The 72,089-nt window shown below is 40.1% G+C and overlaps 2 protein-coding genes and 2 long non-coding RNA genes across 4 annotated transcripts; 1 reads left to right on the forward strand and 3 right to left on the reverse strand.

The window, feature by feature from the left end:
* The first annotated feature begins 6,406 nt into the window (after positions 1-6,406).
* On the forward strand, positions 6,407-7,190 carry LOC309496881. Its single transcript, XR_014205269.1, has 3 exons — positions 6,407-6,447; positions 6,648-6,758; positions 6,940-7,190. It is a non-coding gene; the product is annotated as an uncharacterized lncRNA (long non-coding RNA).
* Positions 7,191-10,366: 3,176 nt separating this feature from the next.
* LOC309496371 (uncharacterized protein) lies at positions 10,367-12,204 on the reverse strand (the record flags this gene model as incomplete). Its single annotated transcript, XM_082166365.1, has 4 exons — positions 11,939-12,204; positions 11,737-11,805; positions 11,352-11,448; positions 10,367-11,136 (listed from the first exon to the last, which is right to left on the reverse strand). Exons 1-4 carry the CDS (start codon positions 11,945-11,947, stop codon positions 10,367-10,369), a joined length of 945 nt encoding a protein of 314 aa, XP_082022491.1. The 5' UTR covers positions 11,948-12,204.
* A 3,649-nt stretch (positions 12,205-15,853) lies between these two features.
* LOC309497646 (uncharacterized protein) lies at positions 15,854-31,807 on the reverse strand. The gene is made up of 13 exons (XM_082167941.1): positions 31,286-31,807; positions 31,106-31,181; positions 30,712-30,983; positions 30,438-30,479; positions 30,277-30,356; positions 29,803-29,853; positions 29,305-29,510; positions 28,852-28,948; positions 28,156-28,318; positions 27,906-28,009; positions 27,651-27,795; positions 16,953-17,076; positions 15,854-16,747 (listed from the first exon to the last, which is right to left on the reverse strand). Exons 3-13 carry the CDS (start codon positions 30,955-30,957, stop codon positions 16,440-16,442), a joined length of 1,566 nt encoding a protein of 521 aa, XP_082024067.1. The 5' UTR covers positions 30,958-30,983; positions 31,106-31,181; positions 31,286-31,807; the 3' UTR covers positions 15,854-16,439.
* Positions 31,808-42,231: 10,424 nt separating this feature from the next.
* On the reverse strand, positions 42,232-57,485 carry LOC309497703. The gene is made up of 3 exons (XR_014205662.1): positions 57,408-57,485; positions 56,589-56,747; positions 42,232-43,105 (listed from the first exon to the last, which is right to left on the reverse strand). It is a non-coding gene; the product is annotated as an uncharacterized lncRNA (long non-coding RNA).
* Positions 57,486-72,089: the final 14,604 nt, after the last annotated feature.

Here is a 72,089-nt window from a genome sequence, read left to right on the forward strand (position 1 = left end):
AGAATATGAATTCAAACTCTCTGCTTCTCGATGAACAAAGAGGAAGATTTGGTCAGGACTTCGTATCCTCATCCATCTTGTCACGGGATCCAGGCGCCGACCGGTCTGGCTATTTAAAAGAGCCCCCAGCACTAACACATAACTGGTCAACGCTAGCTTTGTTGCCAAATTACTGATTGGTTAAGAGAAAGACAGAGACCAAGGTATCACACAAGAGTCCTCACATTCCAGATTCAAATTACCCAACCCAGAGCCATGAATCATTCACAGTCTCCAGGAAGTCTGCGGACCAACGACTTTTATTGGTCAACTGTGATAGTTTGCAAGACGGATCGATACCAGCAGATGTTACTGAACCCCCACAACATTCCTGAACCCCTCCTCCTTAAGACCTCTGAACGAACAAACAGAATTCTTTTCTCTTCAAACCAGAGAACTGATTCTTACCAATAACTATACATAAAATCATTCAAGAACAATTTTCAATGGACTTATGATCAGACATCACGCAATTACAGAATTCTATGTTGTTTTACGTGTGTTGTGTGTGTTTTAATATGCTTTGATCCCATATAATTCATGTAATTGTTATAACTATTAGAGGTGTGAATGAAAGTGTGTACTGTTTCATATCAATGCTATCTTACGAACACAACTAGCAAGATGGCTGGAATTAAATCTGTGTAAAATGTTTCATATTCTGATAATTAGAAATCATGTCTAAACTGTGGCCTCTGTTCTCTCTGCTTAAGAGCGAGAGAACAGATAACCCCCCCCAGATAAGATAATTTACGATCAGAACTGAAAAGAATGCCACCTCCTAAATTTAGCCAGTGTCTAATTGGCCAGAACTCATCCTGGAGGTTGGACAAACTTTAAGTTAAAATCTTAGACCCGAAACAAAGCTCTCTAACTCTGCTCTCTAGCTCTGCTCTTGGTTCGTTCAAAATGTTCTGATAGAGAAGAGCTCTCTCTGTGCTCTCGCTCTCTGGGTTCACCCCCAAGAAATGCTCTGCTATCACTCTCAAGAGCGATGGGCAGAAAAAGATGAAGATCTCAATCAGACCAGTAACCATGTAAACGCAGAGACAAAGAACCCAAATTAAGATCAGAAGAACGGGTTCAACAGCTTTATTCAAGCCATCTTACTACTCTCGTCTAAGTTGTCTTTTCTTTTCTAAGTTTTCCTTTATTTTCCGTTGTGAGTCTCGGTTCTAAGTTAAGTTTTGCGACAAGATTTCGAGCCACGTTTCTTCTGCAAAGCCAGCTTCAAACAAAGACTTTCATTCCGCCAGCACACCACGTGACTGGCCGCCCCAGACATCAGGCACGAGGACACCAGCCAACGAATGAACTCGGGAAACCCCCTTTTTACAGACAAAGGGAATCCCCAAAGCAAAGACAAGCAAGTACTGCCTCCAGACTTTTAAGCTGAACTGGTGTATTGATATCAATGTAATAACCTATCTAAGAAACGATAGAAGGGTTAAATTAATGATTGATGGTTCGTTCCAGGTCATGTCTTATAGGTGCATATAGAAACTTGGGATTTCATCATCTCACTCTTAAACTCACTCTTAAAACTTAATCTTTCCTTACTCTTTTTCCTTCTGCAACTCGTATGAATGTGTGTGTGTGTGTATTTGTGTTAGATATTAGTTTTATGTGTTAGTATATAATCAATAAAGTATTGTTTGTATTTGAACAAAGAGATTACTGGTGTTATCTTCATACAAATTGTATTGTCTTGAACTTCGATCTAAGTACCTATGCTTACCCTGGATTTAGTTCTTAATTTACTGTTGGGGGGGGGGGGGGGGGGGGGGGGGGATTCTTCTTTCTTGGCCAGGAAGATATTATATTTCCTAGAGTTAATAACTGTTTATGCTTTCTGTTCATTGGATGAACTGATAGACTAATCATACTATTGATTCTGCTACAGTAAATTCTGAAAATAATTAAATTATTAATTATTGATCATAATTCGTTATGAATAATAATTAATTAGATTTATACGTGGGCGTATAAACGCTACACGGATTTGCAGTTGACCACTTGCCTTGTTTATTTAGATGATATTATTGTTTTTGGGAGAACATTTGGGGAACATCTACAGCGGCTGGATGAGGTCCTCTGTAAATTACGCCACGCTAATCTGAAGGTTAAACCGTCCAAATGTGCATTGTTTGCCACTCAGGTTCATTATTTGGGGCACATTATATCGGCGGATGGCGTGCGAGCGGATCAAGCTAAAATAGATGCAGTAAGGCAATGGCCCGTACCAAGAATCAGTCTGAGGTGCGAAATTTTGTGGGTTTAGCATCTAATTACCGTCGATTTATTAAGGGGTTCCTGAAATTGCACAACCATTACACCGTCTCACGGAGAAAGGTCGGAAGTTTAAGTGGGATGATGAGTGTCAGCAGGCATTTGTATAGCTCAAAACAGTTCTTGTGACAACTCCAGTCCTTGCATATCCTGACCTGCACAAGCCGTTCATTCTAGACACTGATGCGAGTGGTGCAGTTTTGTCACAGGAGGAGGATGGCTTGGAGCGGGTTGTGGCGTGTGCAAATCAAACTTTAACAAAACAGGAGCGCAAGTATGCCACCACGAAAAAAGGAACTGCTTGGTTTGGTTGTATTTACTAAATACTTTAAACATTATTTGCTCAGGAAAGGATTTATGTTGTGTACAGACCATAGCTCTTTAAGGTGCCTTCATATCTTTCAGAGGCTGGAGGGACAGCTGGCTAGATGGGTTGAACAGTTGGCAAGTTTTCAATACAAAATTGTGCACCGCCCCAGGAAAAAGCATGTTAATGCGGATGCACTTTCACGATTGCCATCATTTGGTGCCGTGGATTCGTTAGATCTGTAGCTGGATGTCAGTGCTTCTGTTTGCGCTGTGCGTGCAGCGGCTCCTTCTGAGGGGATGAGATGATTTGGTGGGGGCACAGAAGAGGGATGCTGTCTTACAGATTGTAGCGCAGCTGTGGTTTAAGGGGGGAGGGGTGTGTGGAGGCACAAACAAGGGTGGAAGTGATGGGATGTTTGCCCGTGTCGGCCCAACTGGAGTTTGAGCGAGGTTGGTTAGTGTGTAAGCCGCCCCTTAATACTTTTGGCTAAAGATTCAGGTGGTACTTCTGAAGGTGATGGTCCCAGATGTGTTGAAAATGTTGCATAACTCTGCAGCAGGTGGCCACCTAGGTGTACAAAAATTGCAGGCGAAAGTAAAAGACAGGTTTTTTTGGCCCGGGTGGTTTGAGGATGTAAAGAAGTGGTGTAGGTAATGTACGGAATGTGCCTCTCGTAAATCTGAGCTAAATGTTTGTACCCCTTTACAGCCTTCTGTTGTATCTTGGCCTTTTGAACGTGTAGCAGTAGATATCTTGGGCCCTCTGCCCTTAACTGGGGAGAAAAATAAGTATATTCTGGTGATCGGGATTATTTCTCGAAGTGGACCGAAGCGTTCGCACTTCCAAACCAGGAGACAGCGTCTATAGCCAAGGTTCTTGTGCAGGAGTGGGTGTGCAGATTTGGGGTCCCATGCAGTATTCACTCTGATCAAGGTTGCAACTTTGAAATGTACGCTATTTAGAGAGTTGTGTAATAATAATAATAATAATAATAATAAGTTTAATTTATATAGCGCCTTTCCCAAGCTCAAGGACGTTCACAATGACAGTAAGTAACAAGCAGTTTACACATAAACGGACAATGGAAATTTGCCCAGTCCAAGTAATGAGCGATTGCAGTTGCAAATCACATTACATATGCAATACAAACATAAAAACAGAGGCAACAAACATTAATTACAGACAGCATGGTGGGCTATGGGCTGAAATATGTGCCACCAGAAACTGAATTAAAAATATATATATTTGAATTTGAATTGCTAAACTTGAATAATTGCATTGGAAAACTGAATTTGAATCACATAATTTGAAATTGTATTGTTTAATTTGAATAATTGCATTGAAAAACCGAATCTGAATTGTATAATTTGAAATTGAATTTATTCGTTTGGAACTGAAGTCCAATAAAATTTGATCCTCACTGAAAATTAAACTCTCTATATCCTCACATTCAGTTCTTACAATTCAGATTCAGTTCTCAAATTCAATTTCAAGTTACTGTGACACAGACATCCGGGTAGTTGGAGGATGAAGGAAGAGCAATCGAGCGCAGATCGATAGTTAGCGTTCATTGGCGCACAGGACTCCTCTTGGGCCAATCAGCACCTACGTTTTGGAGCATAGAACGTACCCGCCAAGATACAAGGAAGAAGTGCTTGCCTTGCCGAGACTGGCGTGACAACCATGGATTCGGCTGGGACAAATACGGTAATGACAATTTATTTGTTTACGATCTAACGATCTTTTGTTTAACTGTTGTTAATGTTATAGCTATTTTGCGTTTCGTTTAGTCCGCGAGCATACACAAATCATTTTTACAATTACATTAGACGACTAGCTAGCACCATTGTTCTATCTATGACTAGCACATTAACATTGTTTCAGCTAACGTTATTAATTTAGCAACGCAGCAAGGAGCGCTGGAGCTAGTCTACAAATAGCAGTGTGTACAATAACGACCCCCTTTTTTTACTGCCAGTGAATAGCACCGAGTGAAAGTCACTGATTTCTTTATATCTAGTGACAGTGATCATGTCGTTAGCACAGATAAGTACCAGATCTAGAAATAGAAGGCATCGATCGTGCTAGCTAACTTGCCAGTCCCACCTGTGACTTAAAACAACCCAGCTGTTCTTTTGGAGATTCATTTTTGACCAACTTATGCTGTGATCTGCACAAAGTTTAGCAAGGTGAAACTTAACGTTATAGTGATTATGGGCACAATCCAACCAGTTACAAATTAGTTTTTACTGTTACCATGGTATAGGAAACATATCTGGCAATATTGTAACATAACTAGTTGGCTTGTAGTCACATAACAAATGCAACTGGTTTGCTACTAATCCTTAATTTTGGTGGTTCCTCATCCATTGCCTCCATCACATTTGATATCAACTTGACATGAAATCCATAGCAATCAGTGATCAATTAATCTGTTTATGATAAAGTAATTACATTTATTTGCAATGAAAAGTTCCTACTACTTTCAACCTTTACTACTTCTAGATTATTATGTTACCAGCTACCTCTCTGTAGCTCACATCTCCTATTTGGAATATTATTAGTACCACAATAAATTATATTAATAGTAACCCTATTATTAATGTATGACATCATGTCATCTAATACATAGTTTGACAGTGTTTCTCAGTGATATCAGAAAAGAATAGCTCCAGCTGATGAAATGGGTTGCATTACTACAGTAGATGGTGTATGTTAACAATTCATTACATTGCTTTTGCAGAACATTGTCATTCAGGAGTGCTTAGCCAGACTGAGGGAAAGACTACAGTGTGCACTCAACAACAACCCTCCTGATCTTGATTATTTGGAATACATAGTGACCCCAAGAGAGGGCCTTCATAAATGCAATGGAGAATGTAGCTCTGCCTAATGATATCTGTGAAGCCCTCCATCAACTGAGCAGTTTGTTAGACCTGCGGAATAAACCTCCCCCCTCAATATCTGTGGTGAGGAGTATAGGTCCCCATGGACGTTTTAGACTACAGGTCACAGAGGACCACCTCCAAAGTCTTCTTCATCTAGGTCTACCTGCCACATGTGTAGCAGACATTCTTGGAGTCTCAAGAAGAACCATATACAGGAGGATGCAGGAGAACAATATGTCAGTTAGGAGCCTGTATTCCACCATGACTGATGATGCTCTGGATAATGAAGTGAGAGCCATCAAATCTAGACTACTTCATGCTGGATACCAGATTGTCAAGGGGTGTCTTGAAGCAGAGGGCCACCATGTACAATGGACCAGACTCAAGGCCTCTATGCATAGAGTTGATACAGAGGGCATCTTGTCAAGAATGACAAGTATGGGCTGTGTTGTTCGGCGAAAATACTGTGTTCAAGGCCCACATTTTCTGCAGCGCATAGACACCAATCATAAACTCATTAGGTGTGTTTATTACATTTGAATATAGCAGGACTTAAAATAGTTATCATTGGCATTATTTTTTGTGGGCAATTATCCTCTGCTTCTTTCTTTATAATTAAACCATGTCCTTTTTTTCGCCAGATATAACATGGTGATATTCGGTGGCATCGATGGTTACTCAAGGAAGGTAAGTTTCCTACTGTAACAAAGTACATACTCATGAAAATATTGCTGGTATAATCCATCATTTTTTTCGTAGGGTGTCCATGTTATGACAACCATCCCATAACTATTATTAGTATTACTCATGTCCGTTTTCCACCCTTTAGATCATGTACCTCAATGCTGCGTCCAACAACACAGCGAGTACTGCGCTTCAGTTTTTTCTGGATGGAGTGAGGAGATTTGGATGGCCTTACAAGTGAGTAATGCTGTTCTCATAGTATCGTTTAAGCAATATGAATAATTTGTCAGCTGTTTATGAAACATGAAATTATCAGGATTTATTCAATGCTGCATTTAGTTTTCATGAGCCTGTGTGAGGAAATGATCCAGTATTTTTAGTTAAGTTTTGTTGATTCAGTTGGATGGATACTAATTTCAAAAGCTGATGTGTTACAGGGTAAGAGGTGACCAGGGTGTTGAAAATGTCAGCATTGCCCAGATGATGTTCACTATGAGAGGCACAGGACATGGAAGCTTTATAAGTGGAAAAAGCGTGCACAACCAGAGGTGAATTATTCCTTTTGCAATGATTATCAAATTACCTCAAGATCCAACTAGGTACATGACATGTCTTGTTATTGTTGGTGTGCCCTTCAGTGTGATATTTACTCCAGTTGAATTGCTGTTTGGCTATTCTTTTACATAGTTTGATTGACCCATGGGGAACTTTTCTATGTACGAATTGTAGAATCGAACGTCTGTGGAGGGACGTTTGGACAGGAGTTACTCACGTTAACTATGCGTATTACACAGCCTGGAGGAAGATGGATCCCTCGACATCTCGGATAATCTCCATCTCTTCTGTGCTCAGTACACCTTCCTCCCAAGACTCAAGGCTGATTTGGCCAAGTTTTCTGCTGGATGGAACGATCATCCTATCAGGACAGAGGGCTTCCTTACCCCAAACCAGCTGTGGGAGCTTGGGATGCTACAGCACCCCATCCGCGAGCCAGAGATGTTTGAGGAAGATGTGGCAGTTGAGTAATAATGCCAATAGGGGATTATCACGCTTCCGGGTTTCATGGGCGGGATTTGTCAACTCTGTGCATATCCACTTCCGGCGCAGTTCAACAATGGCTGAAACGAAGGCTAGATGTCACTGCTCTGTTCCACTTTGTAAATCAAACAAACAACGGCAACCCTACTTAAGTTTTCATGGATTCCCGACTGAATTGAGTCTAAGGAAGAAGTGGATTAAAGTGGTTCGTCGGGATGAAGGGCCAAACTTTAAAATAAAACAAGGTAGCACGTTTGTTTGTAGCCGGCACTTTAGTGAATCAGACTACTACACTAACGATAGCAGGCTAGCGTTAGCTGACATGGCTAACTTTACCAACCGGGGTCGCATCAAGCGTCTGAAAATCGGGTCTGTGCCCTCCCGTTTCCAGTGGAACAACTGGGGAGAAGGGACTCCAAGAAGGGAGTCCGCTTATAAAAGAGCATCAACTCGCTTAGGCCATGACATTTGCCTAGCCCTTCCTCTGGAGCAGTCCCTTCCATGTGAGGAAGAGGCGATGGAGGAGGTCGCAGCTTCGGTGGTGATGACTGAACATGATTACGGTTCTGCTCCTAAACCAGGTATGTCCTTGTTTGCCGCCTTGCTTGTGTTCTGAAATGTGGTTTATGAGGACATCTGTGTCCTCATAAACCAAACGGCTTAAAAAAAAAAAACTAAATGGTGTTTTTTGAAATCCAAAAAGGCCAAAAGTTTTCTCTGATTGGTAGGTTTAGGGGTAGGGTTTGTAGGGTGATAGATTATACAGTTTGTACATTAGAAAAACCATAACGCCTATGGAAAGTCCCCGTAAACCACATATCCAAGTGTGTGTGTGTGTGTGCGCGTGAGTGTGTACGTACGTTTGAGAGAGATTTTGTGTGAGTGCAAGAGTGAGTTTTGTGTTTATACACCTGCCGTTCCCGCACAGGGTTGTAATTCTTAAATGTGATCTAACAAAGGTAAAGAGAAAATGAAGAGTTCAGATGCAAAAGCCTCTAAGTGCCATCTGAAATTTTCTTCTAGAATGATCATTTTTATCAAGCTTATTTAAGTTCAGTTATTTCACTTAAATGGCAATTCATTTTCATTGCCATTTAAGTGAAAATTACTGAACTTAAATATACGAGCTTCATAAAAATTATTATTCTAGAAGAACATTTCAGATGGCACTTAGAGGCTTTTGCATCTGAACTCTTCAAATATTAACCATATATGCAGTTTATATTGCTTGTAATTGGGATGAAGTAAACATTTGTTGAGTATTTTAACGTTTATTTTTGTGTTGATTTTTGTAATTAATAAATTATTTTTTTCTCTCATCTCATACAGGTGCACTGGATGCTGCTGCTGCACGCATACAGCAATTGGAAGACGAAGTCAAGGAGCTGACAACAGAGCTGTCACAGCTGAAAGTGAGTCAAGTGCTTTTTCACCGATTTTGTGTCTCAGACAAGGACATCCTTTTTTACACAAGATTCACTTCAAGAGATGTTTTTTGTTACTTCTGGGAGGCTATTCAACCATCTGCCTCCATGGTGGTTTATTGGTCGAAAGCTCAGAAAAAGGGACAAACATTTGAACCGATTTCTCCCAGTCCAACGCGTAGACTGCAACTGGTTGATGAGTTTTTTCTTTTCTGCTGTCGAGTTGCTGCAGGCCTGCAAGAGAAGGTGCTGGCTGACATGTTTCAGGTCAGTGTGTCCACTGTCTCACGTGTTGTTATAACGTGGGCCAACTACCTTTACCTGCTCCTTGGCTCCCTTCCCATCTGGATGAGTAAACAGCAAGTCAAGAACACCATGCCAAGCAAATTTGTGCTGTACAGTCCAGATGTTCGGGTAATCATCGACTGCACCGAGGTGCGATGCCAGAATCCATCATCCCTCACTCTCCAGTCAGAGGTTTTCTCATCGTACAAAAACACGACGACCTTTAAGGGATTAATTGGGATTGCCCCATGTGGTGCTGTGACTTTTGTGTCAAGTCTCTTCACCGGCTCCATCTCTGACCGAGAGCTGACTGAACGAAGTGGACTGCTCGACTTACTGGAGCCAGGAGATGGCTGCATGGCAGACAAGGGTTTCACCATCGAGAAGCTGCTAGCTGACCGTGGGGCAACGCTGATTATACCACCCTTCAAGATGACAGGTAGGCATGAAAGGAATGAACATTTCAAATTAAAACTGTGACCAAAATGATAATCATTAAGATGTGCAGACAAATGTTTATAAAGGACTGAGGCACTCACTGAAATAATAGAAATTAACTTATTTCATCTCTAACCACAGCGCAGTTCACCAAAGAGGATGCTCTAAAAACACAAGCAATCGCCCGACTTCGAATCCTCGTGGAAAGAGCAATACGCAGAGTCAAGGAATACCGCATCTGGCAACACACTGTTCCTCTAACCTTGTCTGGGACAGTCAACCAGCTGTGGACCGTCTGCTGTGTGATGACCAACTTCCAGGGACCACTTGATTTAAAAGGCTACATCCCTGTTGAATAGTGTTTCCCCCGATCACATGCATTTAACTGTATACTGAAAACATTGTATATAATTGAATGAGATGTATATAATTTAATGAGATGTATATAATTGAATGAGATGTATACAATTTAATGAGATGTATATAATTGAATGAGATGTATATAATTGAATGAGATGTATACAATTGAATGAGATGTATATAATTGAATGAGATGTATATAATTGAATGAGATGTATATAATTGAATGAGATGTATACAATTTAATGAGATGTATATCATTTAATGAGATGTATATAATTGAATGAGATGTATATAATTTAATGAGAAGTCATTCCTCTATAATCAATTCTAAATGTCAGTCCGTCCTGAAAGTATTCAAAATAATGTAAATAATGTACTCAGAAAAAGGGAATTAATAAAATCAATTCAGTTCCTTTATTCATTGTTCATTTCACTTTCTGCTGAAGATACACATTCATATACGTACCAAAGAAGTACAGGTCCACCTTCTTTTTCATCTCTTTTATCATTTCATCATCCCTCCAGACTCTTTCAACGGTGAAGTCTCCCTCAGTGTCTGTTATAAAATCACACCAACTCAATCCAGTTACTGCCAATTGACCTTGAACCTACCAGTGGTATTTATGATTCTGCTTCAGTTTTGCCTGACCATTCACCATTTTTACATGTCCTGCCTCAGAAATGCTAGAGATGTCTGGGCATTTAACTTCAGCAAGCCCAAAACAGGGAATGGCACTAGGGTCATATACCCTTGCATCGGGGCTAGCCCCGAGGTGAGGAGCATCAGGATGGATAACAAATCCACAGCGTGAGACATTTACATTAAAATGTTTTGAATATTGTTCCAGCACCTGTGGCTCGCGTTCAAGGCCCCTCTTCATGGCGGGAGTTTGGCCTACTCCCTTAAGTATCCGCCCTGCCAGGGTCTGGCCAGAAGATGGCCCTTTCACATGGCTAACCTCATAGAACCTACTAGCTGTCACTCTAGGCTTGCGTAAAGCTTGCCATAATGGGCACTCAGACTGCTCACGTGTCTGCTCCTCTCTCTCAGCTGCCATCTCGTGTGTCACAGTTAAGATGTCAAAATGGAGAAACTGTTGGGAGTTTGGGTCAAAGTTTGGAAAAGTAGTGGGAAATGTTGACCCCTCTAAAGGCAGTTTAGGGAATGTTGGTGTATCTGGGTGTTGGACATAATTTCCGCGTTTGACCACAGGAGGACACTGGTAGGACAGGGGTGAACCTCGCGGCACAGGTCCGAACCTGGAGTCGACCATGGAGAGTTGAGACAAGCCATGCAGCACTGAGGATATTAGTGGTTGCGGCCTGAGGTTTTTCAGTCCTTTCCCAAGAGACAAGACTTGCGGGTCAGGGAGGGATCCTGAAACGTAAAATTAAAAACAGTAAGAGTTAAATTATCCACACATCTCTTGCAGCTTGTTTTGGTTTTCAATTCTGATGTCAAGAGTCTTTCTGGAGATTTGCTCACTGCAGTGTTATATTTGCTACATAATCTATGTGTATAAAAGTGGCAAGATACAATTATGTATTATACGGCAGCCAACAGTATGATATTAGTTACAGTAGTAACATTACCTGTGTATGCTTGATAGAGTGTTGATTTGCATACACTCCTGGCGGATGGCTTTGGTCTCCTAACAACCAAGTCCTGAACCGGCTCTGCATGGATCCCCTGGGAATGATATTAACAAGTAGCCATGATTGTAATAGTATCTTGCTTGACAGTATCTTGCCCCACGCGCTGCACCGCACTGAATAGACTTCCAGTCTATTTTTCAGCCGTGGCGTGAGCTGCCACGCGCACCACGCTTCGCTCCGTGAACAGTGTGTCCCAGGTGTAACGTTTGGGACACACTGCTCGTGGAGCGAAGGGTGGCACGCGGGGCAGCTCACGCCACGGCTGAAAAATAGACTGGAAGTCTATTCAATGCGGTGCAGCTCCACGCGGCTACAATCTTACCTTTGTCCTTGGTCGATGCCATGTTTGCAGAGAGCCTGTGCAGGCCACAGGTGGTGGTACAGCTCTCACCTGCAAAACAAGAGATAGAACAGCAAACCGGGATTGAGGATGTGCTTGTTAACAGTCAAAGGTAGACCTCTAGAACCAGTGTCACTCCAATCAACCTGCCCATGTAAACATCATCCCAGACCACAGCTCTTACCTGCAACATGCTGTAATGGGCACTCTGGAACAACAAGGCCACTAGATGGTTGCACAGAACCTTGCCTGCTGTACAGCTGCATGAGGTTTCTTGAAGTTCGGCTGCATCAGCTTGGAAAACAATCTACATTAAAGACACAACACTAATAATTTTAGTTGATAAAGTTAAACTAAAATGAAAATCTTGCTGCAAATGATATAGAAATGTAAGGAAGAGCATTTCAATTAACCAAAAATCCTAGGAAAACTGCAACCGCAGTAGAGTAGTTAACCCCTTACACCATTAACATGTTGGATTCAACAAACAGGATATTAAAGAATTTAAATTCCAAGTTACATTATCATGATATTGATATTTTGCATACCGTACGTATGTCACAAAGGTATAGCAATTTATTGCACATGGCTGTTGACTGACTTAATGTAAACAGGTAACAGTGTAAGGGGTTAAACTTCTTGCCATTATGCCTTAGCTTCCTAAAAAAACCTTCAAATAATGGGGCTGTTCTCGCTTCCTCATCGACCTGTAACACCTAGACCTGACAACCACCGCCCTGCCAATGATGTTGGACACTGGTAGACAAAACTATAATTAATGCATATACTGTGGATTGTTCTTTGTAGCAAAAGGGACACTCGTATGTTGATGTTAGCTAGCTGACACTGACAGAGATAGAGGATAACGTTCTTCCTATCAGAATACAAATGAAATGGGTGAATAGTACGGAGCCCGGGAAGTCACCTGTCAGAGAAAAAAAAATCCGTGGCGACGGTCTTAAAATCTGTCCGCTCAGTTTATAAACCGTACTCACGAATTATCAAACTGTTCCCTTGGTTTAACAAATCGTGCCCACGGATTAATAAACCGAACCCACGAGTTTATAATCCGCGCTCTCAGGTTTTGTAAACCGTGCCTTCAGTTTTTGCAATCTGTACGTTACCCACAAATTCATAAACCGTGCCCACGCTTTCGCAATCCGTTCCCACGGGTTTGTAAACTGTACTCACGGATTTGTGGCTCGCCCTCATTTTAGAAGAACTCCAGGAGGTATACGTTGTTAACGAATCTTATTGTATATTGTTTTATTGTGTATTAAGTGGAATACATAAAATTGTCTTAACTGCGTCTGCATTCCTAAAGTGATTCTCAATTGTAGCGGGGACTTCCCGGACTCCGTAGTATTGACTCAGCCTGTGAATAATCTTACTTTAGTTGGGTTTAACGTAGGTTAAACACCTTATAACCATACGAACATCTGAGCTGACGCCAAACTGACGTTAGCATAAGCTAACCTACCTAGCTAATGTAATGTTATGTTAGCTAGCTAGCAGAGGTGGAAAGTAACGAATTACATTTACTCGCGTTACGTAATTGAGTAGTTTTTTTGTGTACTTCTACTTTTTAAAGTAGTTTTTAAAATCTGTAATTTTACTTTTACTTAAGTACGTTTTGACTGAAGTATTGTACTTCGCTACATTTTAAATCATATCCGTTACTGAGTAAAAAAAAATCTAAAATAAATAATAATACAAGGGGGGAAAAATCGCGCTCCGGAAACTACTACAAGGGCGGGAGAACAAATGTGCAAAAGAAAAAAAGTGACGCAACACCGTCCGCAATATTTGGATGTGCAGTAAACTACTGCGCGTGGTTGTCCTCGAGGATAGATATACAATTTGCAAAAAAAAATGGATGCAAAGTGGCTGAAAAAGGAGGAAACACATAGAACACCATCCCTCTGCGCGGATAAAGGTATGCGCGGATAAAGGTATGTCCCGTTTATATTTAGATGCAGAGGGAATCCCGGAATCCAGTCATTCATTCCAATTGAATTTGCAGTATAGGTAGGCTACTTGCACACTGAGTCCAACATTTTCGTATGCTTTTTTTTGTATTCGTTATTCGGTGGCTATGAATTGTCAAAACACCATTGAAAATGCTTCCTACGGATGCGAAAAACGCAGAAAATCAAGACGTGAGGTCGTATTTATTTTTTAACATGCGAAAATTTCGGACTCAGTGTGCAAGGACCTTAACGCAGATGGTGTAAAAGACCCAAACTGATGGATGGATAAATAAATCGAAAGTAGAGCTGTGCACTAAATCAAATCGCGACATGGTCTGTGAATATTAAAGCACAAAAAGACTGCTATATACTCGCTTGATCTGCGTGTCTCTGTGGGAATGAGCTGCGCCGCTTCGTCTATAGGCTAGCCTACTCAAGCTCAAGGTGTTTTCAGTTTCTCACAAACAATACGAGGACATGAATACATGAACATTTCCAGAGCTGCTCTGAGAGAACGCCTAATGAGCATTTTCATCATTTTATTTGAGAAAAACCATTGTCAAATACACTCTGGAACAGGTCTTCACTACAACCCGTCAAAATAAAAGTTCGGTTTAAATAGGAGAAATTATGAAAGAAATATATTCTTGTAGATCTACAATAGAAAGCACTTGTCAGAATAATAACAACAACAATAATAATAAGACAGTTTATTTAAATATTATTTAAGGAATATTTTTTGTCCATGATTTAATTTAGTAAATCTGTTTTGCAGCACTTCCCCCAAAAATAAAAGGATAAAAGTTTAAATTTCCATTTGATTACCACAGTTTTTGATAATATATTTGTATTTATTCATAAAAAGAAAAAATAGTTTTCTGAATAAAAACATTTCATAGGGCTATATTATTCTTAAACATTTTAATAAATTATTCATGTTAAAAATAAGTTGTTGATCTGAGAATTATCAATTTAGTTGATTAGAAAAGTTTTATTGAAATTTTAATAAACAAAACAAATGGTTTTCGAGTTTGTTCAAAAACCTGTTTTCATTCAACTGTCATTTTATCTGATGATAATAATAATAACAACCATAATTTAATAATTCCGTTTATTTATTTATTTAATAATTGATTAATACTGTAAACCGTGATAATTTCTGAGATGGTTATCATACTGTGAAAATCTACAACCTGGGAGAGTCCCCCGCCCCGCCCCGCCCCGCCCCGCCCCACAGTTTAAAAGTAACTCAGTAACTTTTACTCTGAGTACATTTTAAATGAGCTACTTTTTACTTTTACTTGAGTAGATATTTAGACCTGTAATTTGACTTGTACTTAAGTAAAATTTCATTGAAGTAATAGTACTTTTACTTGAGTAGAATATTTTAGTACTCTTTCCACCTCTGCTAGCTAGTAGCCACTCACCTTCGTAGTCGTAGATGAAGTTCTCGAAAAAGAAACTGTATCCCTTGTCCACTTTGGAGCGGGCTGTGATGGAGTGTTGTTCAGTTAGTCGATGTACGTCAGAAAAAGTTATTTTGGGTAAATTTACCAGGGATGCAGTATACGTAAACTTAGGGTCGTCCATTGTGGGTTCGCCAGAGTGATGAGTGATTCACCGGAAGTGGCAGTGCACAAAGATCACCGAATGCGGAAGTACTACGTATCAGCGTGATAATAGGCCATGACATTGTTGTCCTGCCTCTAAATGATTTTTTCAATCTATATACTGATAATACTATCTTCTGTTGGTTTTAGGGAATCCAAATTGAGGATATTAATTGGGAGAGCTCAGGGCTCTCTCATAACTCTGCCAACACAGGTGTTACCGTGCCAGAAATGGAATGTCCATTGAAGACCGAGGACATTGAAACTCTACGCCTTGCCATTGATCCCCTTTCTCATTCAAATAGTTTTGGAAGAGACATTTATTTGACCACACTCGCACATGCATTGTACCTACTTCACCATTATTGACAGTCATGTTTGAGCCAGTCAGAGGACTAAAAGGCTTTTAATAATTCATGATTGCTCAAGTCCAGTCTAGGACCCCATGTATCCAGGCACCTTATAGTCCACCTTCCATTCACAGCAAAGTAATTGAAAACAAAAAAATGCCACAAAATGTTGTATTTTGCTTCCAAAGATTTTGTATTTATTGGACTTCTGTCAAGCTGACACAACCACAGGGAAGCGGGAAAGAACGCAGTGAAGGACATCTTCTCTGACAAACATTGTAATGGTGTGATGCCCATATGGAAATGCTTTTTGAACTGTAACATTACACCCATGAACAATGAATTGGGTTAACAGATAGAAACTTAATTTCACAAATTAAATAAAGACTGCACAAATATCTTATCTATTACTATTTGAGTCTGAATGTATATGCATTGTACTTAAACCATGAAAGAAAAACATTCAGTAGTCTAATTAGCACTGCATATTTGAAACTGCAACATTTCACTTAAACCTGATGAAATGCCTGCCCTAGATGGAAGGCCTCTGTCATCACTTGTTTGAACTCAGTAGAAGTTTGCATATGCTTAACTGGGTTAACAGATACAAACTGAATAAAAAAAAAAATTAAATAAAGACTGCACAAATATTATTACTATTTGAGTCTGAATGTATATGCATTGTACTTGAACCATGAAAGAAAAACATTCAGTAGTCTAATTAGCACTGCATATTTGAAACTGCAACATTTCACTTAAATCTGATGAAATGCCTGCCCTAGATGGAAGGCCTCTGTCATCACTTGTTTGAACTCAGTAGAAGTTTGCATATGCTTAACAGGCAGGCGGATTGTATTACTACATGCAGCGACTGTTGGGTAGCAAACTGTATGTGAACCATACTGGATGTCACAGGTGTGATTGAACTGCACAAAGACACTGAAGTTTCTCTTCTCTTCTGGTAAGACAGGAATGTGGCCCTGTCCTGTGAGCCACTGGAGAAACGTACTGGGGGACAGGTGACCTGGATAGTCTACTGTGTCACCCACCTCAGGATGTTCACCTTTTCAGAGACAGAAAGCAAACAATCATGTAAATTAAATATTTGATTTACCTGTACCAGCACAGAGGTAGAATTTGGAAATCTAATATCTTACATAAGTGTACTTACAATGATAATGTAATCTACATGAAAACTTCATGAAATGTGTAAGACAGAGAAACTAAGTAAACAGACTTTACAAGAAGAAAACTAAATGAGCAATTACATGCTTCCAGCTCCTGCAAGAAGTCCTGTAGATGGTTCATAACGCTCACTTCCACCTGTTCTTTGCTGGAGCCCTTCTCGCTGAACTCAGGTTGGCAAGCCGCAAAGACAAAGTCAGCATCAGCCTGGTGAGAGAAACAATGTATCGTTATGAGTTTATCCAGAAAGAGAGAGCAGTGGTGGCCGAGTGAGCAAGAGAGTTAATGAATAGAGCAATATGGAATTATTCTTGTGCCAATAATAATGAACGTAGCTTTTCAAGAAACTAATGAAAATATAAATTGAAACTGAATAAAATATCTTTGAAACTGAAAAAGAATAAATCGCAGGCAAATTTTTTTACTTCGTTTTTAATACACTACATGTTTTGCTAACTATTTCTCGTATTTCAATCGCTGATCTGAACTTACAAATGCGCTTCCAGAGTTTTCATTTGCGCTTCTGAAGTTTTCGTTTACGCTTCTGGAGTTTTCGTTCGCCATTCCGACACATTTCTCTCGTGGGGGTGGGGCTAGAGGCAGTGTGTTCTCATTGGCTACTGAGGTTTTGACTGACCTCAAAACCTCAGATTGCATTTTTCTCTTCCTGCTCAGCTCAGCTACCGTTCGGACGCTCTTGCTTACTGCTCCGCGCTTTGCTCTATCGCTTTTATATTTTATCTTCTATATTTTACCTTCTATATTTTTATATTTTAGCTCCTTTTATCACCTAATTTTAACTTCAGCAAATCAGCACAGTGCTCAAACGACAAAGTTTGGATTACCACAAAAACGCAGAATTCTTCTACCCGACCAGCTTACATTCCGGGGAAAGGAAAACACAAATGCCTACAAGGATAAGAGAGAAAATGCCTCTTCTGGAATCTACTTGCTGCACTAACTGCCACAGACTTTTACAAAGGATTGCAGTTCTTGAAACAAAGTTATTTACGGGACCACCAAACCAGACGGAACACACAACAGAGCTTCGTCATGGACACCCTCAGCATATAGCCGGTGAGTCCCATGAAACTAGTGCTCCTCGACAGGTAGAGAAACAAGCCGATCGACTTACGAATCGATGGCACAAACAGGGAGCGAGACCCAAAGGCACTCGAGACATCAGATTGTCACGAGCCTCACATATTACCGCAGTAGCATCCTCTACCCCAGATACAGCTCTGACAAGGATTGCAAACGCTGGTCTCCCACCAACACCTATACATCTTGAGAACAGATTTGAAGTACTAATGAATGTAAATGAGGAATCCCCAAACGTGATGAATGTGATCGAACACAGACTGAATCAGCCAGTAGCTAACACTGATGCTAACTGGCGCTCAAGGTCGAGCAGACAGCGGCACTCAGCTCAGAGCACAGCCGAGCCCAGGACTCTGATAGTGGGGGACTCCATAATCAGAAACATTAGCAGCAGGGATACAACTACATGCTGCCTTCCACAAGCTACAACTTCTGATATAAACAGGGAACTTCAGAACATTCTAATGAAACATAAGACTGCAAATCGACTCATCATTCATGTGGGGAAGAATGATATTCATAAAGAGCAGTCAGAACTCCTTAAGAAGGACTTCAATGAACTTTTTGAAACACTTAAAAGACTGAAAGTTCAAACATTCATCAGTGGACCACTCCCAGCAAGAGGAACAAACAGGTTTTCACGGTTGCTTGGGATTAATACATGGCTGCAAAAAACCTGCAATATAAAAGGAGTAAACTTCATTGACAACTTCAATCTTTTCTGGAGTCAGAGACAACTATTTCATCGGGATGGCCATCACCCAAACAAACTTGGTTCAAGAGTGTTAAAGGACAATATCGACTTCTCCCTCAATCATCCTTCTGCAGTGTGTGTCAATCTGAACGACACACACACACCTGGAAACAGTATGAATGAACACGAGACCTCACTTCAGCAGCAAAATGGACATGCAGTTGACATATCACACAAGGACAATGATAACACCACTGAGCCACAACAACCTCTGCTCACGGACACAATCTCAGCTGAGCCCTGCCCACAGAGCTCACCACAGACAGACATATCAGAACTGCTCCAAGATTCAGCACCCAAGGACGACTTCCTGGAAAACAGCCAGGGAAGCCAGGACAGCATATTACAGCCTCCGATAACACCTGAGCAACAGCCCCCTTCACCAGATACTCTTTCACTCTCGCCAGCAACTCCACTCCTGTGCTTCTCACAGAAAATGGAAGAACTGTTGCATGCTGGAACCAGACTATCCCACTCTTTTGCTGCAAGCCCCCAGATACCAACCAAAAAACGTCAGGCACCTCAAACACCAAGGCCTGCGCGCCGAGCTCGCCCGCCCCCTCCACCTGTGAGAGCTCTTCGGCCAAAACGCCAGGGCCCACACCCTCCTCCATCTGCTCGAGGTGAACCAAAAACAACTGATACCAGCTCTCAGTGATGTATTTTGGGTTCCTGCTATGATAACAGTAACTTTCTCAAATGTTTACAGAACAAGCGGGAACCCAGTGTGCCTGTATCTTTCTCTATTGCTGTTCTATTACAAGATAGAAAGTCTAAGACCTTCAATAGCCGTACAGCAAACCCAACTAATCTGGTGCCTATTACATGTCAAACTAAGATTGCTGTGGGGACAAAAAGTAAGACTGTTAAGTTAGCACTTTTAAACATTCGCTCACTTAAAAATAAATCACTTCTAGTCAACGACTTAATAACCACAAACAACCTGGACTTTATGTTTCTAAATGAAACCTGGCTAGAAGACAGCTGCAGTGCAACAATCCTCAATGAAACAGCCCCTCCTAACTTTACTTTTATGAGTGTCTGCAGAGCTGTTAAGAGAGGTGGGGGTCTAGCTGGTCTTTTTAAAGATATCTATCAATGTAAGCAAATATCATTTGGGATTTACCCGTCTTTCGAATATCTGGGTACTGTGTTAAAAGGTGCTCCTCGCATTTTACTTAGCATTATTTACAGGCCTCCAAAATATTCTCCAGCCTTTGCTGAGGACTTTACAGAACTGTTATCAACAATTACCTCAGAGTTTGACTGTTTTGCCATTGCTGGAGATTTTAACATTCACATAGATAATGCAGAAAACAATATGGCAAAAGAAATCAAAACTGTTTTAAAAACTTTTGATCTGACTCAGCATGTACATGGACCCACACACAATCATGGACACACTCTAGATTTACTTATCAGCAAGGGTCTAAACATTTCATCGATTGTTATTAAGGATGTAGCACTGTCTGATCATTTCTGTATTTTCTTTGATATATTGATCTCTCCTGCCACTGAAGCTAGATCTGTGTCTGTCAAGAAGAGATGCTTAAATGAGAACACTAGTGTACTATTTATGAAGGCTATATCCTTAACACCAAGCATATCTGCTGACTCTGTTGATTTTCTCCTTGATTCTTTTAACTCAAAAGTTAAAAATATAATTGATGATATTGCTCCTGTTAAAGTCAGGAAGAAGAGTGGCAGACAAAAAGCACCTTGGAGAAACTCAACAGCAGTGCAAAATATGAAAAGACAATGCAGAAAAGCAGAGCGCATGTGGCGGAAGACAAAACTTGTAGTCCATTATAACATCTACAAAGACAGCCTGCATGCTTTCAATATGGAACTAGGCAAAGCTAGACAGACTTTCTTCTCAAACATTATAAACTGCAATTTAAACAACACACGCACTCTTTTTGCTACTGTAGAGAGACTGACAAACCCCCCAAGCCAGATTCCCAGTGAAATGCTCTCAAACAGCAAGTGCAGTGAGTTTGCTTCTTTCTTCTCTGAGAAAATCAATAATATCAGAAAGGTGATCAGCACATCCTTGAGTTGCGCTGGGGTCAGACAGATCAGACCGCCTGAGAAAGTAGTTACTATGTCTGACTTCAAAGAAATTGATGGCAAAATTTTGGAAGAAACCGTACAACACCTTAAAACATCAACATGCGCCCTTGACACACTTCCCACATCTTTTTTCAAAAGTGTGCTAAACAGTTTAGAAGCAGATCTTCTAGAAGTGGTAAATGCCTCACTTCTCTCTGGGAGTTTTCCGAACTCCCTGAAAACTGCAGTTGTCAAGCCCCTCCTGAAAAAGAACAATCTGGATAAGACCATATTAAGCAACTATAGACCGATCTCAAATCTTCCTTTCATAGGCAAGATCATTGAAAAAGTTGTCTTCAATCAGCTGAACAAATTCTTAAGCTCGAATGGATACTTTGACAATTTTCAATCTGGTTTCCGACCGCACCACAGCACAGAGACAGCGCTCATAAAGATAATAAACGATATTCGCTTAAATACTGATTCAGGCAAATTATCAGTGCTGGTACTACTCGACCTCAGTGCTGCATTTGACACTGTCGATCATAACATACTTCTTGACAGGCTGGAAAACTGGGTGGGGCTTTCTGGGATAGTCCTAAAATGGTTCAGGTCATACTTAGATGGGAGAGGTTATTATGTTAGTATAGGAGACCATAAGTCTGAGTGGACATCCATGACATGCGGAGTCCCTCAAGGCTCAATTCTTGCGCCACTCCTGTTCAACCTGTATATGCTCCCAATGAGCCAAATAATGAGAAATAACCAAATTGCTTACCACAGCTATGCAGACGATACACAGCTGTACTTAGCCTATCGCCCAATGATTACAGCCCCATTGACTCCTTGTGCCGATGCATTGACGAAGTCAACAGTTGGATGTGCCAAAACTTTCTTCAATTAAACAAAGACAAAACTGAAGTTATTGCGTTTGGAAACAAAGATGAAGTTCTCAAGGTGAACGCATACATTCACTCTAGGGGTCAAACAACTAAACATCAAGTCAGGAATCTTGGTGTGACACTAGAGTCAGACCTTAGTTTCAGTAGTCATGTCAAAGCAATAACTAAATCAGCATACTATCATCTGAAAAATATTGCAAGAATTAGATGCTTTGTTTCCAGACAAGACTTAGAGAAACTTGTGCATGCTTTCATCACCAGCAGGGTGGATTATTGTAATGGACTCCTCACTGGCCTTCCCAAAAAGACCATAAGACAGTTGCAGCTCATACAGAACGCTGCCGCTAGGATTCTGAGCAGAACCAGAAAATATGAACATATCACACCAGTCCTCAGGTCTTTACACTGGCTCCCAGTTAGATTTAGGATTGATTTTAAAGTATTACTACTGGTATATAAGTCATTCAATGGCCTAGGACCTCAATAAATTGCAGATATGCTCACTGAATATAAACCCAACAGATCACTCAGATCATTAGGATCATATCAGCTAGAAATACCAAGGGTTCACTCTAAACATGGCGAGTCTGCTTTTAGCTATTATGCCAGCCGCAGCTGGAACCAGCTTCCAGAAGAGATCAGATGTGCTCCTACAGTGGTCACATTCAAATCCAGACTCAAAACACATCTGTTTAGCTATGCATTTACTGAATGAGCACTGTGCCGCTGTTCGTCCGACTGTTTGTACTGTACTGTATTTTATTTTATTTTTCTAAACTGTTTTAATTATTCTAATTTCTTTTAATTATTTTAATTTCTCCTATGTCAGCAGGGCATTTAGCACGAAACTGTAAATGCCCACTCAGAAGGTGTAAAAGAAAGTGATAATGTGAAAGTCAAGTCAAGTCAAGTTTATTTGTATAGCGCTTTTCACAATACAGATTGTATCAAAGCAGCTTCACAGTATTAAATTAAAATAATACAACAAAGTTTGTTTCAAGAGGAATTTATTGATTGATAAAATTAAATTAAATATCCCCAAAATATCCCCAACTGAGCAAGCCAAAGGCAACAGTGGCAAGGAACCGAAAAACTTCATCAAGTGACCTAATGGTGTCCTAAAACTCCATCAGGTGACCTAATGGAGAAAAAAAAAACCTTGGGAGAACCCAGGCTCAGTCGGGGGCCAGTTCTCCTCTGGCATTTATGAGCTAGAGGCCGGATTGTAGTTTGAACTGTAGGATTATATGAATGCCTGGCTGAAGAGATGCGACTTTAATCTAGTTTTAAACTGGGAGAGCGAGTCTGAGCAACGAACAGTATCAGGAAGACTATTCCAGAGTTTTGGAGCCAAATGTGAGAATGCTCTCCCTCCTTTGGTGGTTCTGGATATCCTAGGTATGACCAAAAGCCTTGAATTTAGTGATCTTAAAGAGCGCGATGGATTATAGGGTGATAAAAGATCCGTTAAATAGACTGGAGCTAAGCCGTTTAGGGCTTTATAGGTCAGTAGCAATACCTTGTAATTAATACGGAACTTTATAGGTAACCAATGCAGTGATGATAAAATCGGTGTTATATGATCATATTTTCTTGATCTAGTAAGAACTCTAGCGGCGGCAAGTGACGTGTATTAATTGGGGTTTGAAAGTAGAACAGTATTTAAATGACGATATTAAAGTTTTCGTCTGAGAAAGAATGTGAACGCAGTGCTAAAGAAAGTGAAAAGAACGTGTGAGTAAATGAGGGAGAAAAGAAAGTTAAAGGAAAGTTGATAGATGGAAATCGTAAGAAGATTGAAGGTCAAAAGATGGTTGAAAGATTTAAGGGAATCCTTTGAAGGAAAGATCTATAATAACATTCTTTTTTTATTTTTAAAAGTACTGTATTTTATTTTTATTTTTATAAACTGTTTTAATTATTCTTTTTTCTTTTTATTATTTTAATTTATTCTATGTAAAGCACTTTGAATTGCCATTGTGTATGAAATGTGCTATACAAATAAACTTGCCTTGCCTTGCCTTGCCTTGACAGCTTCTTCACCTGGAAGTGAAGACGTCAGTGTTGTGTTTACATGTGTGGATGTGAGCGTCTGTAATCGCAGCTTTCTATTTAATTTGAGTGATATTAAGTTAGGTTTGTTTTTTAATTTTATCTGTATTTACCTGCTGCTACTACTTTGTCGACAGAAGCTTTTAGGAGCACAAGAGATCTATTCAGTCTATTCAGGTGTAATTGTACATTAAAGTACTGTATATAATACTTAAAATATTGTAGTGTCCAATGCTTTCAGAGAATATTTGTTTATTCCTGATGATTATTCTGCATGTTAGGCTCTGATTAGGTTGAGCTGTTACAATTTAAAGAGAATACTAGCAAACGTGTGTGATATATTCAGCCGTCAAGAAAGTTTCACTTCAACCAGGTAATCAAGGTTGGCAACCATGGCCATCACACTACTCATTGTTAGCATGATATACATTTACACCATCAAAATGAATGATCACTTAAATAAGAGGAATTTAAACAATATGAAAATTACAATCGTGGCCTGCTGTCAGATGATACAGACCTCAAAGGGCATTTCATTACATATGTCACACAAAGAATGTTCTTGTTGCCATTTTTTTATTGATAATTGTATTTAGTTATTTAATTTAATTAATACTATCTTCTAACATTTAAAATTGTAAATATATTTTAACAATCATCAACCGTTTCAGTTGTGACTTCTACAACCAGTTAAATGAATGTAATTGAAAATATGAATTCAAATAAATGTACATTCTTTATTGTCACTAAAGCATATACACAAGTATCAGAGTGAAAGTATTGGATGCAATTATGTTGTGACAGGAAAGACCAGAATCACAAAACATTAACTGCATAATATAGGCCTACATGTAATGCACAGTATTCTCATCAAATACATTACTATACAAAATGCACAATTACAAATACAGAATACATTTTAAAAATTCATATACATTTTAAATGATGCAATGATTCTTTGAACAGTTCCTGTTGCAGTACAAGTAACAAAGCAGTGACTGGACACAAGCAGTACAAGGATAGTCCACCCAAAACAATGAGGATTCTCTCATTTACTCCTTCATGCCATCCCAGATGTATATGACTTTCTTCTTCACATAAACATAGACAAAGAGTTTTAAGGAAATAATTCATCTCTGTGAGTCCATAATACAAGTGGATTGTAACCAATGTACGCAAGACAGTTGGTCGGAAGTGATTTTTAATATTTAAAACAGTTTACAATATTAGTATTTATTTTATCTAGCCTGTTGTTTGACTTCAGAAGGCAATGATTCATCCACTGAGGTCGCATGGATTACCGTCACGCTCATTGTGTGTGGTTTTTAAAGGACTCGCAGAGATGGATTACTTTCCTTACAATCTTAAATTGTGTTTATCAGTAGAAAGAAAGTAAAATGCATCTGGGACAGCATGAGGGTGAGTAAAATAAGTGAGAATTTTATTTTTGGGTGAACTATCCCCTTAACATTCATATGCTGTTGGTATGCTAATCCAAGATCAGCATTGACTAATAAGAATAAAGTGCAACCTCTTGTGTACTTGTGAACTGTGTTTGTTTTAATGTAGAGGAAATTGAAATATTTGCTAGTTTATAATATTAAAATAAAATAAATCAGGTGTCTGAAGATCAAGATCCCAGTCATTCAAAGGTGATGTGTCTGAACAAAGTAAGATTATTGTCTGATAGGGACAGTGGATCTCTGGTACTATCACTCCATCCTCTGTGTCAGCATCAGAATTTTGTTTATGGAAAAGTTTCTCCACTCCCTGAAAAATGAGAGAGGAAATGTATTATAATCTAACAATACAAACTGCTTTGAACTCCCACATACAGTAACAAGTTGCAGACTTAAAATATTTATTCCAAACAAATTATATAAATGTTTTAAGGGATTTTACAGTACTAAATATTTACCTCGGAGTCATGCAGCATTTATCATCTGTAATACGGTTGTGTAACCAGTAGTTGGCTGTATAGCCCTATATATATATATAATATATATATAAACATATATCCATGGCTGTGTATTCCCTAGTTGCTGGATGTTTTCAGTCATAATTACTTGCATGTATTAAGTTTTAATTTGGACATATATTTGGACATATATTTATTATTAAAGACTGTTAAAGATTAAAAAAAATTCTCAGAAATGTTCATTTGAAGTGCAATTTTTTGCATTATTATTAGTCAAATATGGACACAGAAAAAGCATTTTGTTACTCATACTAGCTACATATAATAGCTTTATCAGTAATCTTTATCACACTAAAGTAATCAGAATAAATATTGTGACCAGGGCGATACTTCAAAATAATTGAGTGTTTACATAGCCTATTATGAACAGAGGCGTGGTCTGTGGTCAAGTCGTGTCTCTCATCTTTCAAAAACTCTGCATCGCAAATTAATCAGCAATTGAGAAATTCAGGTTTAAATAGCTTTATCGGCATGGTAAAAAAAAGGCTTTACATTGCCAAAGTTGAATCAGGCAGTGATCGACAGCGCTCTGGTCCTATGGCATCGGTCATTGACTGATACAGTACAGATACTGTACAGTACTCTAGCCCAATGATGTTTGGGGTGGCTGGGGGGAAATATGATCTAATCGAAGACTGTAACTGAATGTAGATAAACAAGTCATGTAATGATTGGGCCAACAGTCAAATCAAGACAACACAGCTGTATAATGTTATGGGCTCTCACTGAGCTCTAAAATGCCTCTCCACCTGAATAAAGCCAGTACTGTATTATAAATAGTATTAGTATAGTATGAAAAAAAAATTCAGACTTACCACGAGTAGGCTATCCAGTATCCTGATAGCGACGATGACTAATGATAATGATATCATTTGTCTACTATTCCTTCTATAAGAAATCATCTCAACAATATAATGTAGCAGCAAATAAATACAGATATAAACTTAATATCACTAAAATGAAATAGAAAGCAGCGATTACAGACGCTCACATCCACACATGTAAACACAACACTGACGTCTTCACTTCCAGGTGAAGAAGCTGTCAATCAAAAACTCAGTAGCCAATGAGAACACACTGCCTCTAGCCCCGCCCCCACGAGAGAAATGTGTCAGAACGGCGAACGAAAACTCCAGAAGCGTAAACGAAAACTTCAGAAGCGCAAATGAAAACTCTGGAAGCGCATTTGTAAGTTCAGATCAGCGATTGAAATATGAGAAATAGTTAGCAAAACATGCAGTGTATTAAAAACGAAGTAAAAAAATTTGCCTGCGATTTATTCTTTTTCAGTTTCAAAGATATTTTATTCAGTTTCAATTTATATTTTCATTAGTTTCTTGAAAATCTACTTTCATTATTATTGGCACAAAATTAATTCCATAGAGCAAGCGGTGATGGTGAGAACAAATGAATGTGAAATAAACTATGTCAGTCAAAAAAGACACACTGACAGCAGATGAGCAGCACAAAGCAGAGGAGAGAGATAAAAGGAGAAGCAGCACATAAAAACACAATTATGTTACCTGGTTGCTATGCTATGAGTCCCAACCTCACACATGCTGGCTGTGGGCTATACACCCAAAGGTTGACACAGAAATGTCCCAAACACAGCAAAATAATAAGAAAACCAGAAAATACCGACAGAAGGCAGTATCTCTGTAGATAAATATACCACCTCACATTTGTTGTGGGTCATAAGTGATGATTGGGGAGGATTACTTTTGTATGACACTATACATTGTTTTTTAGGAAAATTCTACATCGTGGACCTTTAACTTTAATATCTTCATTATTATTGTCCATTGACCCCACACTCCAAGTCTATAAAAAAAAGTTTAAGTAAAGGGCATGATTGGTAATTGAAATAAGCTGAGTTTAGGACTTGGAATCACTATTGTTAGTTAAAAGTGGTATCAGTACATCCCTACATTTATTAACTCACCTTCACCTCCATCCCGGGGACAAAGAGTGGTTGGCAGATGTTTGGGTATTGGTTCATTAGATCAGCGAGACCATAAAGTTTCAGACCTTCACGTAGCTGGGAGAGAAGGGGCAGCAGCCGAAGTATGGCATGAAGAACAACAGCACTAAAATATAGAATGAAAAAATAATATCAATATGAAGTGAAATGTAAAAAATCAAAACATGAATATTAACATCCTTGACAAGGATTCGCATAGTGAAAAAACAATTATACCGAAGAATTTCTTCTCTCTTTTCAACATTAACAGGTCCATTATAGCCACAGCTCAAAATGTCCTCAATCAGTTCAGTCATTGTAGCCTCTGTGGCCGTCTCAATCTTAAAAAGACACATACACATACACACACACACACACACACACACACACACACACACACACACACACACAAAAAAAAAAGGAGAAAACACTGAATAATGTGTGTTGACAAACATTTTACAGCTCTAAAACCCTTAAGACCTCTTACCTGGGAGAGAAGTGATATATACTCAGCATCAGAGACATCCTCTTTGGAAATGTGCTGAATCTGTATCTCCCCATCACACAAGTACTTGTAGCACCAAAGTTTGAGGCAGCAGGGTGGTGGTCCGCTTTGAGCCAGACTTGCAGCCCAGATTTCACCAGCACTTCTGAAAGAAAACCATATAAATTAGTAGAAACATAGTTATGTCCTGAGGACATACATGCATAATACTGTGTTAAGATCACAAGCCACAACATTTAGCCTACTGAACATAAAACAATAAAAAAGTATGCACACCTACAGAGGCAGACAGTGTGTAGGAGAGGACCAGAAGGGCAACAGACTGAAACAGAGAAAGCTCCCGCACACTATCTTAACTTGCATATAAAGTTCAATCAGAGAACAATGTTTTGGTCACTGGGACCATCATCAGGTTATTTTATGGTGTGAACAGAGGAAGCAATATAAATAGACTCAATGGACCATGTGGGCCAATCAGAGCCCATGTAAGCAACTACACTGTCAGTGCCTGAAATTATCAAATATTTTCAGTCATCAAACACAATTCCTTTTTTTCTTGTCATATATGGCTCAAGCCTGAATCCAGGCACCATGCCCGAGTTCTTTCAGCCCTGTAACATGTAAACAAAATATTGTTTGAGGACTTTATCGACCCCACTGTATGCAAGCATGTCTTACCTGAAATTTGCTTGATCAAGATCAAACAGGGAATATTTGGGACATTTTCCAGTCTGGTCACCCTCAAACAGCTTCTGCTCAATCCCTGCAACCATCTCTTTGAACACAAATAATAACTCCATTCATGTAACTGTCACTTCTATTGCAATTTAAAAAAAAAAGTAATTTAAATCATATTTATCTCCGCCAAGGAGGTTATGGTTTTGATGGAGTTTGTTTGTCTGTTTGTTAGCAAAATAACTCAAGGTATGAACGGATTTCAACGAAACTTTCAGGAAATGTTGATAATGGGAAAAGGAGCACTACCCAAAAGGAGCACAGAACAGATGATTACATTTTGTTGGTGATCGGTTGAAGAAAAGTGGATAAAAATAATACAATGCCGGGAAATCCGAGCTGCTTGGCGGAGGTCTGTGCTTTCCGAGTGCTTTTCTAGTTCAAATATATGTGTACCTGTGAGGAACTCCTTTCGTAGCGCCCCTGTATCAAGGCCCGCCTCCCCTATGAACCTGATTTTTAACCGACTGGTAGGCAATGCCCTCTTTTGTCGCTTCCATTGAGCAAGGCCCCGCTCCACCACATGGGATCTTGATACAGTGAGAGGAAATTCTTCCTCGTTGTTAACAGCAGCAGAGATGGCCTGCAGGACATCATCAAGGCTGAGGAAGAAATAAATGCCTGATAGGCAGTGTGATTCTGGAAAGCGTATATTGTCTGTTTAATTCCTTTAGGTTAGAGGTTGTCAAACTGTGGTGTATGTACGTGACTTATTCTTTCTCTATTGTGTGTTAGTATTTGCATATTTGTGCCATTTACTTTTTTGTTGCTTCTGTATGGTCATAGCTTACAGGTGATCCCTGGATTCTTTGACATGATATGAGGTACTTGGCCCCAAAAGTTTGAGAGCCTTAGGTTATTCACTGTTGAAGGAGACTATAGAAGCGTACAAACCTATAAATGCTCATCCTTTGTTTTGAAGTTGAAGGAATGAAGTCAGCTTTGCTGAAATGATAAAACACAAGTATGAAATTGAGAGTAAAACCTATATCCTCTGACCTTAAATGTAAAAATGTGTACAATAAACTCAGTACAGAAGCCACATATAAAAGTTTAAGTTAAAAGGTGGACTTTTTGAGAGAAAGTAACTTTGTTATGGTCAGGACTAACTGATCAATAAAAATCATATGGCAACAATGACAACCAAAAAAAAAAAAAACTTGTGTACTGTTGAAAGTAAATGTATATCACACACAGCACAGTCAGCCTTTATGGTAACAGCTCAGTCAATTTAAAAGTATTAAATCAAACTGGTCAATACATTAATCCATTGGTGGGAAGACAGGTGCTTGGAGGGATATCTCTAACTAAAATGCTACAATATGTTGACATTTTTATATTGACTAAATTGTGCTAAGATTCTGTTACCTCTCTCCACACTCGCTTGCATGTGCCTCCAGGTCATTGGGAGGAAAATTATGGCCACAGATTGGGCACACGGTCTGCAACTGGAATCACTTAAATGTTTAACATAAAAAGGTGGAGACAATAATACCTCAAAAATAAACACTCAACACATCATAACATACCTCTGTCTTTGAGGACACAAAAATCACATCTTCCTCCGTAGGCTGTCAGGAGGAATAACAAAATTGAAAAAGAAATTGTGACATGATTGCATATATCTGTTGTTACTCATCGTTCAACAGATGATGTTTTTGCATAAACTGTTCATTAATTAACAGCCTCATTGCAAATATAGCTTAACTACCTTAAAAAAATCCACATCACATCAGGTGGAACTGGCCACTATACAAGTTATGACCAAATCCAACATTATCCATACAATGGGTCTGTACATACCTCCTGTGGATAAGTATCTGAAGGCTTACATGTTTCAACATGCAGCGCTAGGATTTGCAATGGATAGCTGGTGTGACAGGAGTGGCACATTGCCTTTGGCATACTGGAGAAGGACCTGGAGTCCGGAGGCAGTGGTTGAGTGTCTAGTTCCTCCTGTATCGGAGCAATATATAGGACACCCTTTCCGCCCATACTTGCAGTCTTCAGCATTAGCCCAGTATATCCACTGTCCCCAGGAGACACCATATATAGTTTTCTAGAACCCCACCCTCCTAACAAGAAAAGTTATTTAATAGTTGAACTCTATTGAAATGTGACAGTACTCATCACTCAAGATATTGATTCAAATTATTTTATACCAAGATTAGATTGGCCATGGGTAAGTTCTATGTACCTGCTCCTTTGTAAATCAGCCAGCCCCCAGACACACTTTCCAGTTTTGGATAAAGATCTTTGAGGGTTGAACATACCTTCAAGAGTAATATAAATCATACCATCATATTGACAAAAAAACATTGGTTTTGATAGTGGACTATATTAAAATATTATATGACAAAAAAAAAAGTTGCCTCACCTCATCATGGGTGTAGTTATCTGGTATCAGCGTGGACCTGCGTCCCAAACCAGCTTGCAGATGGAAAACTTCTTCACTGCCTTTGGGAGTGCGCTCAACAATCTTGGGTAAGAGATAAAATGTAACTTCTATCTCTTTGACTGGTGTGAAGTGGTTGGAAGGCCCTTGATTGCGCCGGCGCTTTCCCCTAGCTCCAAAAAGGGCAGGAAAAGACCTGTGATGATAATTTTTTTAATTTGACATTACACAATACAAGTACACATCTCACTAGCTATAGTTTGAGAATTTAAATTGATGAATGTAAGGGACTCTTTCCTGACTCCTTCCCTGTCTGCTAGAATGACATGCGTGTTCAGAAGATGCATCACATTATTTTATACATGTTAATCTGGGTGTGTGTGTTATTTGTTGGGAAACTAGACACAACACCTTGGAGTCTCTGGGCCAGTTTGATGTTGGGCACTGGGCCCAACAGGGGTAGCTCTGTGTTGGGCACTGGGCCCAACAGGGGTAGCTCTGTGTTGGGCACTGGGCCCAACAGGACCAGGGGAAGGTATTGCATTTGTGAGCAAATTTAGGAGGTGTCTTGCTGAATTGGCTAACGTTACTTCCGAGTTGTCTCCCTGTCAAAAGTATAAAAATTGAGCAGTAGGTTGGAAAAGCTATACAATACATCAACTTAATAACCCATAAAACAATATAAATAACTTAAATATTACCAAATAAAAAGAAATACAAAGTGGGATGTTTTCCATATTCCAAAGAAAATATATTGCAAAAAGTTATTCAAGTAAATGGCTAGCTATATCAATATAAAACAAAATATTAATAAAATAAGGGTGTGGTGGTGGCGGCGCAATGGATAAGACACATGCCTTTGGTGTGAGAGACCTGGGTTCGAATCCACTGTGAGACACCAATGTGTCCCTGAGCAAGACACTTAACCCCTAGTTGCTCCAGAGGCGTGCGACCTCTGACATAGCAATTGTAAGTCGCTTTGGATAAAAGCGTCAGATAAATGTAAATGTAAAAATAGGCACTATATTTATAGACCAAAATACCATATGCACTATTAAATTTAATTAAACAAAACAGCAAGCTTTCTTTCGAAGTGTAAATGTGCTATTTTTGTGTTCAAGTCAACCGGAATTAGCTATGCATTCAATTCAAATGAATAGGGCTAGTGCTATGGTGTAATTGCCCTGAAGTGTATGGCCTTACATTATGCTAGAACCTGCCAAACACAGCGACACAGACAATTACTACTCTCTCTCTCCCTCTCAGTAAGCAGTACCCTGACAATGACAATCACGAGGAGTAGTTATCAAAAATAATCACGCTGAAGACATGACCAGTCTACTTGGCGGCGGCTAGCACTAGCTACGTTTGCAACAACATTTTCACCGGAGGAAGAGGCAAACGCTTAGAAATAATAAACACCTGGGCCCGTATGTATAAAACTTCTAAGAAATGCTCTTAAGAATAGTCTTAAGCTTTGACTTAAGTGTCAGAAAATACTTAGTAAAGAGTAGGAGTTTTCTAAGAGTAGGAGACTTTTATAAAGCAGCTAAAAGCAACTTTCAGTAAAGTATAAGACTGATTCTTAAGTGCTGACTGAAGTGGGACTTAAGTGTTGTGAACTAAGGACTACAGTGATGTCAACCCAAAATGGCCGCCCTCAACCACTGAATCAGCCAATAGTGAGCCTGCAAGGGTGAGGTCACTGCAGCATGACACCAATCATTTAATTTTATTATAATAAAATCATTTAATTAAGACACTTTAATATTTAAATTTTTTTTTTTTTTAAAATGCTTTGCAACTCCTCATTTACAATTATGCAAACATGAGTTCCATCAATGGATCCAACAACTTAGGAAAGCCTGAAATACTCATTTAAGTGGCTTTATTTTGCTGCGAGATTTGCAAAGTCAATGAACTGCCATACAGTAGTGGCCAAAAGTGAGGCAAAGGAAAATTGTCAGATTCACCCTTTATTCAAATAGGGTTACAAATGTGTTAAAGATTTTGTACGCGTTTTGTGTAGTTGTGCTTAGAGTCAATTGTTTATTTGTGATAACACACTGAAACATGCCAAATTGTACAGACATAATTTTTAGCCAGGCTGTCAAACAAATGAACAAGAGAGGACAATGAAATATTAATAACTGACTATGTTGCAGACAATGTATGATTTTATGATTTTTTTTCTCCTGTGAGCTTTTTTTTTTTTTTTTTTAACCTGTAGCTGTAGTTAACCCTTTTTTCAACGATATTATTGATCTGCCTGCATTGACACCATTGTCTCTGAACTGAACTGAGCTGAACGATGTACATCACTGTTTTCTGCAGAGCGACTGTATAATGAACTAAATAGATAACTAATGACTAATGATCTTTTACAATGGAAATGAATCATCATCGAACTTACTTAAGCTGCACAATGGCACTATGTTCTTCTAGAGCTGCTGTACAGCCCAAACTAACTTTGTTGCATTATTTTCCTGCTATCACTTTAAAGCTGCTTTGAAACACTGTGTAGGCCCTATTGTAAAAAGCGACTTGACTTGAAATAATTTTGTCAGATAAATATCTTCACTAAGTTAAAAGCACTGCTGCTTTTTTCCAGTCAGCAACAATGTAATTATTACTTTCCTTTAATTTCATTGCTATAAAATTTCTTAAAAGTCAGTTCGAAAAAGGATCCCTTGATGATCAAACTTTTATTGTTTGATCAACTCCGTCATCATTTACTCCAATACATCATATTTTCATTGAAAAGTGCGTGGCCGCCTCCTCTCTGCTGCAATCTTGTTACTCCTAACTAGGTTAGGAGACCTCTTCAGCTCTCTTAAGTAATTTAGGAGCTGAGACCTAGTCTTGACACTTAGGAACCTTTATGAATCACACTTATTCTTAAGTCTAGGAATAAAAGTAAAATGACGTCATTCTTAGAATTTTGAGAGACTTAAGACTAAAATTTTACTCTGAGTGGCTTTATACATACGGCCCCAGGCAAAGATGTTGTTACCAGAGCTAGTAGGCTACCATAAAACCGTGGGATAATATCTACTGTGTTTGCAACGTCGGGAGAAATATTTAATTTCCCCCGTTTATACGAAATAGCTATATAACATTAACAACAGTTAAACAAAAGATCGTTAGATCGTAAACAAATAAATTGTCATTACCGTATTTGTCCCAGCCGAATCCATGGTTGTCACGCCAGTCTCGGCAAGGCAAGCACTTCTTCCTTGTATCTTGGCGGGTACGTTCTATGCTCCAAAACGTAGGTGCTGATTGGCCCAAGAGGAGTCCTGTGCGCCAATGAACGCTAACTATCGATCTGCGCTCGATTGCTCTTCCTTCATCCTCCAACTACCCGGATGTCTGTGTCACAGTAACTTGAAATTGAATTTGAGAACTGAATCTGAATTGTAAGAACTGAATGTGAGGATATATAGAGAGTTTAATTTTCAGTGAGGATCAAATTTTATTGGACTTCAGTTCCAAACGAATAAATTCAATTTCAGATTCGGTTTTTCAATGCAATTATTCAAATTAAACAATACAATTTCAAATTATGTGATTCAAATTCAGTTTTCCAATGCAATTATTCAAGTTTAGCAATTCAAATTCAAATATATTTTTTTCAAATTCAGTTTCTGGTGGCACATATTTCAGCCCATAGTGGGCAGTTGGAGTAAAGATGCAATATATTGTTGGTACCTAAGTTAACATTGTGACTGTGTTATGTCAAATTAACATTTTCATGACTGAAATACTGATTAAACAAATGTGTTTTGAGTTTATGCTTAAATTCATACAATGTGGTTGTTGTCCTGAGAGCCAACGGAAGAGAGTTCCATAGCTTAGGGGCTATAACAGAGAAAGACCTGCCACCCATAGACGATAGACGAAATCTCCGCTCACATCGTAGTTCGCAGCCAGAAGATCGAAGAGTTCGAGGGGGAATATAAGGAGAAAGTAAGTCAGAGAGATAGGCTGGAGCAAGACCATTGAGTGACTTAAAGGTAAGCAGAAGAATTTTGTAAGTGATACGGGAAGGCACGGGTAGCCAGTGCAGTTTAAAGACCCACTCCGATGAAAATCATGTTTTTCTAGGTGTTAACATGTTCTTGTGGCATTTTTCTTATGCTAGAGGACATATCTTGAGAAAAATAAGCTCAAAGTAGTATTTCTGAGTATTTCTGCATTCAAATGGCTGTGAATCAGTAGCAGACGCTAAAATGCCGGCTAAAATAGACTGGAGTTGTGACGTAGTAACTCCACTGGGCGGGGCCCGCCCGGTCAGGTTCAGGAGTAGAGAGAAGACGATGGCGGATCGATACCTATGTGCGTTAGCGGGTTGCAATGCTAAGAGGAGAGATATTGGTATTAGCTTTCATGCTTTACCAAAACATGTTGCTGTGAGAGATGAATGGATTACTTTCCGGGGTTCCAGACTGCGACCATTTTTTGAGAATGTGCGAGTTAAAATTGTATATGGTCGCATTTGTGCGAGTGCATGGTCATGTACTACTCAGTTAAATTCACGCATGAATTTTCCTGCATTGAACTTGTTTTAGCGCCCGACAAAGTGAATTTTTGTCCCGCCAAAGTCTTATTTGATCGGTGAGTAATGTAGATGAACTGCTGCGCTTGTGACAGGACATGTTTATAACTGAAAGAACGAGCAGAGAGAGAGACCCGGACGCGCGCGCGCGCACTCTCTGTCTTCGGAGCCAGGCGAAAATGTAAACAAGACCTCACCGTCTCCAAACTAAGCACTGTCTTGCTCTCTCTCCCTCGCACATATTAATTAAAATAAATCGACACGGCGGTAAAAGGTCGGAAGACCAAAGTTTCATGTGGAGCATTCGGAGATTTTTTTTTCTTTTTCTGAATTGCCGCTGGGTGTGAATTGTGCTAAATAAGTTGCCTTATCTTCTCTGAAAAGCGTTCCGGACATTCAGCTGACATAAAACAACACTTTAATTAAACGAAAAAAACTATCCAGTGATGAAATGTTTTCTGTGTTGACAGAAAGAAAGACAGAAAGAGGCTGTTGCTGCCTATGTATCTCGCTTCAGCCAACGGCTCCGCCCACAACCCAGAGGCGAATTGCTAATGAGCTACTGCCGCTCTGCTGAAGCGAAGTCCCAGAAAACGGCACAGGTTTTGTGATTTTGGCTAAAAACGGCATAATCATCATTTAAAGACCACTGAGAATGTTTAAAAATAGCTCATAAATATGATCGGAGTGGGACTTTAAACAGAATTGGAGTGATATGGGCAGTTTTTTTAGTGTAAGTCAGTAGTCTTGCGGCAGAGTTTTGAATATATTGCAAACGTGAGATAGAGTGTGCTGGCAGTCCAGAAAAAAGAACATTACAGTAATCGAGGCGAGATGTGATGAACGCGTGTACTAGTGCTTCAGCGTCTTTTGGGCTGACATAGTTTGGCAATACGGCGCAGATGAAAAAAGGATGCTTTACAAAGTTGACTAATGTAAGCAACAAACGTCAGTGCAGGGTCAAGAATAATACCCACATTTTTGACAGAGGCAGATGGAATTATTGATGTAGCTTCGAGGTCAAGTCTGGGAATATTACTTAAATTTTTTGTTAGAGATGGAGGGCCAGTGATTAATATTTCTGTTTTAGTCAGATTCAGACTGAGAAAATTGGAGTTGAGCCAGGCCTTTAGTTCATTGATACATGATGATAGTGATGTGGTCTGGTGAATAGAATCCGGTCGGCAAGCAGTATATATTTGGATATCGTCAGCGTAGCAGTGATATTGAAAACCGTGGCGGCGAATAATTTGTCCGAGAGGCAAAACGTAAATAATAAATAGTAACGGGCCGAGAACTGATCCCTGTGGAACACCTTGTTTGAGAGTGACAGTGGGAGATTTGTAATTGTGCATAGTGATGTAGTATTTCCTATCTGTCAGATAGGAGGAAAACCAGGATAACGCGGCTCCTGAGATACCAGTCTCTGAGAGGCGCATGAGTAGTACTTGATGGCAGACAGTATCGAAAGCTGAGCTGAGGTCGAGTAGTAAAAGTAAGGAAATGTTTCCAAAGAGTCACCAAAGAGTAAGAGGTCATTGATAACTCTTGCTAATGCAGTTTCAGTACTGTGGTTTTGGCGAAAACCAGACTGAAATAAATCGAAACTATTGTTGAGAGATAGATATGACTGCAATTGAGTGGCGACAACCTTTTCCATGATTTTTGAGACGTACGGTAGATTGGAGATTGGGCGATAGTTAGCGTAGTCAGTTGGGTCCAGATTTGTTTTTTTAAGAATAGGAGTAACTGCAGCCGTCTTTAGTGAGACAGGAACAGAGGCAGAGAGAATAGACATGTTTACAAGATGTGAGATAGGTGCAGAAATGACAGAGGTACAGTGTTTCAGAAGGGTTGTAGGTGCAGGATCCAGCCGACAAGAAGAAGAATTCGATTTCTGTATCATTTCACTAATCAAGATGGGGTTGGTCAACATAAAGTTATTAAGTGTTTGTATCTGAGCTTGCTCACAACTAGAAGTGGTCGGTTCATCACTAAAAGTCCCACGTAAAGCATCCAGCTTTCCCTGAAAGTGTTGCAGAAAAGAACAGCACAAGTCGTCAGATTCTTGTAGACAGGCATTGTGCGCGGGTGCCTGAACAAGCTTATTTACAATGTTAAATAGTGTTTTAGGCCTGTTGTTTGCATTAGTGATGATTTTAGCGATATAGGAAGAGTGAGCTGTATTTAAGGTGGTTTTGTAGAGCTTAATATGGTCCGAAAATGCACAGTTAGATTGGTTTTCCGATAGACGTTCCAGCTGTCGGCCTCTTGCTTTCATAGCACGTAGCTCAGCATTAAACCACGCCGAAGAGTGGGACAAGGGAACAGACCTAGTCCTAATTGGAGCATGCTCATCTAAAACGTCAGCAATGGCAGAATGGTACAAATCAAATATTTTGGATGGACTGGTGAAATCATAAACATCAGAAATAGCAGAAGTAGTAATAGATGCAGCAAACATACTAGCATTAATAGCATTGATCTTACGATAAGAGATGTTAATATTGTCGGTACATTTAGTTGGACAAGTTAATGTAAAATCAAGGGTAATAAGCTTGTGATCAGAGATAGGAGTAACCAGACCATTGATAGAGATGTCATTCAAGCCAGATGTACAAACTAAGTCAAGTGTGTGGCCGTGAGTATGAGTTGGGAAGTTAACATTCTGATAAAGTTCAAAGCAGTCCAGAACAGTCATTAATTGAGTCCTATTTGAACAGGGAGTATCAACGTGAATGTTAAAGTCACCAAGCAAGATGACCTTGGATGATGAATCACAGGCTAGCGTTAGTAGTTCACTAAGTTCAGAGAAAAAACTTTTTTGCTGTTTGGGTGGTCTATAAATCAGGATGATTGTGAGGGGACTGTTTGAGGAAATTTTCAAAACCATATATTCAAAAGTCGTAGTAGTGTGGAAGTCCAGTTGAGAAAGTGTTATGGAGTTGCGATAGATGACAGCAAGGCCACCCCCTTTAGCAGATAAACGCGGCTTAGACAGGTGCTGGTATCCGTATGGTGTTAGCAGATTAAGATGCATGAAGTCATTCGGTGTTTGCCAGGTCTCAGTAAGGTATATCATATCCAGGTTTTTGTCAGTAATAAGTTCATTTAGATAGGGGCCTTTGTCCGAGATAGAGCGACAGTTCAGCAGAGCAAGGTGGTTTTGCAACACATCTGAGTTATCAGCTAAATGGACATTGAAATCTGACTTTTTTACGCAGACAAGCGATCGCGGTGGACGACAATCGCTTAGTAGGCGTTTCGGTTTGACCAGAGTTCTGTTATTTGACCAGATGCACGGGATAACAGTTGGTGTTGATTGCTGATAGTTAATGATCCTTCGGACTGAACGGTGCACGTAGCGCGGACGCCGGGTGATCCCGAGCGAGCGGCAGTGCTCGTATGTTTCAGAGTCGAGGCGTAGGTGCTGATTAAGCACCCTGAGTTCGCGTGACAGGTATCCAAAATCCATATTGGAAGGTAACCCAGTAAAAATAAGGGAGACCAGAGACAGCACGAGTGCTAAAGCCTTTGGTGTGTTTGTAATCGCCATGAGAAAATCAGCTATCAGCAAAGTCACGTTAGCCAGGACCACAACCATCACAACATCTATAAAAGCTTACGGAGAGGAAAGCTACCCAACCTGACATCAAGCTAATCGAACTACTGGTAAGAAGAGTGTTAACTCACCTCACAGTCAGTCCAACAGATGGAGGAGAGAAGGGTGAGAGGGCTCGTAGCAGGCTGACAGCAGAGAGTTCCCAACGGTAACAACAACAAAAGTACACTCAGCCAAGTAGAAAAAGTTAAGTCCAGTTTGTAGAAGGATGCAGAAAGGGAAACAACAACTGTCCAAGAAGCGGGCACAGCAAACGTAAACAATAGACGACGAAGCGTGGAGCGGCAGCCAGATGCGCACAGCGTTCCCACACAGTGTTCAAAAGTAGGTGGTGATGTGTAGGTTGCTGGAGATGAATAAAACCAGAACGACGGCTTATCCACAATCGAATGGAGTGGTGGAGCGGTTTAATCGGACTTTACATTCCATGTTTGTGGATGGTAACTAGTAGAACTGGGACATACTCCTGCCATATGTGATGATGGCTTATAGGAGCAGTACTCATGCTACTACAAGGTTTTCACCTTGCAAGGTTCTCTTTGGACGAGAGATTGTGTTGCCTGTTTAAGTTGTGTTGTGAGTGGATGAGGCCAAATTTTGATTCAGTAAATTATTATGTGGTGAAGGTAGCTGATAGCTTGTCTACTGTAGTAGAAACTGTGAAAGCACATCAGCTTAGAGCTTCAGGAAGGCAAAAACGATGTTTCGATGTAAAAGTTTCCCATCAGTTTTATACAGAAGGAGAATTGGTGTGGGTCAATAATATGGCGCGTAAGCGAGGGCTGTGTCCGAAGTTACAAAGGCGTTTCGTGGGGCCGTTTGTTGCCATTGAGCGAGTTACAGATATTTTGTACCGGAAAGCCCCACAGTAAAAAGGGCCTGAGCGAGTTGTACATTTTACTTGTCTTAAACCATATGTTTCAAATTAATTTGCAGGGATGCCGGAACGGAGTGGTGGGGAGGATCAAATGTCTGCTGTGGCGGGTGCAGAGTGAACTGCCTCCTCCTGACCCTGCACTGCCTCCGGACTCTGCGCTGCTGGACCCTGCACTGCGTCCGGATCCATCAATGCTTTCTGATCTTGCGCAGCCTAGTTCTTCTGTGTCTGATGCTGCGCTGCCTCCTGCTTATACCCTGCTGGCTGCACCTAAGTTGAATGTGGCTGCACCTCTTTCGGGAGATGGATATTTTATGGCTATACCAACTGAGTCTGTAGCCCACGAGTTGTGGGCTGGGACACATAATGGAGTTGCTGAGGGACGTTCGCCGCTGACCAGGAGGTTACCGGCCCGGTTGTTGGACTACAAGTTATCTGCTTGACTAGAGGATGATTCCTTTTGCCTGGGTAAATGTGTTAGATAGTAAGGGGGTATAACTCTTGTTAGGTGAGCTCCTGATCGGCACAAATAAAAGTGGCAAGAGCCCTAAGAACCCTGGAATTGAGCAAAGAGATTATGCTGCACCTGATGGACTGAGTAGACTATTCGACAAAGGGTATTTTCCCCATCGATGGACTGAGTGTTTCGAGTGCCTCACTGACAAAGGCTATCTTCCCTGCTGACGTGAGGCAGCTACCTTCCCACATCTACTATGTGTGATTCTACAAGCTGATAAAGGGTGGTAACATTTTATGAGATTGTGCTGTGTTTTAACCCTTAAAAAAAATGTGTGTGATAACTGTCATGCTGGTGTATTATTATATAGCCCTCCAGTCCGTGTGGTTGATTCAATATGTAAAATTTTTATTATGCCCCCTTCTTTTTTATTTTGTTGTTGATTGTTATTACTTGTGTTAATAATAAAAAATAAAAAAACCTTTAAAAGCCTAAAAATCCTGGATCATGTCAAATCGTCAACAATGAATTCCAGCTAGTTGAATAACCCACGTACAAAGAACGGACCCTAGATTTCACAGAATGAGCCCCAAAAGTTCAAGTTCAAGTTCAGATTGACAACATATGATTACCTGTTCAATCTACTGCTAAATTAAATAATGAACATTGCCCTGCATTTTTTAATTCATCTTTAGTTTGTCCTTTTAAGTTCAATCTTTCATTCATTTTGTGGTATTTCATAGCAAAACAGAAGTTACTAATACTAACTAATATTTTGAGTTGTTAATATACACAATGGAGCGACGGCTCAATCCTACTGAAATTAGAAGGGGTCTACTGCAACTGCTAAATATTAGAAATTGTAACAAAGAAGATGGTTAAGTCTAGATACAGGAGTTTGTATACATGACAAGAAAACAAAGCTTAAAATCAAAGTATAAAGCAAATAAGAGTAGTGTTACAGAACATGGACGATCAGATTTGGCCCACATTATGCGGCAGTGTGAACATTGCCTTACTTCCATGGATACATATTTAAAAGGTTTCCTTTAAGTGTAAAACTTTTTCCACATTGAGGGTGGATGAAATACTTCTCTCCAGTTTGAGTTATTACATGATTTTTAAGGTGATTCCAATCTTTGAAACTCCTTCCACACATATGGAATATTTTCACATATTTCACATATCACATATTTACAACAGTTCTCTCGAGTGAATCTTCTCATGGCAGGTAAGGTTAACTTTACAACTGAAACTCTTTCCACACTGAACACATGCAAATGGCTTTTCTCCAGTGTGAATTCTCATGTGATTACGAAGATATTCTTTTTGTGAGAAGCTCTTCCCACACAGTTTGCAGGTGTGAGGCTTCTCTCCAGTGTGAATTCTCATGTGGCAATCAATATTTGATTTATGTGTAAAACTCTTTCCACACTGAGCACATACAAACGGCTTCTCTCCAGTGTGAATTCTAATGTGATTCATAAGATTTCCTTTTTGTGAGAAGCTCTTCCCACACAGTTTGCAGGTGTAAGGCTTCTCTCCAGTGTGAACTCTCATGTGGGAATTAAGGTTTTTTTTATGTGTAAAAGTCTTTCCACATTGTTTGCATGTGAAAGGCTTCTCTCCAGTGTGAACTCTCGTGTGGCAATCAAGTGTTTTTTTATGTGTATAAGTCTTTCCACATTGCTTGCATGTGAAAGGCCTCTCTCCAGTGTGAAGTCTTATGTGGGAATCAAGGGGTTTTTTATTTGTAAAAGTATTTCCACACAGTTTGCATGTGTAAGGTTTCTCTCCAGTGTGAAGTCTTATGTGGCTTTTAAGGCTTTCTTTTCTAATGAAACTTTTTCCACAATATTGGCAGGTGAAAGGGTCCTCTCCAGTGTGAACTCTCATGTGATCTCTAAGGCTTTCTTTATGGGTAAAACTTTTTTCACACTGAGAGCATGTGTACGGCTTCTCTCCAGTGTGAAGTCTTATGTGGCTTTTAAGGCTTCCCTTTTGAGTGAAACTTTTTCCACACTGTTGGCAGGAGAAAGGCTTTTCTCCAGTGTGAATTCTCATGTGGACTTTAAGGTTTCCAAGTTGATCAAAACTTTTTCCACAATGTTGGCAGGTGAAATGACTTCTAGCAACTGTCTTTTGAAGTCTTTTTTGTGAGGAGGCCTCTTCGGTCTGTGAAAAACTATACGATTTTTCTCCAGTTGTGAAATCATGATGTTTCACATACAGACATTTCTCTTCCATTTCATTCAGTTCTTCACTCTCTCCTTTCAGCTGCACCAGGTCTAAAAAAAAAGAGAGAAATACAAGTTAACACAAAGTTAACATATCGCTCTGGTTAAACATCCCAAAAAAACTTTGAAGTGGGCAATGATTGAACCTCTTATCTTAAAAAAAGATTCCGCACATTATTTGTACTTGCAAATATATCAAAATTAGTCTATTAAGCGTTACATTTGGTCCCATGACCTTCATCAGGCATACACAAACAGACAAATACAAAATGATCCAATTTAAATAGAGCAATCACTGCGTTTTTTTGACCCCATCGTGACACATAACCACCAATAACAATCAACAATCAATCACATAGAAAAATGAAAATTTACAACAACAAATATATTGAAAATACAAATACCATTGTTTTACAACATTAAATAACGCTTCAATTAAATCCATTAGTGATCAATTCTGAATAGTAACCATCCAGAATAGCTCCCATCTCAGTAAAATAATTTTTATATTGCTCCCTCTCGGTGGGACACTAAGAGAAGTTGCAAATTACCTGCTTTTTGCATCTGATTGTGGCTACATCTCTCTTCTTTTGCTATTAGATCTTTCGACAACATGGATCACTAGATTCTTTTGGATAGCTTCATAATTATGTTGGCATTTGTGGACAAGCAATAGCATGGTTTAGGTCTATCTGACCACTGCCACTTTAAGTGAATGAAGAGACAACTCATCAAACACAAGTAAGGAGTGCCAAAGGGCTTAGTATTAGGTCCTCTTCTTTTCTCCTTGTACATGTTTCCCCTAAGAAACATTATCACTAGATTTCACTACGTTATGCCAATTATACTCCAATAAAATAGTTTTATATTTCCTCACAATCTGAAGAAACGGCACAACTCCCAAAGTTAACTGAGTGAATTAATGATAACAAAGATGTGATAAAGTCATTTTCCTCAATTAAATTGTGACAAAGACAAGGGTGTTAAAGGAAAACTTCACTTCAAACTGAAAATTCTGTCACCATATACTCACCCTCAAGTTGTTGTTCTGCTGAACACAAAGAAAGATATTTTGAAGAATATCGATAACCAGACAGTTGATGTACCCCATGGAAGTTACTGGGGTACATACACTGTTTGGCAGAGGTGGAAAGTCACTACTTACAAATACTTTCGTTACAGTACTTGAGTAGATTTTTCCAGTTTTTTTCTACTTTCTTGAGTATAATTAAATTGTGGTACTTTTGAGTTGAATAAAAATAAAGTATTCAACTTCGCTACATATATTTTTCATCAAAAGTACAAAGTACTTTGACAAAGGTGCCAACAGAGCAACAGGGCAAGCTGACATTTGACAGACACTTGCGCAATAACGCAAGACACTTGCGTTATTGGCTGAAGCCCTGCGCTTCAGCCAATAACTGACAGGTCTGACTCGGGCGCAAAACTTCCAGTTCAACTGTGGGGCGGGACGTTCAAACCGCGCTTTGACATTCAATCACTGGTATCGCTAACGTTTCAATATTTTAGTGAATGTAAGAGAGCTATGCTCATATTCTGTTTTTAAATTTTAATTATGGCAACTCCTGCAATGGGTCATCCCATTGATAATACCAGAGAACTGAACAGTTGTAGTAAATAAAAAACTCGGCTCATAACATGGACGCAGTTATTGCATGGACGGAGCAAGAATAATGTAAGTGTCTTAAATACATGGACACAGTTCAATTGAATGGTAAAGCTAGCCCTCTTTAACAATACAGTTAAACTAAATGTACGAAGCAAACTTTGTACAAAGCTGAAAAAAAACCTCAACCACAGTGAAATAAGATTGCATGATTTATCGGTCAATCAGATGCATGTAAAAGTGTAGTTCTCTTACGAGAGGTCTCTCGTACTGCGTAAGATATCTTACGCTAGGTGAAAATCCTTTTCCGCGAGATATTGAAGCCAAAAATTATCCTTAATTTTGTAATAATGCAAAACGCGTTGCAGCAGCAATGCAGACATAGGCGAGACAGCTCGCGCGCCTATTGGCTGCTCTGCGGCAACTGCAGCAGCCTATCGAGCGAGGCCTGGCGTGACGTCAGACCCAATCAGGGCACTTCGCGCCCGCTGCGTCACGTCCCGCCGAAATGGGCGTGGTCTAGGCCTATAAATATCGCTCGCAGGCAGCTATTATCTGATTTTTCATCCTTCAAGCGAAGCACACGCATCGCTGGAGCTGGATAAGAAGCCGCGCCGTCTGAAAGAGAGCACCTTCAGCGGGACGAGTCACTGAAGTCGCTGGCCGCGCCGCCTTCCTTGCCTTCCTGCTGCGCTTTCCGGCATTATATCCTTTCTCTGCTACTGTGTTTATGTATGTGTGTGTGCTCGCCGCCGCGACACACACTCCCATTGCACTAAAAGAGCTGGGCGTCTTTTTCAAGACGCCCCTTTTCCTGATCACGCAGCTCTCGCACTCGCTGACGGCGACTGCCCTCACTGCGAGTTAGGTACTGCCTATGGTGACTCTGAGGACTCACCTGGCATCCTTCTCCGAGACGTGCAGTTTGCAGCCAACGAGCGCGTTGCACAACCCGCTCGCCTGCACCCAAACACCGTTTCTATGGTTTCCGTGCGTCACTGGCGAAAGGAGAAAAGAGCGTTTTCTGGTCCCCCCGCGGACGGACCGACCTCCTCTTTCTCGTACATTTCTCATTCCCCTCTGAAGTTCGGGCGACTGGAAATGTCAGTATTGCAGTGAGCAAGCCTGTTGTAATACACGCATGCCTGCAAACAAACGCCAGCACGTTGACGCTCTCTTATAATACTCGCGCTAACTGAGTTACAATGTGTCTCCCCCTGTGGCCCAGTGGCAGACTCTCAGGTTTTTGCACGCGAGAGACCCGCGTTCGATCCCCGGGTCTACCGGCAGATAAAATTATGCCGTCAATGCTCGCTCTGTCAGTTCCCTGAAAAGGCGACTGCAGATGTGTATTTTGCAGCCAACGAGCGCGTTGTACAACCCGCTCGCCTGCACCCAAACACCATTTCTATGGTGTTCCGTGCGTCACTGGCGTAAGGAAAAAAGGGAGTTTTTCTGGTCCCGCTGCGGACGGACCAACCTCCTTTTTCCTATACATTTCCCATTCCCCTCTGGAATTCAGGCGACTGGAAATGTCAATATTGCAGTGAACAAGCCTGTTGTAATGCACGCAGGCCTGCAATAAACGCCAGCATGTTGACGCTCTCTGTTTCTATGGCAACTTCTCGCTCGTTCAGTTCCAGTAAATGTGACTGTTCCAGTGTATCCTGCAGTAAACAAGTCGGTTCTGTCACCCGCTTGCCTGCACACAAACGCCGTTTTTACGGCTACCCAGATAAATCCCATAAGTGTGAATTTTTCTGGTGTCCCGGCCACGGCCGATGGTGCTTTATGTGTAAGAAGAATGCCCACTGCCCAGTGCCCATCTCTACACACAAGCACAGCCCGTCACACAGGGCTCGCGCACATGAATCGACTCAGACCGATTGCGCTTCAAACATGGTGAATGTGCCCACTAACACCACGTTATGCATGTCTCACGGTTTCTGTAAAAACGAAACCAACGTGCACTCGCTTCACGCAAGCGAACGATGCTTTCGGTGTGATAAATGTGCCCGCTGTCCCGCGCCCACATCCACACATAGACATGACAGTTCCCACGGGAACCGCCCAGCCCTCCCCCTCGCGGTTAACCACCGCAGAGGAGTCGAGCGCGGGCAATCTGCCCGCTGTCATCAGCGCGCCCCATGCCTCAAATGTCACGAGCGCCACGCTTGTGTTACAGCACACCGAAGCTTCTCCATCGCTGAGCGAGCGGAGCGCGCTTCGTATTCAACCCCTAGCTATCCATGCAGACGCATGGGCAAAGCTACCCGGGGTTTCGAAGTGGGTGCTGAACATTATAGAAAGAGGCTATTCGCTGCAGTTTTCGCCGACGCCCTCGCCGCTATGTGGCGCGCGTCGAGACCACGGTAAAAACAGAAGTAGCACATCTACTTCGAGCCGAAGTGACGAAACTATTGAGCAAAGGGGCCATAGAGCCTCTCTCTCAAGTTCAGAGCGAAGGAGGGCTATACAGCAGATACTTCCTGGTACCGAAAAAAGACGGGGGTCTCAGACCCATACTAGATCTAAGGCAACTGAACAAAGTGCTTGTGAAGCGACAGTTCAGGATGCTCACGACCAGGCAAATCCTTGTGCAGATTCGCCAAGGAGATTGGTTTGTGTCAATAGATCTGAAAGACGCGTATTTTCAAATACAGATAGCGTCACGTCACAGGCGATATTTGAGATTCGCCTTCGAGGGCCAGGCATATCAGTACACAGTCCTGCCGTTCGGTTTGTCCCTAGCACCCCGTACATTTACGAAGTGCATGGATGCGGCGCTCGCACCCCTCAGAATGAGAGGCATGCGAGTGCTGAACTATTTGGACGATTGGCTGATTCTAGCGCAATCTCGCGCAGTGCTCATAGAACACACGACCATTTTACTCGATCACCTCGAGGATTTGGGTCTGAGTGTCAATTGGGCGAAGAGCTCCCTGTCACCCAGTCAGAAAATATCTTTCCTGGGCACAGAACTGGACTCACTATCCATGATAGCGCGACTATCACAACAGCGCGCGGTAGACATTCGACGCACAGCGAACTCTTTTCGCTGCGGCGCGTCTGTCCCGCTCAAGAGATTTCAGAAGATGCTAGGTCTCATGGCCTCAGCATCGTCAGTGCTCCAGCTGGGTCTGCTCCGCATGCGCCCGCTGCAGTTTTGGCTGAAAGCGCGAGTCCCACGCGAAGCGTGGGCACCCGGTTTGCTTCGCCTCAGGGTCAATCAGAAGTGCGTTACAGCTCTGAAACCCTGGAAAGCGAACGACTGGTACCAATCAGGTGTAAGCCTGGGGACTTCCTCGAGGGTGAAAGTGGTGTCCACGGACGCGTCCACCTCGGGATGGGGAGCGCTGCTCGAGGGCAGACCGTTCTTCGGCCAGTGGTCAGAACGGGAGAAGCTCCTGCACATAAACTGCCTCGAAATGCTGGCAGTCGACAACGCGCTGACGCGTTTTTGTCCCCAAATAAAAGGTCACCACGTCTTGGTCCGTTCGGACAACATGTCTGTGGTGTCCTACATAAATCGCCAGGGCGGCATCAGATCCGAGAAACTGTACAGGCTGGCAGAACGCCTCCTGGTATGGGCTCAGTGCAACCTGCGCTCGCTCAGAGCAGCGCACGTGCCAGGGATCTTGAATATAGGACCGGACAGACTGTCCAGGAACAATGTTCCGGCAGGCGAGTGGTCTCTACACCCACAGACAGTCCATCTGCTGTGGAAGAAATTTGGCAGAGCGGAAGTGGACCTGTTTGCGTCTCAAGAAAACACTCACTGTCAAGAATTTTTCTCCAAGAGCAGGAGCGCGCTGGCCCATGTGTGGCCCCGCCGCCCGCTCTATGCTTTTCCCCCCGTCTCTCTCCTGCCTCAGGTGATGGAACGGATCAGGGAAGAAGGATGCTCAGTACTGCTGGTAGCACCGTTCTGGAAAAACCAACCTTGGTTCCCAGTCGTGATGCAGTTAGCAAGTACTGCCCCGTGGCCAGTACCAATGGGGAGAGATCTCCTCTCACAGGCCCGCGGCTCGATCTGGCATCCTCACCCGGAACTATGGTCCCTTCATGTCTGGGCCATCAACGGGTACATGTTGGACTCCCTAAAGGAGTATTAAACACGATCACGCAGGCTAGAGCTCCGTCTACAAGACGACTCTATTCTTCGAAATGGTCGGTGTTTTCGGGCTGGTGCACAGCCCGTGGTGTGTCACCCACAAACTGTGGTGTGACGGAGGTGCTTTCCTTCCTACAAGAGCTGTTGGATGGGGGCAGGGCCCCCTCCACGCTCAAAGTTTATGTGGCGGCTATAGCAGCGTTCTCAGAAACAACGCTTGGTCAGTCAATAGGAAGGAACGATTTAGTCATCCGCTTCCTTAGAGGAGCTAAGAGACTGAATCCTCCCAGACCTCCCTCAGTCCCCGTATGGGACCTTTCTACGGTTCTGGAAGCCATGAAAGGTGCGCCATTTGAGCCTTTACAGTCAATCGATTTGAAACACCTGTCTTTCAAGACGGTGTTTTTGCTGGCTCTCGCTTCAGTGAAGCGCATAGGGGATCTGCACGCGCTCTCTGTGAGCGCGGCGTGCATGGAGTTTGGGCCCAATGACTCAAAAGTTATACTCAAACCTAAGCACGGTTATGTTCCAAAATCCCTCAACACACCGTTTAGGGCGCAGGTTATCTCCCTGTCAGCCCTATCGGTCCCTGATGAGGAAAGAGACGCGAGCCTCCTTTGCCCAGTCAGGGCATTACGAGCTTATGTGTCTCGCTCGTCTGTTTTCAGACAGACGGAGCAGCTTTTTGTTTCGTTTAGCGGACGTTCTAAGGGACTAGCCGCGTCGAAACAGAGCCTATCCAGATGGATAGTTGATGCTATAGCGCTGGCATACGCCTCCAAGGGCATGCAGTGCCCATTGAGTGTCAGAGCGCACTCCACGAGAGGCATGGCCTCTTCGTGGGCCTGGTCAAGTGGGATTGCCTTGCAAGATATTTGTATGGCGGCAGGCTGGGCCTCCCTGTCTACATTTATAAGGTTTTATAACCTAGAGGTTCCCGCCCTGCAGGCCAGGCTGCTGTCGGTCTAAATTTACCAGTATTATCCGACCTGATGCGATCAGCTCAGAATGCTGCGTCTGCTGAGCACAGCTCAATGTTCGACAGTATAAAGCTGGGCAAACTGTGTAAGACCCACATTTTCCCCATCAGTTCAGGCCGTACCCCGCCCTGTCTGTATGATGAAATTCGCGTCCCATCGACGCTACTATATGTGGAAAAGTGAGGCTGCACCCCTCCCTCTTCCCGGACTCCCTGTGAGTTCCCTGAGTGATTGTGCACTATATGTACCCCGGGCTTTCGCCCTTGGGTCTTTGGTGTCAGATCTCAGCATGCACGGCGTTTTACATTGGGTCCCCTAGCGTAAGATATCTTACGCAGTACGAGAGACCTCTCGTAAGAGAACGTACTCGGTTACTAACGTAACCTCGGTTCTCTCTAGAAGAGGGAACGAGTACTGCGTATCTTGCCGTGCATGCACACGCTCTGGTTGCTTCGATGATGAAAAACCAGATAATAGCTGCCTGCGAGCGATATTTATAGGCCTAGACCACGGCCATTTCGGCGGGACGTGACGCAGCGGGCGCGAAGTGCCCTGATTGGGTCTGACGTCACGCCAGGCCTCGCTCGATAGGCTGCTGCAGTTGCCGCAGAGCAGCCAATAGGCGCGCGAGCTGTCTCGCCTATGTCTGCATTGCTGCTGCAACGCGTTTTGCATTATTACAAAATTAAGGATAATTTTTGGCTTCAATATCTCGCGGAAAAGGATTTTCCCCTAGCGTAAGATATCTTACGCAGTACTCGTTCCCTCTTCTAGAGAGAACCGAGGTTACGTCAGTAACCGAGTACGTTTGTTACTATAGCAACAGTGGGCTCCCAGCACATTTTCGGTTGAATGGGAAAAAAATGAATTTAATTTAACATCAACCATACCCCACTTAATTTTTTTTTTTTTTTTTTACTGGCACTTTTTTATTCATACTGTTTCAAATCTCTCTTTTTTTAATTGCACCTCTCACTTAACCACCTTTGCTTTCAATTATGAAATGATTAAAATTAAAACATTCAAATGATGTCAGTCGTGTTTGAAATCACTTCTGTTGAGTGAGAATATATTTGATTAAATTATATGATACAGGCTATGTTGATTAGCATTACATTAAACGGTTAGTTCACTCAAAAAATTTAAATTAGCCCATGATTTACTCACCCTCAAGTCCTCCTAGGTGTATATGACATTCTTATTTCAGACGAATACAATCGGAGTTAAATAAAAAAAATTCCTGGCTCTTCCAAGCTTTATACTGGGAGTGAATGGCTGGAAAAAATTAAGCCCCAAAAAAAGTGCATCCATTTATGATAAAAATACTCAACACAGCTCTAGTGGGTTAATAAAGGCTTTCGGAAGTGAAGCCATGGGTTCCCTTTCAGTCGAGAACGTCAGACGTAGTCGACGTCGACTGAATGGGGATCATGCTTAGGGAGCCTGTCTTCTTCGTACTACTATTTAATCAAGCCAATTCAACATTGGCGTGCGTGATTACACGCTCCGCCCCGCAGCGCGGGTATAAACACGAAAGTGGATACACGCACCAGTTGCCTTTCGCTTCGGAGCCGATCGGATGTCTCTGAAGAGTACTATTGTTTACACAACAAGCGAGTGTGTCGGTGTTCTTGCAGGAAGACCTCCCAGTGTTGGTGTTTCTACAGCACTTTGAAAAGTGCTTAAATTTGGGATAAAATGCTTGAAATTGTAACTATTTCTTTCACAACAAATACCTATCTGACTGAATAGTTTGTTTATTAAATGGAGACATAAAATGTAGCCCTTCAGATACAGAGCGATTAGTGCTACGCTGGTCTGAGCAAAAGTAGGCAGAGTTTTCATTTTGATTTCCGCGATTGTTTGAATGCCCCGTTTTTATTGGCCGCGCGGGTAATCGTCACTGAGCGCAGCGGCAAAAGTTTAACTATTTTTGACCGCGGCGTGCGCACGAGCTCGCCAATGCTTTGGTCGACGCAGCAACATAACGTCCTCGACAAGCCATTGAAAAATAAAAAAATGGGTTTCATTGCACAGCGCATTCTGCGTCCTGTCTGAAAGGGCCATTAGTGACAGAGTACTTGGTGTGATAATGTAATGTTAGTATTGCATGTCAGTTATGGCACGTTCATTTGTGGAATATGCAGTGAACATAGCCAAAGTTACAGCACAGTAACTGTAATGTTAACTACCCGCAAGTTAAAACCAGCAAACGTCAGCCCAGCAAATGAACCGAAACTTAGCATAAGGTTATACTTGCCTAACAGACATGTCTACTTTTAAACAGAACAATTCAAAACGAAAGAAAACAGACTTCTCTCTGCTTATGTAATCCGTATGAAATGCGCATTTCTCTCTGGCGCGTTCACTACTGCGAAGATCGCGAGTCAGCATCGTCAATTTCATCTTTGCAGCCGACATTGACACAGAAAACACGTTTATTAATAAACAATTCAAATATCTCCTTGCTATATTTGACATATTCATAATCATTACTTTTGCCGGTTCTTTGTGACAGCTTTTAGGTGCTTTATTGGCAGCGCCACCCTTACATGTAACATGAACACTAATGTAACCCTTACATGTTACACCATCGCATCAAAGCACGGCATTCCGCATTCCTACACTTATAAAATGCAATTCAATGTGGAAGTAATCCAAGTATTCAGAATACGTTACTCAGATTGAGTAACGTAACGGAACACGTTACAAATCACATTTTGGGGCATGTATTCTGTAACGAAATACGTTTTGAAGGTATCCTTCCCAACACTGGGCGTAAATGATGACAGAATTTTCATTTTGAAGTGAACGAATCCTTTAAGCATCCGACCAAAAACCTCCACACACAGGATTCTCGATGGATGTACTGTTACTTTGTTTTCTATAGTTAAGAACGTCTCTGGTTATCTAATGTAACCATGGTTCGTGAAACTAGCCACGTTTCCACTGCCGGGCCAAAAGTGGGCGTGCCAGGGTCAGTCGTGTTTCCACTGTCACTTCAGGGGCTTCCTCGGGGCCAACGCTTTGGTCCAAAGTGGGCCAACTCGGGCTTGAGGAGTGGTTACTAACAGAGGCGGAGTTTTCCTGAGTCGGGAGACGGCAGCGCGGGATGATTCCATATACCAACTAACATCAGCATTAAAGACTTTTAAAGTCATTTTAGCTCAAAACTCACTTTCATGTTTGAATAACTTCTGTTTGTGATCCGATGTGGATTCTGATCGCTGTATAAGGCAAACATATTTATACGCGATGCAAAAGACTATGCACACTAACCATTACCATAGTAAATATGACCGATTGAAGAAATCAGACAAATCATATAGGCTATCACAATCATGTTTTTATATTATCTGTCAGTACGTCTCGTCTCTTTATAACGGACTGTCTGATATCCATATTTAGCTCTGCATATGTCATAAAATAAGCAACTTTTTTTTCCGTGAGATTCCTCCGTTTCTCTGACTGAAAATATAACTACAGGCTATTGGGAGAGAGTGCTAAAGCTCCTCAGGTCGTATTTTTGGTGGCATATTTGTAGAAATGATCATTCTTTCTAAATGTGATTTAAATATGTCCTGTAACTACAAATAAACAGAAACAGATGTGACTGAATAAGTAGCTAAGTATGTCCTCTTTCTTTTGTGAAATAATGGTAAACCACTTTATTTCTGTGCGACTAATGAGCAATCTTGACACAAATTAATACATTATGCTCAATGTATCACTTTTTATTGTAAACCTGTGGTAAAGCATCGATGCTTGGGTTTTAAATCTTTAAGTAAACAACAAAAATGCCAAACAAACGGACGCTTTTATCATGTTCGTTTTGCGATCTCGGTAGTTTCCAGTGATTTCTTTCTGATTAGTTTTCTGATAAAACTTCCTTTTGTTGGTGAAATGATGGGTTACAGGTGTGTTTTAGTGAAGCGCTGCAGAGCTTCTGGTCCGACGGTGGAAACGCAACGTGGTTTTGGGCTCGGTGCTACAGGTTAGAGCCGGGCTATGTTGATTAGAAAATGAGCACATTTTCAATCAATATCTTGACTATGTTTTAGTCCAGATTACCTATTTAGTCTTTAAGTATTAAATATTTGGTGCTGAGATGAACACCATGGCAAATACATAAATCTGAATGGCCATTTGAAACATTTAAATATCTCAGGAACAGAAAGTAGCGCCACTTTGTTTACAGAGTTACCTGGGTTATCTGCTGTCAGAGAGTGAATTTAAATTTTCATTCAGCACGTCTCATTCACTCGTTTACCCATGCTTCTCATCCGTGTTTTTTTACGTTTATTTTTTAAGTTAAATAATCACATTAAGCTGTATCACTGTTTTCCATTCACAAATTGAAGATCTTTTAAAATGATAATGAAGACGTTTGTTACGCCATTTAAGATATTTAAGACATTTTATTCACTCAAATGCTCCTAAATACATTTTAAAGTTTGCACGCATCTATTTTTAGTTGCAAACGTGAGTGAAACGCTTACACTGTCGAGCCCTGTAATGCCATAAAAACTTTTCTGAAGACAGTCAGTTCCCTTTACAGATACATTCATATAAACCAACCCGTCGCAAATTATGTAGTCATGTAAATCCACCATATTTAAAAAAAATACTACTGTTGTTGTTTCACGAAAAGTAGTTTTAAGAGTTTTTTAGACCATAATGAGTTTATTTAGACCTCAAATATGTGACTATTATATAAACTATAAAATATATATTTTTTAATTTAATATAATTTTTTTATTTTAAAACATAATAGTATTATCACTTCGTTGTTTTAAATAAAATAATAAATAACTAAATAAAGTGTAATAATACTATTATTTATTTATTTTTAAAAATTATAGTTATATTTAATGGGTCACACTATGTGCAGTGTGAGCACCAAATCTCAAGGTGCTCTCAGGAGAACAAGATGAAAAACTTGTTCACCCCTGTTTATATTGCAACAATAAATAACTCACAAAACGAACTCTCTTTAATCCCACAAATACCATGTAGAGCCATATGATTTCCACAATGCAGAAAACACGGATGGAATCACGGAATCCAGTCACAAAAGGAACTTACTGGGAACTTCACAGAATTTGGCAATTTTTGGATGAATAAATCAAATGCTTTGAATAATTTAAAAATAAAAACAATCAATATTAAACGCTCACTAAAAATACAAAATATTTAGTTTACTTGAATCATGTCATGTAACTGAGATAAGAGAATTAAAGGTACAATATGTAAGAATTTTGCATTAAAATATCCCAAAATCTCAAGGCCAGTGTTATATATTTTGTTAAGTTGATTACTTACAATATCCCAAATGTTTCCAACTATTTTTAAATCGTGAGAAAATTGCGATTTTAACCAAGGAAACGGGGCGTTAGAGCAGGGGGGAGCTGGGAGTCGCCAGTCAATTGCGTCATATCCGCGTCACCCTCGGTTTCCGCTCGTACTGCGTGGAGTCCTGGACAAATGCGGAAGTTGTAGTTGTAGCGTCTATCAAGCTACAAACTTTAGCTTGTTTCTTGCAGTCGTTATGGGACACAATTATTCTTTACCGATTGCAGCTGGTTCTGTCAACAAAGTATGCTTAATTTTATATTTTCCAAAAGTAGCATTCGGTAATAGTTATGTTTATGTAAGGAAAGTATTATTGCTTTAGATTTGTGTTTAGTTTATTGACATTGTTTATCACGTCTGGTGTTTATGGCCATGTAAATAAACATAGCATGTGTTATACATAAAGATTAATCAGTATTTTGGCAAATGATGTGGGCATGTTCGAATGTACTTTTACAACAATTGTTTAGAACACGTAAAACTGCGCAGCGTTATCACAACAATGAATTCAACAAATACAGTAACATCTATGAAGTATTAAACCTTACTTTTCATGCGGTTAATTCATTTTAATGAAATAATAGTGTGATGAGGTTTAAGAGTCAGGAAGGAAGAAGACGCGTCGTCGTGACTGGGACTCGTACTTTATTAAAATAAAGCAAAACAAACAAAAGCCGCGCACAACGCGCATTCACTGTGACAACCGCGACGGCACAAAACAGTTCAAAAATGAGAGCTCGGATCCACCGGTTTTCTTCCTCTGCGTCCGATTTTCTCTCCAGTCTCTCTCTCGTTCCAGCGCGGCTTATAAGCGGTCTCTCCACGCCGATCACTGCAGTAATAAGACAGGTGCATTTGCACTTGACCTACTTGCTCGTCTCTTTTCTCTCCCATCACAGACCGCGCTGAACCACGCCCCCCTCGCCACAAAAAGCATGTCATTAAACGCAACATTTATAAAAATAGAACTTAGCCTCATCCATGAACATGATTTTTCGATTCCCGTCTGACTGATTTACATCCACGGTGGAGTTTAAAACGACAGTTCCCATCATTCCACGCTCCTTCACATCGTCATCAAGCTACGCCGTTGTTGTTGTTTGGAATGTAGCGCCCTCTAGCGGCAGAAAATTCTTGCATATTGTACCTTTAAGAACATGCAAATGTGTAAATTATCGAAATGTTAATTTTGAGCCCTCTGAGTTTTATGAGGATCTAAATGTTGTCTTTCATGTGTAGGCTAATGTTTTGTTTTGACCCTCTGAATTTTAGTTACTGTAAAGTCCATGTTTTGTTATGGTTGCATTTAAAAGTGGTAGAAATTAATGTTTTTCTTTGTTTCAGTACAGAATATTGGATTTACTGTTTCATATGACATTTTTCAAAAAATATCATTAATTTCTGTAGATCCGGACATTTTAATAAGGATCAAATGAGTTCAGCTTTGAGAATGAAACCAACCTGTTTGTTCCTCAGTATCTTCTTGTTTCACACTGATAGCTTCTTCAATCTTCACTTCTTCACTCTCCTCTTTAATAAATGCCATCTTTGTTTGTGTCTCAGTATTTTCTTGTGGATCTCAGTCGCTTCACCACGAGTTTTTCTGTGTGTTTGGACACCCTGTCATGATTAAGATGAGAATAATTAACAGAAAGAAAAATAAATCCAAACTAAGTCTCAATCAGCTCTAGTTCAGTAGTTATGTACACTGGTAAGAGAGTCAGTCAGAGTGAGAGTTAATGGGCTTAAATGAACAGATAAAAAAAAAAAGAAAGAAAAAAGAAGCTGGCCACTCAAAATAATCAATACAAATGAATAAATAAATTAAACCGACTCTTTGTGTTTAGGAATTTATGCTTAACATTTGATATTAATGGATATGTAGATTATACTTGATATATCACTTTCCTAAAAACATTGCAGTTGCTTTGTTAAAGTTGTAATCACACACGTTTCACTGGTTCAAAGCATTTGCGAAGCATTTGATTCAATTGACTCAGAGTTTTGAAAAGCTCCGTTTCTCTCATCACTACTTGCCAGTGACCGAATTCGTGTTTACAATAAACTTATTCACGATATTGGGAGCGAAATGAGACGCTCATTTTCTGTTAATGATGTGTGGATGCACTTTACAAACAAAAATAACGTTAGATAAAGCATTATAATGTTACATTCAATGATAAATAATTCATTTAGCATCGCTTGTCAAACCTATACAATTGATTAAACTTTTATTTTATTTTATCGATTTAAATACTTTAAATCTTTTAAAACACAAACCTTTCTTCAGCTGAACCACAACAAACGCACGAGTATGTCGCAGACTTATGATGTCATCAAGCCACAACAAAATAAAGGCCCTATTCACATGCTTAAACAGTGTATAGAATATGCAATAAAATAGTTCCCAGAGGAATTCAGAGTTGATTTCTTTGTAAAATATTAACTACTATTGAAAGAGTGTGTGATTATGTCTACAAGGCAAAATTCTCCACAAAAAAAAAAAAACTCAAACATTTATAGCTATCATTGTATCAAAATGTAATAGTGACAGATGTGATTAAAAAAAAACGACAATCTTCCAAGAATCAGTAGAAAATAAATAAAAGAAGCTGCAAGAAAAATGTCAAGGATAAAATGTATTCATTAAATACCAGACATTATTGGTGAAAATGTTCAGTCTAATTACAAAGGGAGTATTTCAAAGTTTTGCTTCCAAATTTATTTCTGATTGGCCATGAAAAGAAACGACTTTTGATCTGTGTGATATATATATATATATATATATATATATATATATATATATATATATATATATATATATATATATATATATATATATATATATATATATATATAGTCAACCAGAATAATAATTTTACCACAGCAGGAAAATTGGTGTGTATTTGCTGCCTTTCACCGCTAAGAGGCGCTATAATCACAGACTTTGAAAAGTGTCCGTTTATTCTCTCTATTGTGTAATCTGCTGCGGCTCATTGAGAACTGGTAGCTGATAAATTCAAGTGAAATTACAGTACAAATTTTGAACTGAAAATAAATGTATAGGCTTTTATTATTTGTATTGAATTTAAGCAAAGTAGCCTTAACGTCACTCTGTGAGCCCAGTTTTTCTATAGTTAGAAAGCTATGCATGACAATAGGATATGTCTTAACCTTTGTGTTCTTTTAATTTGTAGTTGATTTCTTAACTGAAACATTGCACTGAAATAAATGAAACTAAATGATTAAAACATTATCAGGACTTGCTAACCGATGTTAGTCGGACTCGGCAGCATTTGTGTTTTTGCATTTTTTGTGATATTAAGAATGAAATAGCCTACAGTAGGTTGTTATGTAGGTTGTCTTAAGTTTATTTCAAGGTTTATTCATTTTGGTGTTTTGTTTTCTCTTTTTGTACAAGCTCTTACGTTGATTCTCAATGAGTCATGGTGGTGTACTACGTCTTGTGGCGTCCAACGGTGATCTTATCTGTGAATACAGATATTCAAATAAAGTGTGGGAATCATCAGTCAAAGAGGCAAACCTTTCTTAAGCCAGGCAGCTACAGTTACTGATCTTCACTGATGTTACCCATAAGGAAGGTGACACCAGTGACAGTAACACCAGTGACAATTTTCATGAAAACTGCATTTTACAAAATGGCTGCATTCTGAATAAACAGAAGTTATTCAAACATGAAAGTGAGTTTTGAGCTAAAATGATTTTACTGTGACTGTTAAATATAACTATATTATATTAAAAGTAGAATATCTATCAGTCATTTTGACTCTGACACCTGTTTGTGACTCTGACATCTTAAGAGATTTGGACCAGTATTCTACAGATGACCAAGCCTCAACCAGTTCTAGAGAGACATTGCGATTGGTACCATCCGAGGGTCGCTCGTAAAAATAAGTTCCAGAGATTTCCTTTGAGATTGAAAGAGTTCTCCAAACTGGAAATCAAGCATATTTTGAAGATGGTACTCTCCATCAAAATCATGGTTTGAAATCTGACATCCTGCAAAGCTTGCTGAATCCATATTTAAATACACAGTAGGCCTACATCCCACAAATCTCCAGATACAGTCAGTCATAGAGGCTTTGATAGAAAAGAATCCATGCATGATGGAACCGGGATGTATTTCAGGGATCTACAGCTGGCAACAAAATCTGAAATACAAAATGGGCAACTATCGTTCAGAATTAAGAAACCGAGAGCTAGCCTACCCAGAGCTTGAGGTTAACACCTTGAAAAGGATGCAGCCAAATGAAAGAGTTCCTAGCAAGAATGTCAAAAAAAATGGTAACACTTTAGAATAATGGTCCGTAGTTAACAAGTAGCTATGCAGGAAGTAATAGGTAGTACTGCATTAACACCGAACTTAATACTATTAACTAATATGGAAGCAATATTAACTAAGCAGTAAGTAATATCTAATTTAGTACAAAGGTAATTCCTTGGTAGGTATTTGATTATTACTGAAGAAATATATCCTCATTGAGAACTACTTGTGAACTAAGAAAGAATAACCAATTAATTACTAATCACAAAAGTAACGTCTAAAAAGTGAACAATTGTGGTTTTTTTTTTTTACTCTTAACATGGTCATAACATTTCAGAAGCTTGTGCCTCAAATGGGTTCTTTGTGGAAACCAGTTTATGAATATTATATTCCCCCAAATACATTAGCTACAGGTTGAGATTGTGACTTCTAGTCTTGCCAAAAGATGGACGTATGTTTATTTCAAACTTAAACATAGAATAATACTAATAATGATAATTTGTTTACAATTTTAAATAATTAGGAAGTGATGCTGACACTCATGATTGGATTAGTTCACTATTATGAGCTCTATTGAGTGTCAGTTCAATATGTCTCAGACTCCAAAGACCTACCTTTATGTTACAGTAGCCGCCTGAGGAGGACTTCTCTTTAGGATATGAATATAAACATTGATGTTCTCTTGTCAAAAACAATTTGCATCCTTAATGAAGAAATTGGCTGCATTTATGTTGCGATAATCGCAAAACCACATCTTCCAGTTTACAATGTTCGTTATAATATTACTAGTGCCTCACAGAAATGAATGCCTGTATGTGTCAAATATAAAATTAAATTACTTGTATTACTTGTGAAAAACATGCTAACTCCTCAGTAATTACTCAAGCGTTACCTTGTCATCCCGCAGGAACTACTAGTGATGTGGCCCATTATTTTAAAGTGAAAAACATGTTAACTACTCACTAATTACTCATTCAATTGTCTTATCAATTACATTTTCAGTCGCATTTATTACAGTTTAACGTTACTCATAAATAATAACATTTCACTCTGTTCATGCCTTCTGCTAACAAGAATACACTTTAAAACCTTAAAAATACCTTCTTTAATCGTTTAACCATTTTGTAATACTTGGTTTATTTACCGTGAGACACAAAACAAAGGCGTTTTCTCCTATAGACCCATAATAAAACACAACATAAATTCACAAAAGACATCAATTTTATTAGCTTGATGTAATCCAAATCTTTATAATCCATACGTCGTTAGCAAGAAATAGATCCAAATTCAGCCCTTTATCCAGCGATCTTCATCTCCATTTCTCAGCAGAGACCGTAAACGTCAAATCCCGGCATCCCGCGCTCGTAGTGAATTCAACTTCAACAATTGCACCCGAAGCGTTACGACATGTTTTATGGCAGTGATATCAGACGCTCATTGGCTCTCGCATGCTTCGTCACAGATTACGACATGCCGTGTTTAAGTTGGTGTACTACATTTGAATCATAGACAGTATAAGAAATGGACAGAGTCATCTCATTGGAACTCAATTGAGGCAAGTGAAGCCCATTTTCAGCGATTTTTTAGGACTTCCGTTCCTGACGCGCAGACTTAAACCGAGCTTGACGACGTAGATGTGACGTGAGCAACCCGTCTGTCTTCTAGTGGCTGTGGCATGAGAAATCTGAATCATTCCCTTCCGAATCTTGCAGAGACGGAGAGCGTGAGTAGGAGGTATCCACGAGCTAGGAGCAGGAGAAACTTGTGCTAGGTATTCTGATTAATTATTTTGTCATTTTGCCTCCACGTCCCCCCGATTGCCCTCGAGTTTCTCCTCCCGTCCATACGGTAATTCTCTACTGTGCGACAGAGAGTCGCGTGGTTATGACGCAATCGTTAGCCTACTTTTACAAAAACTGCTTCTACGGGGCCATAACATAAGCTACAAGGTAATGGAGCATTTTATACATTGTCGTGTTTCTTTAGAAATAAATAATGGACAAATGGAGTCTTTAAACGCCTCAGATGTGAAGTTATTCGCTGTCAAAGTGACGCCAAAATGAATGGGAGTCAATGGGATGCTAACAGCAGGTGAAGTTCTGTTACAAGATGGTGGCACGCGGCCGGCTTCAACTACCGGTCGACTTCCTTCCCGCTTGATTTGAATTGGAGAAGCGCGCACGCCTTCACAGAGCGAACAGCGAACCGAAACCGGATTAACATTTTCATGGATTAATGATTTAAATTCTGCTCTGTAACGTTACCTCATACAAAACTATTATATACTGCAAGAGAGGACTGCGACACATCGTCATGTGAACGACTTTTGGTACCGGTTTTGACATTTTCTCAATAAATAAATTATTGTGATTATACGTGTCTGTCTGTTGTTTTCCTTTATAATTGTAGCCTACGTAGTTTTTAGAAATTGTTAGGTTTAGGGGTAACTTTGGGGTAGCTGCTAGGATTAGTGGCTCAAACTATGTTTTAATGCTATATTGTTAATAAAACTGCCATTTCCCTAACGTTACACATATCTGTCCATTACGTTTTATCCTTTTAATATTGTCTATAAAATGGGTAAGTTATGTTTAGGTGTGGGAGTAGGGTTAAGAGATCTTACATTTATAATCTATAAAATGGTCAAAGGGAAATTAAACAATTATCTTTATGATATTCGTAAATAGTTTACGTTTTTTAGCTGTAACATCGTAATAATGTTACGTTTAAACGTTGCAGATACGTCCATATTATACGTTTCAGCATATATCGAAATGTACAAAAAAGTACGTTTTCTATCTTTGAAAATGACGTATTAATACCTAACGTTGCGTATTAACAATGAGACCAGGCTGCACTAGTTCCTGCGGGACGACAAGGTAACGCTTGAGTAATTAGTGAGGAGTTAACATGTTTTTCACTTTAAAATAATGGGCCACATCACTAGTAGTTCCTGCGGGATGACAAGGTAACGCTTGAGTAATTACTGAGGAGTTAGCATGTTTTTCACAAGTAATACAAGTAATTTAATTTTATATTTGACACATACAGGCATTCATTTCTGTGAGGCACTAGTAATATTATAACGAACATTGTAAACTGGAAGATGTGGTTTTGCGATTATCGCAACATAAATGCAGCCAATTTCTTCATTAAGGATGCAAATTGTTTTTGACGAGAGAACATCAATGTTTATATTCAAATCCTAAAGAGAAGTCCTCCTCAGGCGGCTACTGTAACATAAAGGTAGGTCTTTGGAGTTGGAGACATATTGAACTGACACTCAATAGAGCTCATAATAGTGAACTAATCCAATCATGAGTGTCAGCATCACATCCTAATTATTTAAAATTGTAAACAAATTATCATTATTAGTATTATTCTATGTTTAAGTTTGAAATAAACATACGTCCATCTTTTGGCAAGAGTAGAAGTCACAATCTCAACCTGTAGCTAATGTATTTGGGGGAATATAATATTCATAAACTGGTTTCCACAAAGAACCCATTTGAGGCACAAGCTTCTGAAATGTTATGACCATGTTAAGAGTAAAAAAAAAACCCCACAATTGTTCACTTTTTAGACGTTACTTTTGTGATTAGTAATTAATTGGTTATTCTTTCTTAGTTCACAAGTAGTTCTCAATGAGAATATATTTCTTCAGTAATAATCAAATACCTACCAAGGAACTACCTTTGTACTAAATTAGATATTACTTACTGCTTAGTTAATATTGCTTCCATATTAGTTAATAGTATTAAGTTCGGTGTTAATGCAGTACTACCTATTACTTCCTGCATAGCTACTTGTTAACTACGGACCATTATTCTAAAGTGTTACCAAAAAAAAAAAAAAAAAAAAAAAAATAATTCTGAACTGAACTATATTCATCCACAGCCTAACAGGGAATCCCTTGAGAGTTTAGTAAATGAACGTCAAGCTTTTGTAATGAGTTATAATAAGTGAAATCCAAGTTTCATGTATTGTTGCTTTTTCACTAAAACCCTTAGTATTTTATTACTGATTTATTTCCGTTTTTCTTTGAGCAATATATGTTGATTCTGCGATTCACTCTCTAGAGATTTTATTTTTTATTTTTCTGCTGCTGTCCTGGTGCCATTTTGAAGTGTGAGCGCGCCTCTCTCCAGTTCGCATTGCACACGCTGGGGAGAGGTAAGCATTTTTCAGAGCTCTTCAATTTATGAGCATTTTAAGTTTGCAAAGTGTGTAAATTGATTTAATATCATCTTGTAAACAATACGGAGACTGTATGGTGTGTTCTGTTGTATGTTATATGCGTGAGTGGATTAAGAATTTGAAGATATGTTGTGTGGGCCGTATGATATATTAGCAGGGTTTGGAGCCATTAATTAACTAACTAGTGTTGTATCATACAGGTGAATGTCATGAAATGTCCAAAAGTGATTTATCAACGTTATTGATATTGATCCACAGGTATTTCACTTTTATTTTATATTCTTGTATTGTGTTAATGTTAAAAGGATACTTCACCTCTGGAAAGATGAATGTGTATTTAAAATAGGTCATTTATGTTGAAGAAATGTGAAATTATTTTTGAATTTGGAGCTTTCTTGACTGAGAAAAGCCAGAAAATGTATTTTTGGCTTATGTGGATGAAAGACAACAACTCCCAGAATGCACTTGCTTCGCTGCCCTAGGAGGCCACTCCCAAGCCACGCCTACCAGTAAGAGAGCGCAGTTGAAAACAACAAGGCTAGGCTACTAGTGAGTCTCCGTGACGAGTTTGCCCGGGATTTCGAGATCGCCCAAAATGTCCGGGATTCGGCTTTTGCGTTCTACAGTCGCCATTCATTATGTTTACTGTGGCGAGCAGGACGAGGCTGAGGGGCGCGGGAGAACGGCACGAGGCCAGTGGCGTGATTACTGAGACGCATCGGTCTTGTAGGCTCTCTCTCATGGAGGAGCGGGAATTTTCTTAGCAATGTTAAAACGCACATCAACCGGTCACTTGTTTAGCGTTCATGTAAACACTACATTCAGATTCACCAATCGGAATTAATTCAGTTAGATTGAAAAAAAAGGTGTGCATGTAAACAATGAATGGCAACTGCAGAAAGCAAAAGCCGAATTTTTGGACGATCTCGACGGCCGGACATGTCCGAGAAAAAGAGGATGGTAAACCCTACTACTCAGCTTTCTCCACAGAACAAGAGCCTGTTAGCTTATCTTCCAAAGAAAGACGGCTGACACTGTGTGTACATTCAGTGAGTGAGATCCCACCCTCTATGGGCGGGTTGAAGACATGCGGGACAACTGGCTGTAGTCTTTAGCCTCTGGCCAAAAAATCCTCCGATGACGCAAAATTACGAGGATTTTTTCCAGACAAAAAATACATAAATCTCTCATCTCAGGGGGATATGAGGGTGGAAAGCACGGTAATTCGAAAATACTTCAGGTTTTCTACTAATACAAAGCTCAATGCTAAATCCTGAAGTATCCCTTTAATGTTTATGTGTATTTTGCTCAATTGTTACATAAGCTCAATTGTTCAACATGCCCGTAAGTGATTTATCAACTTTATTTATGTTGATCCACAGAAGTCCTGGGCGTGACTGTTAAACAACCGTGATACAGTATATTGGTATCTTCTGAAATTGATTTAAAAATTCTAAAACCATGCTTCGATGTTTGGAAATTATGTGTGAATATTCCCAAACTCTCTGGCAGTTCGATCTCTATATGGGTTATTTGATTGTTGTCATATATATATATATATATATATATATATATATACAGCATATATAAATATAAATATAAATGCGATCTCTATATGGGTTATTTGATTGTTGTCATTTATATATTAAAAAAATTATAAATATATATAAAAAACATATAAATAATCGCTATTTTTAAAACACTAAGAAGGCTCGACACAACATGCAGCTTTGCTCAAAGTATCACCAGAGGCTCTACACATGAACTCGAGCATTGAGAACATTGTTTGTGTACACAGAGTTTACTAGAAAGAACGATTTTGAACAACTCACTGTAGTTGTGTCCACCGGCATTCTGATCTCCGAATGCAACGTAACAGGGAGGAGAGTAAAGATGGAAAGCTCCTAAAGCTTAGTTCCATATAAATTCACGGATAATTTGTTGTTTTGTCGTTAGTGAAAATCAATATTGACCTTGTATTTGAAAAAGGATCCTCATATAAGAAGCAATACTAAAATTCAAAGTCAGTTCATTCACATTCGGAGATCGGCTATTTAAGGCTATAATATGTAAAGATGATATATATAATATGTAAGGGTGCTTGAAATCCTTGAAAATGCTTGAATTTTGATCTTGTGTTTTCAAGGTTAGAAAAGTGCTTAAAAAAATTAAAAGTGCTAAAAAAATTTGGATAAAAAATCACAACAAATACCTATCTGACTGAAATGATTTGTTTATTAAATGGAGAAATAAAATGTAGCCCTTCAGTTACAGAGCAATTTGCGCTGCGCTGGCCAGAGCAAAAGTAGGCAGAGTTTTCATTTTGATTTCCGCGCTTGTTTGGATGCCCCGTTTTTATTGGCCGCACACGTAATCGTCACAGAGCGCAGAGGCAAAAGTTGAACTATTTTTTTACTTTGACCGCAGCGTGCGAGCGAGCCATTGCTGGGCTCCGCTTTGCAACAAAACGTCCTTGCGCTGCGCAAGCCATTGAAATAAATGGGTTTCATAGCATTCTGCGTTCTGTCTGAAAGGGCCATTAGTGACTGAGAGTACTTGGTGTGATAATGTGATGTTAGTATTGCATGTCAGTTATGGCACGTTCATTTGTGGAATATGCAGTGAACATAGCCAAAGTTACAGCACAGTAACTGTAATGTTAACTACCCGCAAATTAAAACCTGCAAACGTCAGCCCAGTGCATAACAACAATCCTTGATTGCTGAACAGAAATCGTGTCAGATGGAGTGTCATATATATATATTGTGACAATTTGCCCACCCATGGAACAGTGACATTTAACAGATAATATTTCTAATAATTCAAACTTTGTTAACGCCATTCATCCTCTGCATTTAACCCATTCATCCTCTGCCAACATGTCCATGTGGGCCCCACATGGGTTTTCTCTGGGTTATATGGGTGTCATGTGGGCATGGGCTCAGAGTGGGCACTTTGATGGGGTTATTATGGGCCCCAATTTGGTTTAGGTTGTGGGCTCCAGCTAGGCTGCCCATTACTGTTTATTTGCGGGTCTTGTTTGGGCCCCAATTGGGCTATATTAGACTAAACTTTTATTACTAAATTTGGTTTGTATTTGTTTAAAAAGTACCTGCCATAATTGTGTATTGAAAATGAAAAACATTTTAAAATATTTGACTAAGTTTTTTTTATTTGATATAATACAAAATGCACATCATGTTTTTCAAATAATATTTTTTTGTGTCAATTTCATGGCCTTATAAAACACTTATTTTGTAATGTATATGTGCAAAAAATTTGCTAAAAAAAAACTATTATTTTCTAAAAGAGTAAAGCACTTGCATCATAGATACAGACGGTTGGTCTGGGAACGCCCCCGGGAACGCCCCGTCACGTTGATGTGAATTTAGCCCGTGGGGGAAAACATTGCCTTGGCGCTCATTGAAATACACGGGACAATCATGCCGAAGAGTTGCTGTGTCGTTTTCTGTACCGCCAATAAACAAACAAATTATGAATTGATGTTCTACATCCTTCCTAATAAACACACAGAACCGGAAATGAGGAAACATTTTTTATATTACTGTGTGAGTAGATCCCTGTGTGATATAGTAGTGGGTGTTAAACTCATATTAGGCAGTGGTGGGCTAGTTTTGTCTACATCCCTTACGAAAAAGAACTCTAGTAATCCTATAAGATTTCTATAGTAGTGTATAATACTTATGTGATGTTCTGTAATACCTCTATAGTACTTCTATAGGATTACTATAATATTTTGTCCCAAAATACTACAAGATTCCTATAGTTGTTTTTCATAAGGGATGTCTCATTCACATTAGCGTTATCAGCTGAAGGCTCATGACGCAAGCCGTGAACCTATGGAGTAGCTGCAGTCTGTGAGTTACTAGAGGACTTAAAGGATAACTGTCAGCACAGTCCCTCGGCAACTTCGTGCTACTGATCACCGTTTTACAAAAGGATTAATAGTTTGGAGTCAAGCATACGTACAATTGGTAAGTGACAAGGTTTTATGGAGTTATAGTATGCAACATAAGTTGATTGAGTTATAGGCTACTGTTACCGCTACAGCTGCCGCGATGTCTTGGAGATTCAACCAGATAACAAAATATTTCTTGAAACGACACCTCCGGCCGGTTGGGTCATTGACCCAGTTTTTAATTAAATAAGGGCTATCACAACCTATTGCAGTTAATTTTACAATGTACCGTTGCCGGTCGGCAGGTGTCAATGACTCGCAATACCACATTTTTGTCATTCAAACACACACGATGTTCGCAGTGTTTTCCCCCACGCCGACTCCACCCTCGCCACGCCCCCAACTATGACTAGATGCATATGTATGTATACTGTCCCCTCCCCCACAAGCTATAATGATTGCCGCCTCCCGCCTTTATAAAAAATTAAAATAAAAAAACGTCTCCTTCTCTCCTGACAAGTTTCTAGACCATCACTGTCAAATATCTCCTGTTTAAAGGCCCGTACACACCGGGACGAATATCGGCGCGCGTTATTCGCCAGCGTTTTTCAACGCGTTTTTTGTGTTCACACCCAAGCGTTTTTCGCTGACGATGAGCCGAGTGAACATGCAAATTCATTCCCTGACATTAGATGGCGCTTAATGTAAAACAGAAATACAATACCACTCCATAACAGTACTCTGCAATACCACTCCATAACAGTCTATACTCTGCAATACCACTCCATAACAGTTCTCTTTTAACAAGATTTTTGTAGTCGCTGTCGCGTTTGTCATATAGTTCTTTATGTTCCGACACGAACGAGACCAGCAGCTCTACATTCATCTTGCCTTGCATCTTCCTCGTCATTTCTTCCCGGCAGTGTCTGTCTATGGGCAGTGTAGACGCTACTTGGCGTATATCTTCTTCGCTGTTACGTATGTGTGCTCGGCAAGACCGTTTTGTGTTTGAGCGCCCCCAAGTTGTGTTTTACTGTAACTTCAGAAGCTCCAGACATGTGAGAAAAAGCGGTAATCTCATTGGTCGGATAGTTTTTGACGCGGTGCGTCAAACCCAAAAAACGAACCCGAGGCGTTTAAAAAAAAATTTACGCTTTTACGCGTGGCGTTTTTCGCGTCGGTGTGCACACTCACATTGGCGCCCTTTGTTTAGTCACGAGGCGTTAAACGTCGGCGAATATCGCGCGCGAAATTCGTCCCGGTGTGTACGGGCCTTAACACTACCAAGGTAAGATATGTATATGTTTTATTTTGTATTAACTTAGTTTTACTTAACATTTTATAAAACTAGATATTTCGGAATCAATAGAGCTAACATTTAACGAACATTAACGAAGGTTAGCCAGCCGAGCTCAAACAACTACATAAGCTAACTAAAATGAAGTTGGTTAACCAGCAAATTTTATATAATAAAGTGTTCGCGCCGACTTTTCACCCTTTTACACGCTATGGCAAGGGGGGCGTGGTTCAGCAAGGTCTGTGACAGGAGAGAGGATCGGGAGACCGCTGCGGCATGAGTGGGTTAAGTGTGAATGACAAACACCTGTGTCTTGTTTCAGTAATTGGCGTGGGGAGACCGATAAAAGCCATGAGGAAACGAGATGCGGGAGAGAGAGACCAGCGGAGATCTATGGGCGATCGCGCAACAGCTGAAGGCAGCGGGAAGAGTTGTTCAAAAGAACGCCGCGAGTGAGAGTGAGAGTGCGAGCACGAGCAACGTGTTGATTGACAGCTGATCAGTGTTGCCAACTTAGCGCCTTTGTCGCTATATTTAGCGAGTATTCAGACCCCTCTAGCGACACATTTTCAAAAAAGCAACTAGCGACAAATCTAACGACTTTTACTGGTGTTATTGGAGACTTTTAGAGACTTTTTGACGTGAAACCGCACATTGTTCTTACTCTTCTCAACGAGCAGCGGGTGCTGCCGTTTGACCCATCCCCGTGGCAAAGCACTCACAGGCGGCCCAGTTCTCGCACACCAGCCCCTCCCAGCTGCAGTCAGAGCGCAGAGATGTTCACCCCTCCGTGTCCTGACTGCAAATGAATCACGCATCATGTGCGTGAAGCCGCCGCTGGCTGATCCCGCCCTGTCTTACATTCAGCAAGGGTTTTAAAATAATTAAATCACTTAACAAAAATAAATCGCTGCATTTATTTTGACTCACACAGCCTCAGTCACTTACTCGTCTCGTCCACTTACTAATCTCGTCGTGTTTGTGCCTTTCTGTGACATAAGCTAAACTAGCTAGCTAGCTCATCATGTCGAAACTGTACACACAAAAATACAGAAAGGAGTGGGAATCAAACCCTGAATTCAAAGGTTGGTTAAAGCCGTTTATTGGAGACAATACACGGGCATACTGTTTGTATTGTAAGGCTGATTTCTATGACAAACTTAGCGATGTAATAAAACACAAGGCAACTCAAAAACACACTCAAAAGGCAAAGCCTTATGTTAGTTCCACCCAAAAAAAACTGCCATTTATGATTCAAAAAATTTACTCTGCTAAAAAGGCTGAGGCCACCATGGCATTAGCTATCGCTGAACACTGTTCCATGCTGGCATGTGATCATATTGAAGAAGCATAGAGCTGCTTTCTCAGACTCCACTGCTGCTACCCATTTCAAAATGCACAGGACAAAGTGCACAGAGATGATTAATGGTGTTCTAGCACCATACTTTCTCAAAAAGTTGGTTGCAGATGTGGGTGACCAGCATTTCAGCCTCCTCCTCGATGAGTCCACAGATATAAGTGTTTCTAAATACCTGGGGGTTGTGATAAGGTACTTTAGTGACACCAAGCAGACAGTTGTCTCAACATTTCTGGGGCTTGTTGAATTGGAGGGAGGATATGCCAGATCTATAGCCTGTGCTGTTGTGGGTTTCCTCGTGAAGTGTGGTCTAAAAAAAGAGAAACTCCTGGGGAATAGGGACTGACGGGTCATGTCAGTCATGACATCTCTGTCATGACGGGGATTAACAATGGGGTCCATAAAGTCCTGAAGGAAGAGTCAAGTCAAGTCAAGTCAAGTTTATTTGTATAGCGCTTTTCACAATACAGATTGTATCAAAGCAGCTTCACAGTATTAAATTAAAATAATACAACAAAGTTTTTTCCAAGAGGAATTTATTGATTGATAAAATTAAATTAAATATCCCCAAAATATCCCCAACTGAGCAAGCCAAAGGCAACAGTGGCAAGGAACCGAAAAACTCCATCAAGTGACCTAATGGTGTCCTAAAACTCCATCAGGTGACCTAATGGAGAAAAAAAAACCTTGGGAGAACCCAGGCTCAGTCGGTGGCCAGTTCTCCTCTGGCATTTATGAGCTAGAGGCCGGATTGTAGTTTGAACTGTAGGATTATAAGAATGCCTGGCTGAAGAGATGCGACTTTAATCTAGTTTTAAACTGGGAGAGCGAGTCTGAGCAACGAACAGTATCAGGAAGACTATTCCAGAGTTTTGGAGCCAAATGTGAAAATGCTCTCCCTCCTTTGGTGGTTCTGGATATCCTAGGTATGACCAAAAGCCTTGAATTTAGTGATCTTAAAGAGCGCGATGGATTATAGGGTGATAGAAGATCCGTTAAATAGACTGGAGCTAAGCCGTTTAGGGCTTTGTAAGTCAGTAGCAATATCTTATAATTAATACGGAGCTTTATAGGTAACCAATGCAGTGATGATAAAATCGGTGTTATATGATCATATTTTCTTGATCTCGTAAGAACTCGCATTTTGGACTAACTGTAGCTTGTTTATTGAGGATGCAGGACAACCAGCTAATAAAGCATTACAGTAATCCAGTCTCGAGGTCATGTACTAACTTTTCTGCATCAGAAACTGATAGCATATTACGTAGCTTAGCAATGTTTCTAAGGTGGAAAAAGGCTGCTTTTGTAACATATGAAATATGATTTTCAAAAGACAGGTTGCAATCGAGTATAACACCCAGGTCTTTTACTGTAGAGGATAAAGTAACAGGACATCCTATGATGTTAAAGTTGTATTGTGCGATGTTTTGTGGGCGGTTTTTTGAACCGATAAGTATTACCTCTGTTTTGTCTGGATTTAATAAAAGAAAATTACGCGTCATCCAATCTTTTATATCTTTTACACACTCTGTCAATTTGGAAAATTTAGCGTTTTCATCCGGCCGTGATGAAATATATATTTGAGTGTCATCAGCATAACAATGGAAACTAATTCCATGTTTCCTTATAATATTTCCAAGTGGCATCATATATATTGAAAATAACAGAGGGCCTAACACAGATCCCTGCGGCACTCCATAGTTTACTGGAGTTATGATCGATTTTTCTCCATTTAAATAGACAAAATGGTAGCGGTCAGATAGGTATGATTTGAACCAGCTTAGTGCTTGTCCTTGAACACCAGAATAATTTTGTAGTCGATCTAAGAGTAATGTATGATCTATAGTATCGAACGCAGCACTAAGATCAAGTAAAACTAGTATTGAGATACAGCCTTGGTCAGAAGC

The sequence above is a fragment of the Leuciscus leuciscus genome (genome assembly GCF_965113295.1).
Source record: "Leuciscus leuciscus genome assembly, chromosome: 4".
Classification (NCBI taxonomy): Eukaryota; Metazoa; Chordata; class Actinopteri; order Cypriniformes; family Leuciscidae; genus Leuciscus; species Leuciscus leuciscus.

Bases quoted from the DNA above. Each gene is read 5' to 3' on its own strand.
- LOC309497646 (XM_082167941.1), bottom strand. From the start codon at position 30,957: ATGGTGTCTCCTGGGGACAGTGGATATACTGGGCTAATGCTGAAGACT. The intron at 29,511-29,802 runs GTTTGTACGCTT...TTTCTTCCTCAG, and splicing joins CAAAGGATGAGCATTTATAG to CCTTGATGATGTCCTGCAGG. The intron at 16,748-16,952 runs GTAATTGCTCAT...GTCTCTGAAAAG, and splicing joins CTTGCAGGAGCTGGAAGCAT to GTGAACATCCTGAGGTGGGT.